At 43.4% G+C, this 60,948-nt stretch overlaps 1 protein-coding gene and 1 pseudogene across 1 annotated transcript; both read right to left on the bottom strand.

Moving 5' to 3' along the window:
• Positions 1-1,667: 1,667 nt before the first annotated feature.
• LOC122432273 lies at positions 1,668-25,109 on the bottom strand (annotated as a pseudogene).
• Positions 25,110-37,369: 12,260 nt separating this feature from the next.
• LOC122432272 (CUB and sushi domain-containing protein 1-like) lies at positions 37,370-48,569 on the bottom strand. The gene is made up of 6 exons (XM_043454076.1): positions 48,340-48,569; positions 47,431-47,613; positions 41,314-41,490; positions 40,509-40,688; positions 38,082-38,255; positions 37,370-37,623 (listed from the first exon to the last, which is right to left on the bottom strand). The coding sequence occupies exons 2-6, from the start codon at positions 47,510-47,512 to the stop codon at positions 37,370-37,372; spliced, it is 867 nt and encodes a 288-aa protein (XP_043310011.1). The 5' UTR covers positions 47,513-47,613; positions 48,340-48,569.
• Between the last annotated feature and the right edge of the window lie 12,379 nt (positions 48,570-60,948).

Raw genomic sequence — 60,948 nt, 5'->3', positions numbered from 1 at the left:
TGGCTGATTCATGTCAATGTATGACAGAACCCACTTCAATGTTGTAAAGTAATTAGCCTCCAACTAATAAAAATAAATTAAAAAATAAAGGACTATCTGAAAAGAAAAAGAAAGATAACATTGCAGTCAAATTATAAAATCTAATTAAAAAAAAAAGAAATTGTCATGGTAAGAAAAAAATCACAGCCCACTTTCCGCAACCAACACAAAACAGCCAGAAACACTAAGGAAAATGTAAGGACAAAAGTGGGGTTTGTTTTTATTATAAAAGAAAAAATAATAGTAAGTCCTCAGGAATCTTAACAAAGGAAGGGAATAATTTCACACTCAGAGAACAGACACCAAGATACAAAATTACAACTGTTTGGACTCCAGACTTGTCCCATCTCCTCCAGAGCAGAGATGGGGAGGAGACAGCTGAAGCAAACAAGCAATTCTGTAAAACAAAGACTTAGAAACCCTACAAATATGATTAAAATCTAAAATTCTGTTTTGCATTTTAAAAAAAGTCTTTTTTTAATATTATCAAAAGGCCTGCTTTAGTGACATGCTAGCCCCACCGGAAAATAACCCCAATACCCCCTTGTCAGTAACATGCTCAAGTTGACCAGCCAACTCATATTTCCAAACCCCTGTGTGTACAAGTACATGTGTGTCTTTTAAACCTGGGGCTCAGGTGATAGCTACTGCTATCATGGGCTTCCACCGTTAACCAACCAACATCAGCCTCCCCAGAAGTGCGAGCAGGGCAGAGAGAAGCCCTGAAGTGGTAGCAAGGGAATAACAGCCCCAAACAGCCAGCTTTTCCAGCATAGCTTCCCCCATCCCCATGCCCACTCAAAAGGAGATCCTTATATCTAACCAGACTGCTTGTCTCAAATTTGGGTTCCTTGTAACCAGAATGGCTTTTTCTCCCTAAAGAGAAAACACACATTTATCTGCACACCCATATATATAATTTTTTTGTTTCTACACTTACATAGAAAAATACTACTTTGCTTTGTGTTATAAATGGAGGACCACACAATGAGAACTTTTCCTTTTAAGGCAGGGCTATCCATCCATTTATGCGGAGCCTGTCAGGGCGTTGAGCCCTAGGCAAGGGAAGCACCACACCAGATCTAGGTTGTTTTCCTACCTGACTTCCCACCCTTCCTTCCCCCCTAATTCTCACTTTTGATAGAAAGTTGGTTACAACCTTGTAAGTAATAGAACTTCCCACCAAGAAGGGAAATCCTAACCTAACCACAGAATCCAGCACCCCTGTCCCCCACGCAGTAACCACTCAGAAACAGTCCTCCCCATCTCTTCACAACGACTGGGCTCTCTGTCCAGAGAGCTATGCCTATTGGACAAACACACCTGATTAAATGGAAGCAGTGGTTATGTTTCCCCGCCCCTCCTCCCAACTAATGCACTAGGAAGCTTCAGTGATAGGAAAAAGAAAAGGGCAGGGGTAGGTAGGTGGTTGTGCAGTGATTAAGAACTTGACCCCTTCAATCCTGACCAAAGAAAGCAAGCGATATTAACTGGGTGTGAGGAATTAAAAAAAAAAAAAAACCAAGAACCTTGATATTCCACCCTTTGAGTTATAGCTATTATGACATTGAGAGGGGGAATAAGATGTAGAATTAAGAGGGGTTTTAAGGGCTGCAAGTCTAGTCCACTTAGTTCTTGTACTGGAAGGGCTCGTCGCTGGTTTCGTTCAGAAGACGTGTGGATGAGGGCTTCTGTCACAGCGAAGGGGTCACAGTTGGCAGATGGGTGACGATCTTTGAAGTAGCCCTTCTTCTGGCCAGCAGTCCGGGGGATGCGGATGCTAGCACCACAGTTGGCCACGCCAGCAGAGAAGTCGTTGATGATGGAGGTTTCATGGAATCCAGTTAGGCGCCGGGCATTGTCCAGGCCTCCCTTGGGATTGTAGGCTCGGATGTGGTACTGGTGCCGCTTGCTTAGTTTCTCAACGGCCTCCTCAATGTACTTCAGACCATTCTCCTCTCACATGGCCTTGGTGCTAAAGTTGGTGTGGCAGCCGGCACCATTCCAGTTTCCAGGAATGCGCTTAGGATCAAAGGTGGCGATCACTCCAAAGTCTTCACACACACGATGCAAGATGAAACGGGCCACTCGGAGATGATCGCCCATGTCAATTCCTTCACAGGGTCCTATCTGGAATTCCCACTGTGCAGGCATGACCTCGGCGTTCATGCCCCCGATCTTGATGCCAGCGTATAAGCAGGCCCAGTAGTGAGCCTCCACAGTGTCCCTGCCGTAGGCTTTATTTGCTCCCACACCACAGTAGTAGGGACCTTGGGGCCCAGGAAAGCCATTGGAAGGCCAACCAAAGGGGTGCCCATCAGTGCCCATGAGGGTATATTCCTGCTCCATTCCAAACCAGGGGTGCTGGTTGCTCACCATGTCCATTATCCGTTTACAGGTGTGCCTTAAATTGGTCTCTGCAGGCTTTCAGTTGTACTTGAAGACTTCACAGAACACCAGCTTGTTGGAGTCCTTGCAGAAAAGGTCCCGAAACATGGCAGCAGGGACAAGATACATGTCACTGTTGGGCCCTTCAGACTGAAAAGTTCTGGAGCCATCAAAATTCCACTCGGGCAACTCTTCTACACACTTGGGTTCAGAATCCAAGGTTCGGGTCTTGCAGCGCAGTCCTTCTCCAGTACTGTTGATCCACATGTACATAGCTTGGACTTTCTTGCCCTGAGGTAGGGCCATGTACACCTGCTTGATGCCTTTGTTCAAGTGGGAGCTCGCCAAGATGGCCGTGGTGGAAGGTGTTCTGGGCGCTGAGCAAAGCGGCAGGGCAGGCAGGCGGCGAGAACGAGGTGAGGAGAAGAGAGGCGAGGAGGACGGGGAGGCGCTGCTTAGACAGCCGACTCTTCTCCCATTCTCTGCTCTCTCCAGTTGTAATTTCAGTAGCTGTGCATGTTTGGCGGTTTATAGCAACTCTGGTCATCTCAGCGTCCTGTGTAACTGTGTTGCTACACCCCTCCCCTGCGATTGCTTCACTACAGGAGACAAGGTGAAGTGAAAAGACCAGCCATGGGCTCACCACTGACCCTACTCAAGCCTGGTGTCATTCTGCGTTTTCAACCTTAATACATATTGTCACTACAAAAATTAAAGTGGCAGGCTTAATACTTGCTAGGAGTGCGTGTGCGTGTGTTAAGTCGCTCAGTCATGTCTGATTCTTTGCAATTCCATGGACTGTAGCCCACCAGGCTCCCCATCTCTAGAATTCTCCAAAGAATACTGGAGTGAGTTGCCATGCCCTCCTCTAAGGGATCTTCCCGACCCAGGGGTCGAAACTTGAGTCTTTCACATTGCAGGTAGATTCTTTATCATTTGAGCCACAATTTATACTTTATTGAAGAGCTTGAAAAACAGTGATGGAGTCCAGGAGGGTGAACCTATGATGGTGGAAAGACAAGAAGGAAACACATCTGGAGATGGGTGCTTGTGCTGTGACCTGAGCTATCTCCACGCTGATCACCCCCTTCTGCACGGTCAGGAAATAAACACAGGCACTGTATCTGTGCCACGGCCTTTCAAATGTAATTTTATCCTAAAGGTAAGATTCATGGATGTAACAAAATAGCAATAAGCCGAAACTGCATTTAAACAAGGTAATTATGAAAGTTCAGAACTAAAAAGCTTACCTTGTTTTGTATAGCAACTGAGGACCTTCAGATGCACTGGGTTTTACTTTTAAGGATGGCAACAGGGGTTTCACTCCTGACTGGTTTGGGACAACACTTGTCAGGGCTACAGGGGAGTCTGAAACACTTTAAACAGCAGGTCCTTTTCTCAAACAGGTTTCTGCCTGTAAGCGGTTCCTGTCTTTCTGTTCCCCCCAACAGGATGGGGAGTCGGACAGCTACTGGGGGCCACCGAGTCCCACAGAGACCCCCGTGGATGATGGAAGCCAGGCTGTGACCCAACAGCCAGGAGGGCACAATCACTCCTGTAAATGTGCCCACAGTCTTTTATTACGAGCGTCAAATCAAACATAAATTGTCCTCTTTGGGTCCTAAGCTGACCATCTGGTCCACTGCCCACAGCTCCCCACCTGCCATCTCCTCCTCAATTGTTCCTCAGAGAAGCTAGGAAAAACAGCCCTTCCATGGACCACAGAGCTATGGAATCACAGAGAAATACCCCACGGTGAAAATCATACCTTCTGTGTGCTACTTCGTAAGTTGGAATCAATTTTGGTTTCCAACTGAATGTGAAAATTGCAAAATAGAAAATCTTTAAAAATTCAGTTGAATTCTGCCTAATTTACTAGTTATGTGGTGGCAGAATCTCTTAAGACAAAGAGATAACTTTCCGTAACTATATGTAGTGAAACACTTAAATCAAGCAAAGAAGTGGATATAAAAACCCACCTCAACCCAACCCAACAAAAAAGCCATTCGTGCCATCTCTAAACTTAGAAATTGATCTCTAAATATTTGAAATCATCATGTGAAAAATGTAAGTTATGGAGCCAAATGTTGAAATAGTGTCTTGATCTCCCTGGTGTTTTCAGAACGCTAAAACCAAAACTGTGGTGCTGGAGAAGACTTTTGAGAGTCCCTTGCACAACAAGGAGATCAAACCAGTCAATCCTAAAGGAAATCACCCCTGAATATTCACTGGAAGGACTGATGCTGAAACTGAGGCTTTGGCCACCTGATGCAAAAAGCCGACTCATTGGAAAAGACTCTGATGCTGGGAAAGATTGAAGGAGGAGAAGGAGACGATAGAGGATGAGATGGCTGGATGACATCACAGACTCAGTGGACATGAGTGTGAGCGAACTGCAGGAGAAGGTGACGAACAGGCAAGCCCTGCATGCTGCAGTCCTTGGAGTTGCAAAGAGTTGGATATGACTAAATAACATCCATCCAACCATCTATCTATCTGTCTATCTATCTATCTATCTAGATTATTCCATCCAAAAGCAGAATACCCACTCTTTTCAAGTGTACATGGAACATTCTCTAGGATACATGACATGCAAGGCCCCAATACATGCCTTGATAAGTAAGAAAAGGGGAATAATATCAATGATCTCTTCTGACCACAACACTGTTGAGACTAGAAGTCACCAGGAAAACTGCAAGAAGCACAAAACCTTGGAGGATAAACAATATGCTACTAAGCAGCCAATGGGTCACAGAAGAAATTAAAGAAGTAACAAAATTAATAAAAATACCTGGAGACAAGTGAAAATGAAATGATCCAAAAATCTATGGGAGGAAGCAAAGTTCTAAGAGGGACGTTGTAGTGATAACAAGTCTGCCTCGAGAAACAAGAAAAACCTGTAACAATCTAACCTAAGGATAACCTTAGGAAATAGGAAAGGAATAGGAAAAGAATAAAGGAAACCCAAATTGAGAAGAAGAAAAATCTTCAATATCAGAGGACATAAGTGAAGAAAAAATTGAAAAACAGATAAGATCAAGGAAACAAAACAGCTGGTTTTGGGAAGAAGGAAACAAAACTGGTAAACCTTTAAAAAGACTCAATCATGAAAGAAAGGGAGAGGGCCCTAATCAATTAAAAAAAAAAAAGAAATAGAAGCTATAACTGGCACCACATGAATCCAAAGGATCATGAGAGACTTATAGTTACTGAATTACAGTAGTTACATGTACTAAGTAAGTAACTAAGTTACATGAAAACTTATAGTTACTGTAAGTAACTATACATCAATAAAATAGACAAGCTATTAGAAATGGACAAATTATCTGAAATGTACAATCTCCCAAGACTAAACCAGGAAGAAATAGAAAACACCAACAGACCAATTACCAGTACTGAAATTTAACCAGTAATTTAAAACTCTCAACAAACAGAAATCCAGGTCCAGATGGTTTCACAGGTAAATTCTACTGGACATTTGGAAAAGAGTTAATAACAACCCTTCCAAAAACATTCCACAAAAACTACAGAGGAAGGAATGCTTCTGAATTTATTCTGAGGCCAGCATCACCCTGTGGCCTGCTGCTGCTGCTAAGTCGCTTCAGTCATGTCCGACTCTGTGCGACCCCATAGACGGCGGCCCACCAGGCTCCTCCGTCCATGGGATTTTCCAGGCAAGAGTACTGGAGTGCAGTGCCATTGCCTTCTCCGACCCTATGGCCAAAACCAGACAAATAAACCACAGAAACAAGAAAGTAGCAGGCCAGTAACAAGAATAAACACAGATGTAGAACCCTCAATGAATTAGCAAGGAAATCCAGGAATTCATTAAAAGGACCACACATCATGATCAAGGGAGATGTATCTCAATATCCATCTATCATTGTGATACACCACAGTTTAACAAAGTCAAATTATTGTCTCAGTAGGTGCAGAGAAAGCTTTTTTTTTCCATTTATTTTTATTAGTTGGAGGCTAATTACAATATTGAAGTGGTTTTTGCATACATTGACATGAATCAGCCATGGGTGTACATGTGTTCCCCATCCTGAATCCCCCTCCCACCTCCCTCCCCATCCCATCCCTCTGGGTCATCACAGTGTACCAGCCCTGAGCACTTGTCTCATGCTTCCAAACTGGACTGGTGATCTGTTTCACACTTGATAATATACACGTTTCAATGCTATTCTCTCAGATCATCCCACCCTCGCCTTCTCCCATAGAGTCCAAAAGTCTGTTCTGTACATTTGTGTCTCTTTTTCTGTTTTGCATATAGGGTTATCCTTACCATCTTTCTAAATTCCATATATATGCATTAGTATACTGTATTGGTGTTTTTCTTTCTGGCTTACTTCACTCTGTATAATGGGCTCCAGTTTCATCCATCTCATTAGAACTGATTCAAATGTATTCTTTTTAATGACTGAATAATATTCCATGGTGTATATGTACTATAGCTTCCTTATCCATTCATCTGCTGATGGGCATCTAGGTTGCTTCCATGTCCTGGCTATTATAAACAGTGCTGCAATGAACATTGGGGTGCACGTGTCTCTTTCAGATCTGGTTTCCTTGGTGTGTATGCCCAGGAGTGGGATTGCTGGGTCATATGGCAGTTCTATTTCCAGTTTTTTAAGAAATCTCCACACTGGTCTCCATAGTGGCTGTACTAGTTTGCATTCCCACCAACAGCGTAAGAGGGTTCCCTTTTCTCCACACCCTCTCCAGCATTTATTGCTTGTAGACTTTTGGATAGCAGCCATTCTGACTGGCGTGTAATGGTACCTCATTGAGGTTTTGATTTGCATTTCTCTGATAATGAGTGATGAAAAAACTCTCTTCTAAATAAAAAGTTTAAAGAAACAAGCATTTTGCCCAATAGTCCCTAAGAGAGCTTCAAATGCAATAATACCAAAACATTTTTATTTTTATAATTCACCTATAATAAATTCCCCAAGTTATGTATACAGGCTTATTGTTTCATAGTTATTGATGATTTCTGTGTTTATTCCATTAAGACAGTTAGAAAGAAAATGGAAATATAATTGGTATGAACTGTAAGTTCTAAAAATCTTAAGGGAGAACAACTTTTCCCCATTATAATAATTCTCTGTCAAAGGTATATCATTGTTTATAGGGTGGGGGAGGGAAGGATTGGGAGTTTGGGATTAGCAGATGCAAGTTATTATATACAGGGTGGATAAATAGTAAGGTCCTACTGTATAGCACAGGGAACAATATTCAGTGTCCTGTAATAAATCATAATGGAAAAGAATATGAAAAAGAATATATATTTATGTAACTGAGTCACTTTGCTGTTCAGAAGAAATCAGTGCAATTCAATACAAATCAACACATTGTAAGTCAACTATACTTCAATAAGTTTTTTAAAAAGCAGATCATTGTTGTCACTCTTTTAATGTTAGAAATATTAGGTACTCTCTACTACTGAATGTTTTCGAAGGCTCTGACCTTTTATTTTAAATTGGAGCAAAATGAAAGAATTCAACCTACAGATTAACTGAGGTTACTTGTTTTAAACAGAGCAGGAGGTTCAGGTCACAGAGGGCCCTTAAGTGATGAAAGAAGTAATGTAGAAGTGTCACAAATATAATATTTATTTATTAGATATTATTAAAGCCCTACTCTGTGCCGGTGCCTGTGAACTGCTGGTAGTCAGGCAATCTGCTCAGTCACCTTTTAACTTAGTGATAGAGGGAGATGAGGGCATAGGGAATTCAAAATATAGAAATAATCGGGTTCTGTGTATAAGAACATTGTGATCTGATTGATAAGAAACCACTAGACCATTCAGGTATGACCTAAATCAAATCCCTTATGATCATACAGTGGAAGTGAAAAATAGGGATTAGATCTGATAGACAGGGTACCTCAAGAACAATGGATGGAGGTTCATGACACTGTACAGGAGGCAGTGCTCAAGACCATCCCCAAGAAAAAGAAATGCAAAAAGGTAAAATGGCTGTCTGAGGAGGCCTTACAAATAGCTGTGAAAAGAAGAGTAGTGAAAGGCAAGAAGAAAAGGAAAGATATACCCACTTGAATGCAGAGTTCCAAATATTTGCAAGAGAGATAAGAAAGCCTTCCTCAGTGATCAATGCAAAGAAATAAAGGAAAACAGTAGAATGGGAAAGAATAGAGATCTCTTCAAGAAAATTAGAGATACCAAGGGAACATGTCATGCAAAGATGGGCACAATAAAGGACAGAAATGGTACAGACCTAACAGAAGCAGAAGATATTAAGAAGGGGTGGCAAGAATACACAGAAGAACTATACAAAAAAGATCTTCATGACCCAGATAACCATGATGCTGTGATCACTCACCTAGAACCAGACATCCTGGAATGTGAAGTCAAGTGGACTTTAGGAAGCATGACTAAGAACAAAGCTAGTGGAGGTGATGGAATTCCAGTTGAGCTATTTCAAATCCTAAAAGATGATGCTGTGAAAGTGCTGCACTCAATATGCCAGCAAATTTGGAAAACTCAGCAATGGCCACAGGACTGGAAAAGGTCAGTTTCATTCCAGTTCCAAAGAAAAGCAATGCCAAAGAATGCTCAAACTACCCTCACATGCTAGCAAAGTGCTCAAAATTCTCCAAGTCAGGATTCAACAGTACGTGAACTGTGAACTTCCAGATGTTCAAGCTGGTTTTAGAAAAGGCAGAGGAACCAGAGATCAAATTGTGAACATCCATTGAATCATCGAAAAAACAAGAGAATTCCAGAAAAACTTCAAGAGATGAGAATACCAGACCACCTGACCTGCCTCCTGAGAAATCTGTATGCAGGTCAGGAAGCAACAGTTAGAACTGGACATGGAACAACAGACTGGTTCCAAATCAAGGCTGTATATTGTCACCCTGCTTATTTAACTGACATGCAGAGTACGTCATGAGAAACGCTGGTTTAGAGGAAGCACAAGCTGGAATCAAGATTGCCAGAAGAAATACCAATAACCTCAGATGTGCAGATGACACCACCCTTATGGCAGAAAGTGAAGAAGAACTAAAGAGCCTCTTGATGAACGTGAAAGAGGAGAGTGAAAAAGTTGGCTTAAATCTCAACATTCAGAAAGCTAAGATCATGGCATCTGGTCCCATCACTTTGTGGCAAATAGATGGGGAAGCAATGGAAACAGAGACTTTATTTTGGGGGGCTCCAAAATCACTGCAGATGGTGACTGCAGCCATGAAATTAAAAGATGCTTGCTCCTTGGAAGAAAAGTTATGACCAACCTAGATAGCATATTAAAAAGCAGAGACATTACTTTGCCAACAAAGGTCCATCTAGTCAAGGCTATGGTTTTTCCAATAGTCATGTATGGATATAAGAGTTGGACTATAAAGAAAGCTGAGTGCCGAAGAATTGATGCTTTTAAACTGTTGTTGGAGAAGACTCTTGAGAGTCCTTGGACTGCAGGGAGATCAAACCAGTCCATCCTAAAGGAAATTAACCCTGAATATTCATTGGAAGGACTGATGCTTAAATTGAAGATCCAATACTTTGGCCACCTGATGCGAAGAACTGACTTATTTGGACTTATTTTCCTGATGCTGGGAAAGATTGAGGGCAGGAGGAGAAGGGGACGACAGAGGATGAGATGGTTGGATGGCATCACTGACTCAATGGACATGCATATTTGAGTAAGCTCCAGGTGTTGGTCATGGACAGGGAGGCCTGGTGTGCTGCAGTCCATGGGGTCGCAAAGATTCGAACACAACCAGGCGACTGAACTGAACTGAAGTGAATCTAATTCAGGATAAAAAATCACATATAAAGAATCACATATAAAGCCATGTTAAGCCTCAGAATATGCTTTCTTTTGAGAAAAATGTTCTCTTAATTAAATCCTGAATAGTGGTTAGGGCTTCAGCTTTGTCAAGAGGTGGAAAAAATATTTCCAATCAGAATCAAAATACATGTGCAGGTCAGAAGGCGAGAAAAGTCATCAGTGGAACACAGTGACTCAGAGATAGTTTAACCTTTGTAGCAGATAATTATACATGTAAGTAAAGCACACAGTAGGTTGGTAACAAGAATAATCACTAGGTAAAGGAATGGGTTACCACAGGTAGGAAAATAATATTGTTGTGGAACATGGAGAAAAATTAGGAAAATTCAGTGTGCAAGATGTGATTGCATGCCGCTAACCATGAATATGACTACCTGTCTACTCGACAATTAGAAGGGAAAGGAAATCATAATATTTCTGCATTTTTATTAATGGATTATTAAAATTTAAAATGAGACAGTTACTTTGCAAAAGTATTGGCTTACTAATTTTCTAAAAAATTAATGCTAACGTAACAGTAATGGGTTTTCCAACATTATTTTAAAAGTTAGCAGATTTCAGAATAATTCCATAATGAATTTAGAGTCTTGGAATGATTCATTGTACACTCTTTTGATGAGTCATTATAATTGAGTTAAATTTCTTCATTAAGAATATAAATAATTGAATTTTAAGAGGTCTTTTTTTAAAAAATAAAATGTGTCTAGGAGTTTTATTTCATTTTTCAGTGTGATTCCATTAACCTTGAGGTTGATCCTTTGGAAGATGAGCAAAATTATAATTGACATCCTCTATCTGTATTCAAACAGTCTGCAACCCCGATCCTCAGATCTTGCTCAGTTAGCAAAGGGGAATTTGAAACTGAGTGAGAACGAGATTAAATATTGTTGCATTTCATCCTTCGAATGACATTTTTAGCTCCCTGTGGGACAATGTATGAAGGTTATTGATTAATTGAAAACAAACCTAATTGACCATTAAGACTTGGTAGAATTTGTCTTGTTGAGCATTATTTGGACTAATTTTTACTGTTACTTCAGAATATGACTATAAAGTGCTTAGAAAGATGAGTGTCACAAAAAAAAATCAATGATTGCTAATCATTTCTGACAATTCTGTTATTTCAGTTACTCAAAAAAGCTTTCACTTTGGATCAAAAATAATTTATTCCTTTTCAAAAGCTCTTTTAACCTGTGTTTAGGTAATTGACTCCTAGAAACATGTTCTTTTTCACTCAGCTGAGACAGCTGGCTAAATAATAGATAATAGACAAATAATATCATGTGCAAGGAGATACGCTAATTAAGGTTATTCAAAGATAGAAGCATACCATTCCCTTTTCTCAAAGCCAGATCAAGGGATAAATCTGAGGCAGATGTATTTAATGCTATGTGAAATTTTCTGTACCAGAGTAATACATTAATTCAAGAAAATAAATATTTTATTTGGCCCAAATAGCACAATAAGATGTAAAACATGTGACTAGAGAGATAATATGGATGGTTGATGATAGAGCAGTTGGTAAAGAACCCACCTGCCATGCAGGAGACCCAAGTTCAGTTCCTGGGTTGGGAAGATCTGCTGAGAAGGGATAGGCTACCCACTCCAGTATTCTTGGGCTTCCCTTGTGGCTCATCTGGGAAAGAATCCTCCTGCAATGCAGGAGACCTGGGTTTGATTCGTGGGTTGGGAAGATCCCCTGGAGAAGGGAAAGGCTACTCATTCCAGTATTCTGGTCTAGAGAATTCCATGGACTGTTAAGTCCACGGAGTTGCAAAGAGTCAGACACGACTGAGCCACTTTCACTTTGACTTTCATGGATGGTTAAGAGAATACACACGAAACTGGTGGTCAAGGTTGAAATCTTAGTTCAGCTTCTCTAGTTATGACAGCAGGCAAGACTCTTAATATTTCTGCCTGTACGTTTACTCATCTGAAGATTGGAGAAAACTGTCTACCTCATCAGATTTGTCTGGAGAATTGAGTTTTCACATAACAGAATGCCGCAAAACATGGCTTGGCCTGTAGACTACACAGTATATATGCTTTTATGTTATGTGTGCCGTGCTGCTTTGCCTTGGTAGTCAAGACCTCTCAAGCACTTGTAAGACATTTAAAAATTAGTAAACAACATGTATATATGTTTGGAGAAGGAAATGGCAACCCACTCCGGTATTCTTGCCTAGAGAATCCTGTGGACAGAGGAGCAACCCTATGGGCTGCTGTCCATAGGGTCGCACAGAGTCGGACACAACTGAAGCGACTTAGCAGGCATGCATGAATTGGAGAAGGAAATGGCAACCCACTCCTGTGTTCTTGCCTGGACAATCCCAGGGACAGCGGAGCCTCATGGGCTGCCATCTATGGGGTCACACACGGTCGGATACGACTTAAGTGACTTAGCAGCAGCAGCATGTATATATATATATGAATGTATAACTGAATCACTTTGCTATATATACGTTTTTAGATTCTTTTTCATTATCCCTCATTTCAGTATCCCTCTATACTCAAGATATTGAGTATAGTTCCCTATGCTATACAGTAGGTTCTTGTTGATTATCTGTCTATAGATAGTTGTATATATATTTAATCTCAAATTCCTAATTTATCCCCTTTCTCCCCACTTTCCTAACCATAAGTTTGTTTTCTATGTCTGTGCTGCTATTTCTGTTTTGTAAAAATTCCATTTGTATCATTTTCTTGATTCCACATATAAGTAATATTATAAGATATTTGTCTTTCTCTGTCTCACTTCACTTAGTATGATAATCTCTGGGTTTATCCATGTTGTTGCAAATGGCTTTATTTCATTATTTTTCTGGAGAAAGCAATGGCACTCCACTCCAGTACTCTTGCCTGGAAAATCCCATGGACGGAGGAGCCTGGTAGGCTGCAGTCCATGGGGTTGTTAAGAGTCGGACATGACTGAGCGCACACACACACCTTCAGTAGATGCAGGATTATGCTACTCCCTACCACCTCTAGTTCTTATGTAAACATATTTTATCCTGGATGTTGTCACCTTGTAAATCAACCATACCTTTTTGCGATCCTCCTATATCAGCATGTATGATTCAGATTTAATTTTTCATTTTCTGGTGCATTCACCAGCTGCTATGCACAGGGGATGCCAGATATTTGTTCTCCTAAATCTCAGCACCCAGGTAATGGACTTGTGAGCAAAGCCAACAGGGTGCTCCCTCCCTGGGCACGGGGTTAGCATGAGTGATGCAGAGACTTGGGGCTGTGGTGCGGCTAGAGCCCTGGGGACAGCATCAAGAGCTTCCTGGGGGTGGTGGTGGTTCCAGCCGCAGCAGTGCAGGCCTCTCCATTTTGGATGCCGGGTGCAGAAGTGACCCCAGCCCCCAGGGGTGGTGCTGTCCAGCCAGGAGAACCCAGTACTGCTCAAAGAGCCTCAGCCTCAGAGATTTGTTGTGAGAAAGAAATGTCAGGACATGTCAGCTACTTAGAACCTTAGCCTCACAGTTTCCCCAAGACCCACATTTACTAGAAAATTGGTTGCATGACGCCCAGGTAGTTGTCTGGCCGTCTTTCCTCTTAAATCCCCAGTTCCTACAGTAGAACCTCGAACATAACAGTTGCTCAGTACATATTTGAGAAATGAAAAAATGGTGCTGTCTTTGTAATGGTTCGACATCCGTTGGCTTCCATTAAGTTACCGTGTCTCATACTCCAGGTGTTTATAATTCTGTCCATCTCTTTGCTTATTCTGATAAATTTCTAGTCTGCTTAAATTAACCAAAGCTACTTTCTGTTATCTGCAAGCAAGACTATGTATTTTTGGCCATATTTAAAATCCTGGAAAATGGACCTGCCACAGGAGACCTCACATCATGATACAGGGCAACATGAAAGGTCTTTGTTAATTAAACTCCTGACTTAACTGAAATTATTATGCTGTTTGGAGCTCCTAATTAATTTCAGCTATTTGCCCATGTTTTAATAATTTGAGGGGTAATACATGCACATGATACTAACTTAAAAGGCGTAAGCAGATACAGAAATAAATATGAAGATGGTGTACATAAAGAGTCACGCCTTGCCCTTTGCACTAGTGTTCCTCTTTATGATTAACAAGGTCTCAGTTTTGCTTTTGTTTGTGCATCCTTCACATAATGTACTATTATAGTGTGTGTGTGTGTGTGTGTATTTATTTGGCTGCACTGGGTCTTAGTTGTGGCATGCGGGATCTAGTTCCCTGATGAGGAATGGAACCAGGGCCCCCAGCATTGGGTGTGCGGTGTCTTAGCTGCTGGGCCACCGGGAAAGTCCGCAGTGTACTATTAATATACGTGACTGTTTCTCTGTTCTTACTTTCCTAAAATACAGGGATACTATTTACATTATTTATATTTGCCTTTTTAAACTTAACCATGTATTTGTGAGTTTCTTCCATCTGCACTTGTGAATGTAATTGTTATCAAGTGTGCAGTGTTCTATTAATTGGCTAAACCAGAATTTATTTAGCCAATCTGCCGTTGAAGAACATTTGGGCCGTTTCTAGTAGTTCTCTGTGATGCCACCATGAAATCCTCTTTCTACAGAGATGCATCAGCAAGAGGCTGAATATCCAGGACAGATTCTAAGAAGTGGAAGCACTGCCTGACAGAACGTGTACCTCGTAGCGTTGCTCAGTCTTACCTAGTCTCTCTACAAAGTGGCTTCCCGATTTCCTCCCAACCCATCTCAGAAGGGACCTGCACACTGTGTCCCATCTCCCCCCGCCCGCGCCCCACCTCCGTCCTTGCCTCTCGCTGCCCCGCTTCTGCACGTTATCACCACTGCTGCTGCCCTAGGACATCAGACGCAGCGTGCAGCTATTTTCTCAGTTGTGCTTCTTAAGAACGAAGGTGGGTGTCTTTTCACGTTATAGGCTGGAGCACTACTGGAAGAAATGCACATACTATAGAATTCACCCTTTTAATGCATACATATACTTCAGGGGTTTTTCTTTTTTCTATTAAAAATGGGGGTTTGATGCTGCAGTGATCACCACAACCTATGTGAGAACACTGCTGTTGCCCCTAAAATTGAACAGGGCCCCTCAGCAGTCACTCCTCCTCCTCCTTACGCCAGGCTCCAGCTTTAGACAACCACTGCTCTACTCTCTGTCTGTATAGATTTGGCTGCTCTGGATATTGCCTGTAAATACAGTCATTCAATATGTGTTTCTTTGGTGAATGGCTTCTTGTATTTAGCATAATGTTTGCAAGATAATATTCCATTGTATGGATGCATGACACTTTGTTGATCTTTTCACTAGTTGATGGCTGCTGCTGCTGCTAAGTCACTTCAGCCGTGTCCTGCTCTGTGCGACCCCATAGATGGCAGCCCACCAGGCTCCTCCATCCATGGGATTTTCCAAGCAAGAGTACTGGAGCGGGTTGCCATTGCCTTCTCCTACTAGTTGATGGACATTTGGATAATTGGGAGTAACGCTGCGCTGATGTAAACATTCACATACAGATTTACGTGTGAACATAGTTTTTTAGTCCTTTTGCCTATATGTGTTGGAGTGGAACTGCTGAACCTGTGGTAGCCCCATGTTTCAACTTCCCGATGAATGACTGCCAGGCTGCTTTATGCAGCAGCCTTACCATTGGTACTTCCCATCAACACAGTGCAAGCATCCCAGTTCCTGCACATCTCTGCCTCCACTTGTTTCCTGTCGTAATGGTCTGAGCCACCCTAGTGGGTGTGAAGTGGTTTTGATTTGTTTCCCTCATGATTAATGATGTTGAGCATCTTTTCATTTGCTTGTTGGTCATTTTTATGTCTTTGGAGAAAATGTATATTCAAATTAATTGCCAGTATTTTAGTTAGGTTATTTCCCTGCTAAACCTGTACTGTTTAGCCATGAGGGTTCACATATTCTGGATACAAGTCCCTGAGTAGACGCATGGCTTGCACTTTCTCCCATTCTGATTGTGGGTGGGGCAGGGAGCTGGGGTTGCAGCTTCAATTTTCTTAGTATTTATTTATTTTTATATATTTGTTTGGCTGTGCTGGGTCTTACTGTGTCATGTGGGATCTAGTTCCCTGACCAGGGATGAAACCTGGGCCCTCATTGGAACACGGAGTCTTAGCCATTGGACCACCAGGGAAGTCTCAGGAGCTTTGATTTTAATGGAAAAACCAATTTATTTTTGTTTCTTACGCAAGTGTTGCATTGAGTTGCCTTTCAAACTAACTTGGTTTGTATTCATTTAAAGATAATTGAAAAGCAAAGGAGAAAAGGAAAGATACACCCATTTGAATGCAGAGTTCCAAATATTTGCAAGGAGAGATAAGAAAGCCTTCCTCAGGGATCAATGCAAAGAAATAGAGGAAAACAATAGAATGGGAAACAATAGAGATCTCTTCAAGAAAATTAGAGATACCAAAGGAACATTTCATGCAAAGATGGGCTCAGTAAAGGACAGAACTGGTATGGACCTAACAGAAGCAGAAGATATTAAGAAGAGGTGGCAAGAATACACAGAAGAACTATACAAAAAAAGATCTTCATGACCCAGGTAACCATGATGCAGTGATCACTCACCTAGAGCCAGACATCCTGGAATGTGAAGTCAAGTGGGCCTTAGGAAGCATCACTATGAACAAAGCTAGTGGAGGTGATGGAATTCCAGTTGAGCTATTTCAAATCCTAAAAGATGATGCTATTAAAGTGCTGCACTCAAAAAAAAATAAAGTGCTTCACTCAATATACCAGCAAAATTGGAAAACTCAGTAGTGGCCACAGGACTGGAAAAGGTCAGTTTTCTTTCCAGTTCCAAAGAAAGACAATGCCAAAGAATGCTCAAATTACCGCACCGTCGCACTCATCTCACGTGCTAGTAAAGTAATGCTCAAAATTCTCCAAGCCAGGCTTCAGCAGTACGTGAACTGTGAACTTCCAGATGTTCAAGCTGGTTTTAGAAAAGGCAGAGGAACCAGAGATCAAATTGCCAACATCTGCTGGATCATTGAAAAGCAAGAGACTTCCAGAAAAACATCTATTTCTGCTTTATTGACAATGCCAATGCCTTTGGCTGTGTGGATCACAATAAACTGTGGAAAATTCTGAAAGAGTTGGGAATACCAGACCACCTGACCTGCCTCTTGAGAAACCTGTATGCAGGTCAGGAAGCAACAGTTAGAACTGGACATGGAACAACAGACTGGTTCCAAATAGGAAAAGGAGTGCATCACGGCTGTATATTGTCACCCTGCTTATTTAAGTTATATGCAGAGTACATCATGAGAAACGCTGGGCTGGAAGAAGCACAAGCTGGAATCAAGATCGCTGGGAGAAATATCAATAACCTCAAATATGCAGATGACACCACCCTTATGGCAGAAAGTGAAGAAGAACTAAAGAGCCTCTTGATGAAAGTGAAAGGAGGAGAGTGAAAAAGTTGGCTTAAAGCTCAACATTCAGAAAACTAAGATCATGGCATCTGGTCCCATCACTTCATGGGAAATAATGGGGAAACAGTGGAAACAGTGGTCTGACTTTATTTTTTTGGGCTCCAAAATCACTGCAGATGGTGACTGCAGCCATGAAATTAAAAGATGCTTACTCCTTGGAAGGAAAGTTATGACCAACCTAGACAGCATATTGAAAAGCAGAGATATTACTTTGTCAACAAAGGTCTGTCTAGTCAAGGCTATGGTTTTTCCAGTGGTCATGTATGGATGTGAGAGCTGGACTATAAAGAAAGCTGAGTGCCAAAGAATTGATGCTTTTGAACTGTGGTGTTGGAGAAGACTCTTGAGAGTCCCTTGGAGTGCAAGGAGATCCAACCAGTCCGTCCTAAAGGAGATCAGTCCTGGGTGTTCATTGAAAGGACTGATGTTGAAGCTGAAACTCGAATAATTTGGCCACCTGATGTGAAGAGCTGACTCATTTGAAAAGACCCTGATGCTGGGAAAGATTGAAGGTGGGAGGGGAAGGGGACAACAGAGGATGAGATGGTTGGATGGCATCACTGACTCAATGGTCATGAGTCTGAGTAAGCTCCGGGAGTTGGTGATGGACAGGGAGGCCTGGCGTGCTGCGATTCATGGGGTTGCAAAGAGTCAGACGCGACTGAGCGACTGAACTGAACTGAAAAGATAATCACCTTTTTTTTTTCCAGTTTATCTACTGACTGGAGACAGTTAAAAGGTTGTTTTTTTAATCCATAAAAACAGAGTGTAGCCATAACTTTGAAATGAATGGCTGTTGTTGAAACATTACTTACACATAGGCTTTTCTCATTAGTTGAATGGGAGACTTTCTTGTGATTCAAATTATTTTGTGAGGCAAATTGTTTTTCCTGACAATAAGCTCATCATCACATGAGAAGAAAAATCAGTTGTTAAAGCAAGCTGTTCTTTTGTTAGACTAAAAAGAAATGGGTCAGTGCAAAGAAAATTCTCAACAGCAAAGTGATGGTTCCAGTCAGGCTCACTGGATCAGTAAACTCCGACATCCACAGAGTATAGTGCAGGGCTCGCTGGGGTGTCCTTAGACAGAATTACTAGAGCCTGTGCCTCTGAGAAAGGAGAGCAGATAACCACAAAGTTTGGCTCAGAGCAAGAGAAAACTTGACTATCGTTAGTGCCAGCCTATTTTCATTATCTCAAAATAATGTGACCCCATTGCAAGCTCCATCTCAGCCATGGCTGACATTGTAATTTAAAGCTCTTCTGTGTAAAAGTTCTTAATTTGGAAAGGTGGGTTTAGAGTATTTTATGATTAATTATCCCTTTTGGTCAAGTTTTTTGTTTTTCAAGTGTGATTATTACAGGTTGGCTTATATTTCCTTAGGAATCCCTCAGGATATTGATAAAGGATTTATGAAATGAGTACATCAGTGACAACCATCACCAAATACTACACTCCTGTTCCTCTGAAAGGCTGCTTGGTGTCAAATTGTACACAGCGGTACTCCTCTGTGTACAATTAATATGTTAGGAGTGTTCTGTAAGTAAAGTAGAAAGTAGCTGATACTGTTCAGGAGAAACCTGGTTTTGGTATCAGGGTGATGGTGGCCTCATAGAATGAGCTTGGAAGTGTTCCTTCCTATTCAATATTTTGAAAGAGTTTTAGAAGGATAGGCATTAGCTCTTCTCTAAATGTTTGATAGAATTCTCCTGTGAAGCCATCAGGTCCTGGGCTTTTGTTTTTGAGAGATTTTTGATCACAGCTTCAATTTCAGTGCATGTAATTTGGTTGTTCATAATTTCTATTTCTTCCTGGCTCAGTCTTGGAAGATTGAACTGTTCTAAGAATCTGTCGATTTCTTCCAGGTTATCTATCTTATTGCGATATAGTTGTTCTTAATAGTCTCTTGTAATCCTTTGTATTTCTGCATTGTCTGTTGTAACCTCTACTTTTTCATTTCTAATTTTGTTGATTTGAGTCTTCTCTCTTTTTTTCTTGATGAGTCTGGCTAAAGGTTTGTCAGTTTTGTTTATATTCTCAAAGAATGAGGTTTTAGTTTTATTAATCTTTACTGTTGTTCCTTTCGTTTCTTTTTCATTTATTTCTGCTCTGACCTTTATGATCTCTTTTCTTCTGCTAATTTTGGGGGTTTTCTGTTCTTCTTTTTCCAGTTGTTGTAGGTGTGAAATTAGGTTGTCTATTTGATATTTTTCTTGTTTCTTGGGGAAGGATTGTATTGCTATAAACTTCCCTCTTAGAAATGCTTTTGCTGCATCCCATAGGTTTTGAATTGTCGTGTTTTCATTGTCATTTGTTCCTAGAAATTTTTTGATTTACCTTTTGATTTCATCAGTAACCTGTTGGTTATTTAGAAACGTATTGTTTAATCTCCATGTGTTTGTGTTTTTTTACAGGTTTTTTTTTTTTTTTTTGTAATTGATATCTAATCTCATAGCATTGTGGTCAGAAAAGAAGCTTGATATGGTTTCAATTTTCTTGAATTTATTGAGGTTTGATTTGTAACCCACAATGTGGTCTGTCTTGGAGAATGTTCCATGTGCACTTGAGAAGAAGGTGTGTTCTTCTGCATTTGGATGGAATGTCCTGAAGATATCAATGAGATCCATCTCATCTAATGTATCATGTAAGACTTGTGTTTCCTTATTAATTTTCTGTTTTGATGATCTGTCCATTGGTGTGAATAGGGTGTTAAAGTCTCCTACTATTATTGTGTTACTGTCAATTTTTCCTTTTATGTCTGTTAGTGTTGTCTTATGTACTGAGGTGCTGCTATGTTGGGTGCATAGATATTTACAATTGTTTTGTCTTCCTCTTGGATTGATCCCTTGATCATTATGTAGTGTCCTTCCTTATCTCTTGTAATCTTTATTTTAAGGTCTGTTTTGTCTGATATGAGGGTTGCTACTCCAGCTTTCTTTTGCTTCCCATTTGCATGGAATATATTTGTCCATCCTCTCACTTTCATATGTGTCTTTCTATATGTGTCTTTAGGTCTGAAGTGGATTTCTTTTAGACAGCATATAAATGGGTCTTGTTTTTGTAACTGTTCAGCCACTCTGTGTCTTTTGGGTGGAGCATTTAATCCATTTACATTTAAGGTAACTATTGATACATATGTTCCTGTTGCCATTTTCTTAATTGTTTGGGGTTTGATTTTGTAGATCTTTTCCTTCTCTTGTATTTCTTGACTATTGTAAGTCTCTTTAACATTTGTTGTAAAGCTGGTTTGGTGGTACTGAATTCTCTTAACTTTTGCTTGTCTGAAAAGCATTTGATTTCTCCATCAGTTTTGAATGAGATTCTTGCCCGGTACAGAAATCTTGGTTGTAGATTTTTCCCTTTCAGTACTTTAAATATATCCTGCCATTCCCTTCTGACCTGCGGAGTTTCTGCTGAAAGGTTAGCTGTTAAACGTATGGGGTTTCCCTTGTATGTTACTTGTTGCTTTTCCCTTGTTGTTTTTTAATATTCTTTCTTTGTGTTTAATTTTGTTAGTTTGATTAGTATGTGTCTTGATGTGTTTCTCCTGGGGTTTATCCTGTGTGGGACTCTTTGCACCTCATTGGGCTTGATTGACTATTTCCTTTTCCATGTTGGGGAAATTTTCAACCGTAATCTCTTCCTCATACCCCTTCTTTTTCTCTTCTTCTTCTGGGATCCCTGTAATTCAAATGTTGGTGCATTTGATATTGTCCCAGAGGTCTCTGAGACGATCCTCAGTTCTTTTCATTCTTTTTACTTGTTCTGCTCTTCAGAAGTTATTTCCACCATTTTATCTTCCAGCTCACTGATTTGTTCTGCTTCAGATAATCTGCTATTAATTCCTTAAGAGTATTTTTAATTTCAGTAATTGTGCTGTTTGTCTCTGTATGTTTATTCTTTAATTCTTCTAGGTCTTTGTTAATTGATTTTTGCTTTTTCTCCATTCCGTTTTCAAGGTTTTTGATCACCATTACTGTCATTATTCTGAATTCTTTTTCAGGTCGTTTGCCTGTTTCCTCTTCATTTGTTTGGACTTCTGTGTTTCTAGTTTGTTCCTTCCTTTGTATAGTATTTCTCTTCCTTTTAATTATTTTTTCCCTAAGCTTATTGTGTTTGAGGTCTCCTTTTCCCAGCCTTCACAATTGAATTCTTTCTTCCTTTTGGTTTCTGCCCTCCTAAGGTTGGTCCAGTGGTTTGTGTAAGCTTCATATAGGGTGAGATTTGTCCTGAGTTTTTTTTATTTGTTTGTTTTCCCTCTGATGGGCAAGGCTGAGTGAGGTGGTAATCCTGTCTGCTGATGATTGGGATTGTGTTTTTGTTTTGCTTGTTGTTTAGATGAGGAATCCTGCACAGGGTGCTGCTGGTGGTTGGGTGATGCCGGGCCTTGTATTCGAATGGTTTCCTCTGTGTGAGTTCTCATATTTGATGCTCCCTGAGGGTGAGTTCTCTGGTCGTCTAGGGTCTCGGAGTCAGTGCTTCAGGGCTTCAGCTCTGCGGTGTTCACAGATCGTTCTTCCTGTGATCACACTACGCATGTGGCTAACCTGACGGTTCTTTCCATAGATCAAATGTATTTGCTCTATGGATCAAATACACTTTTCCCTTCAGTCATCTCGTGGACAAACTGAACAAGATTACAGTTCTGGAGTCTAGAAGTCCAAGGTCAGGGTGCCAGTGTGGCCGAGTTCTCGCTGAGGAATGTCTTCCCCTCAGGTCCTCACAAGGCCTCTCTGATGAATGCTGGAAGAAAAGGCGCTTTAAAAAAAAAAAATGCTTTTTTAAACTGAGACACATGAATAAAAGCTCTCCAGGAGCAAACACGTTTTAAAGAATGACAGCAAAAGAATATCCAAACTGAATTTTGGAGATGTGAACATCTGGACATAAGTCTTACATATCTGATGTAACACAATCTGTGTGTCAGTTCAGTTCAGTTGCTCAGTCATGTCTGACTCTTTGCAACCCCATGACCGCAGCACGCCAGACCTCCCTGTCCATCACCAACTCCCGGAGTCCACCCAAACCCATGTCCATCGAGTCGGTGATGCCATCCAACCATCTCATCCTCTGTCGTCCCCTTCCCCTCCTGCCCTCAATCTTTCTCAGCATCAGGGTCTTTCCAGTGAGTCAGGTCTTCGCATCAGGTGGCCAAAGTATTGGAGTTTCAGCTTCAACATCAGTCCTTTCAATGAACACCCAGGACTGATCTCCTTTAGGATGGACTAGTTGGATCTCCTTGCACTACAAGGGACCCTCAGGAGTCTTCTCCAACACCACAGTTCAAAAGCATCAATTCTTTGGCACTCAGCTTTCTTTATAGTCCAACTCTCACATCCATGCATGACTAATGGAAAAATCATAGCCTTGACTAGATGGACCTTTGTTGACAAAGTAATGTCTCTGCTTTTTAATATGCTGTCTAGGTTGGTCATAACTTTCCTTCCAAGGAGTAAGCGTCTTTTAATTTCATGGCTGCAATCACCATCTGTAGTGAAATCTGTATGTAATCTGCAGCAGATTAATTTGTTTTTCTCTACTGGTTTTGTAACCTTTAATGTGAGGAGGTAGAACCATCCTGCCTCGGACACTGAGATGACCTAGTGAGAGGCAGCAGGTGCAAAGCCCTGGGGACATCAGCCAGCTCTTGGCCCATGTTGTTGCCCCCTCAGCCAGAAGACTAGCAGGGGGTCTGGTGAAGGGACACCCTTGGGTACCTACTGTCAACTTTAGCTCCCCCTGGGAGGCTTCAGTGAGGGTCACAGTCTCTTTGCTGCTAGTTGCGTTGAACCAGTCAACAGGGTAGCAGGTTGTCTTTTCCCTAAATATTCGTAATATCCCTTCCTCACCAAATGGATGAAAAACACATCTGAAGGAACTGTGGGGCATAAACAGATGAGTGTTAGCACACACAGAACAGTTACACTTAGACATTTTAATACACAGAAGGCATAGCATTGCTCATTAAGACGGCACGACAGTGACAATGGTGATGACAACCTGTCTCCGTGTCTGCTTACAGCAGGTTCATAAGAATCAGGCGAGCCGGGCCAGGAGCAGGCAGCTTACTGTGATGTGCAGACAGTCATCTGTCACTGGGCTGGACGCCAGCGCACCTGTGTTACCAGATCCACCAGGGCCAGCGTGTGCAGTGAACTGGGACTGCAGACACTAGGTAAGGTCTCATCAGTCAGGCTAACCCGGAAATCACTACTGCTGTGTCACTGACCATCCGAGTCCACTTGCTATGGGAGGCTCAGAGGAACTGACATCTGCCAGGGCTCTTCTGCCCTTAGAAAGCCTGCATTTCACAGCACCGCTCTGACTGCACAGACCCGGCTTATGGAAACAAAGATGCTCTATTTCCCAAGATCTTTATTTTGTAAGTAAAGACAACCTCTCATCTAGCTCTTCTGCTCTACTCCAATCCCCCAATAAGAAATAGTCCAGAATTGGTAAGAAAGCTAGACTAAATGATGTCCAAAGACAAAAGGTAAATTGTCTTCTTAAAATATTACAATTCATCTGGGCCAGGAATTCTTACAAAGATTATTGAGCTATTCTCTTCACTGGATACCAAAAAAAACAAACTTTTTCACATTTCTGCTAATATGTTTAAAATTCTATTTTTACAATATTGCTATAACATTTTACAGGGGAATTGATGTAAATCTACATCAGTGAATCCACTAAATTTCTCTCTGCTCTGTCTCATGATATGTGTAAAATGTTTAGTTGGACGAGATCCACCGTGAGTGGGGCTGGTCAGGAGGCACTTTTGGACTTCCCAGGTACAAAGAAAGGTGCTTGTCTCCCTGAGTGTGTTTCTGCAAACGCACTTATGGCCACAGTGTGAGGAGGACGGGGCACAGGGTCCCTGGTGCTCTTTTCTTTTCAGCTCCACTGGACGTTTGCCTGACTCCCCAGACAGGCTGACCCAGTAAGACATCTCCCGACAACAGAACAATGTCAGCACTTGCGAGGGCTTTGATGGACCCAACTTCCTAATAGTAATAATTTTAAAACTCAAGTTTGAAGCGGAGACTTGACGCAGGCTCTGACACAGCTGCTGATCGCTCAGGCCGCTGAGCAGGCCCGTCGTCCGCAGCGTCACCGAGGCCCACTTCTCATCAGCAAGCCCGAGACGCCTCGTCTTCCTTTTCTAAAATAAACAGCCTTTTAAACAGTATCCAGAGGCCCACTTCTCATCAGCAAGCCCGAGACGCCTCGTCTTCCTTTTCTAAAATAAACAGCCTTTTAAACAGTATCCAGATCTCTTTCCCTAGTCAGAAGGGACACACCCAGCGGAAGCTGTGAATGCCGAGGTCCTCTCGTTGGCAGGTCAGGTGGGCCAGCCGGGCCGGGCAGCAGGAGAAGCAGCAGGTCGGCGGGGCAGCTCGACCGTGCTCAGCTGCGACCACTGGGGACATGGGGGATCCTTTTGGGCCCTTGTCCTCTGACCTGTTGCTGGTGGTTTGCAGTGTAATGTAACCACCACAGGGAGGTGCTAGACTGTGTGCCTATACAAAGAGGCCCGTTTCTTCAGCGCTTCCCTTCAGAGAGGATAGGGTACACTGAGGTAGAGTCTGCAGCGCTATAGCTGACTCATACTGATGTTTGGTAGAAACCAATGCAATATTTTAAAGCAATTATCCTTCAATTAAAAAAAATTTAAAAAGCTTTCAGACTTGTCACTGACCTTGAAAGAATCAGCAAACATAACACACCACTGTGTTTCCTTCAGTCGAAGAAAATATTGCCTGGATAGAGCACTGATTTCTGTGTTTGATTTGTAAATAATATTTACATAGAATAGTCCAGAAAAAAAAATTTTAAGGTAGGTCTCATACTTCATGGTGTACAATGCATGAATTCCTTTAATCATGTTGGAACTTTTTGCCTCATCTAAGAATTAAATGCAAACCCCAGCAACTGTGACTGAACTTATAGCATTTCACATACTCTCTCCACATTTGATCCTGGAACAGAGTTTATATCTAAGAAACCAGTGTAAAAACCTGAATAAAGAAAACACCAGAAAATGCAACTTATCTAAGTGTTTTCTGTTCTGTTTTTAAGTTTGACTTACATTATAATTTGGGGACACACTATATTGTTTAAATATTGTCTAAATTTATAACATACAACAGGCCAGGTGATTTGGAGTACCAAACATCTTCATTAGGAAATAAACCTGCGCCTTTCCTGTTTGCTGCCGCATGGATTAAGCAAGGTATCACACACAACAGAAAGCGAGAATTAATGTATCTGAGACAGGGGATGTCTGATGATGGAGATACTTAGGGAAGGATGTACGCCACATCTGAACTGCTGGGATGCGCAGCTGATGCTGTCATGATGCGTTGTTTACTGTAGCATCCTCGTATGGAGGAGGCACACAACCCTCTTTATAAGGCTCTCTGTTATACCACATTCTGGCTTAACATCTGATGTCCACTTCTGCCTACAAAGTGCCCAAGGTACCTTTTCGTAAAACAGTGTGGGACAACGGCAGAGGTTTTCCTTTTAAGTCAAGTATTGATATGCTGTTAACAAACCACAGTTATGAGGGGAACAGGAACCTGTGTGGGGTTGGAGTTTTAACTAACTGAAACATTAATTTGCTCATGGACTAAATGAATCAGAAATTTGTTTGGCTGCACAGAGTATAGTAGAGAATTGATCATCTTATTTGATTTAAATCTGTAACTGTTCTGGTATACAAGCCTGGAGTTTAGTAACTGTTTCATTAACTTCTCTCACTCCTTTATCTACAAGTAAAAAGACAAATTATCACTTTAAAAAACATTTATTTTCAAATAAGTTTGAAAAAATGTCAAACCGAAGTAATGTTCATTTCTCCAGATTTTTTAAAATTAATTTATTTTAATTGAAGGCTAATTACTTTACAATATTATGGTTGTTTTTGCCATACATTGACATGAATCAGCCACAGGTGTACATGTATTCCCCCTGTTGTGACCTCCCATCCCACCTCCTTCCCCATCCCATCCCTCTGGGTTGTCCCAGTGCACTGGCTTTGAGTGCTCTGCTTCATGCATGAAACTTATACTTGTCATTATTTCACATATGGTAATATATATGTTTCAATGCTCTTCTCTCAAATCATACCACCTTCACCCTCTCTCACAGAATCCAAAAGTCTGTTCTTTATGTCTGTGTCTCTTTTGCTGTCTCACATATAGGGTTGTTGTTACCATCTTTCTAAACTCCATATATATATGTTAATATACTGTATTGGTGTTTTTCTTTCTGACTTCACTCTGTATAATAGGCTCCAGTTTCATTCACCTCATTAGAACTGACTCAAATGCTTTCTTTTTTATAGCTGAGTAATATTCCATTCTGTATATGTACCACAGCTTTCTTATCCACTCATCTGCCAATGAACATCTAGGTTGCTTACACGTCCTAGCTATTGTAAACAGTGCTGCAATGAACATTGGGGTACAAAGTTCAGTTCAGTTCAGTTGCTCAGTCGTGTCTGACTCTTTGCAACCCCATGGACTGAAAAAAGCCAGGCCTCCCTGTCCATCACCACCTCCTGCAGTTTACTCAAACTCATGTCCATTGAGTCAGTGATGCCATCCAACCATCTCATCCTCTGTCATCCCCTTCTCCTGCCTTCAATCTTTCCTAGCACCAGCGTCTTTTCAAATTAATCAGTTCTTCACATCAGGTGGGCAAAGTATTGGAGTTTCAGCTTCAGCATCAGTCCTTCCAATGAATATTCAGGACTTATTTCCATTAGGATTTACTGGTTTGATCTCATTGCTGTCCAAAAACCTCTCAAGAGTCTTCTCCCCAACACCACTATTCTAAAGCATAAATTCTTTGGCACTCAGCTTTCTTTATAGTCCATCTCTCACATCCATACATGACTAATAGAAAAGCCATAGCCGACTAGATGGACCTTTGTTGGCAAAGTAATGTCTCCGCTTTTTAATGTACTGTCTAGGTTGGTCATAACTTTCCTTCCAAGGAGTAAGCGTCTTTTAATTTCATGGCTGCAGTCACCATCTGCAGTGATTTTGGAGCCCCCCAAAATAAAGTCTGTCACTGTTTCCCCATCTATTTGCCATGAAGTGATGGGACCAGATGCCATGGTCTTCGTTTTCTGAATGTTGAGCTTTAAACCAACTTATTCACTGTCCTCTTTCACTTTCCTCAAGAGGCTCTTTAGTTCTTCTTCACTTTCTGCCATAAGGGTGGTGTCATCTCCATATCTGAGGTTATTAATATTTTTCTTGGCAATCTTGATTCCAGTTTGTGCTTTATCCAGCCCAGCGTTTCTCATGGAAGAAATGGAGTAACCATCATAGTCAACAGAAGAGTCCAAAATGCAGTACTTGGATACACTCAAAAATGACAGAATGATCTCTGTTTGTTTCCAAGGCAAACCATTCAGTATCATGGTAATCCAAGTCTATGCCCTGACCAGCAATGCTGAAGAAGCTGAAGTTGAACGCTTCTATGAAGACCTACAAGACCTTCTAGAACTAACACCCCAACAAGATGCCCTTTTCTTTATATGGGACTATAATGCAAAAGTAGGAAGTCGAGAAACACCTGGAGTAACAGGCAAATTTGGCCTTGGAGTACAGAATGAAGCAGGGCAAAGGCTAATAGAGTTTTGCCAAGAGACTACACTGGTCATAACAAACACCCTCTTTCAACAACACAAGAGAAGACTCTACATGTGGACATCACCAGATGGTCAATACTGATATCAGATTATTTTCTTTGCAGCCAAAGATGGAGAAGCTCTGTACAGTCAGTAAAAACAAGACCAGGAGCTGACTGTGGCTCATATAATGAACTTATTGCCAAATTCAGACTTAAATTGAAGAAAGTAGGGAAAACCACTAGACCATTCAGGTATGATTTAAATCAAATCCCTTACGATTATACAGTGGAAGTGACAAATAGATTCAAGGGATTAAATCTGATAGAGTGCCTGAAGAACTATGGACAGAGGTTCGTGACATTGTACAGAAGACAGGGATCAAGACCATCCCCAAGAAAAAGAAATGCAAAAAAGCAAAATGGCTGTTCAAGGAGGCCTTACAAATAGCTGTGAGAAGAAGAGAAGCAAAAAGCAAAGGAGAAAAGGAAGATATTCCCATTTGGATGCAGAGTTCCAAAGACTAGCAAGGAGAGATAAGAAAGCCTTCCTCAGTGATCAATGCCAAGAAATAGAGGAAAACAATAGAATGGGAAAGACTAGAGATTTCTTCAAGAAAATCAGAGATACCAAGGGAACATTTCATGCAAAGATGGGCTCAATAAATAAAGGGGTACACATGTCTCTTTCAGTTGTGGTTTCCTCATTGTGTATGCCCAGCACTGGGATTGCTGGGTGGTATGGCAGTTCTATTTCTGTTTCCTGTTTTTTAAGCAGTCTCCACGCTTTTCTCCATAGTGGCTGTACTAGTTTGCTTTCCCACCAACAGTGTAAGAGGGTTCCCTTTTCTCCACACCCTCTCTAGCGTTTATTGTTTGTAGATTTTTTGATGGCAGCCATTCTGACCATCTTGAGATGGTACCTCATTGTGGTTTAATTTGCATTTCTCCGATAATGAGTGATGTTGAGCATCTTTTCATGTGTTTATTAGTCATCTGTCTGTCTTTGGAGAAATGTCTGTTTATTTCTTTGACCCATTTTTTAATTGGGTAATTTTTCTGGTATTGAGCTGCATGAGCTGCTTGGATATTTTGGAGATTAATTCTTTGTCAGTTGTTTCGTTTACTGTTATTTTCTCCCATTCCAAGGGCTGCTTTTTCACCTTGTTTATATTTTCCTTCATTGTGCAAAAGTTTTTAAATTTAATCAGGTCCCATTTGTTTATTTTTTCTTTTACAGAGAGTCTTCTGCCTATTTTTCCTCTAGGAGTATTACAGTTTGTGGTCTTACATTTAGATCTTTAATCCATTTTGAGTTTACTTTTGTGTATGGTTTTAGAAAATGTTCTAGTTTCATTGTTTTATAGATAGTTGACCAGTTTTTCCAGCACCACTTGTTAAAGAGATTGTCTTACCTCCATTGTATATTTTTGCCTCCTTTGTGAAAGATAAGTTGTCCATAGGTGCGTAGATTTATCTCTGGGCTTTCTATTTTGTTCCATTGATCTAGGTTTCTGTCTTTGTGCCAGTACCATGCTGTGTTGATGACCATAGCTTTGTAGTACAGTCTGAAGTCAGACAGGTTGATTCCTTCAGTTCCATTCTTCTTTCTCAAAATTGCTTTGGCTCTTTGAGGTTTTTTGTATTTCCATACAAATTGTGAAATTATTTGTTCTAGTTCTGTGAAAAATACTGTTGGTAGCTTGATAGGGATTGCATTGAATCTATAGATTGCTTTGGGTAGTAAGCATTTGATTTGGTAGATCAAATGATTTGGGTAGAATCATTTTCTACGCAAATGATTTCTACCCAAATCATTCTACCCAAAATGATTTGGGTAAAATCATTTTCACTAAATTGATTCATCCGATCCATGAACATGGTATATTTCTCCATCTATTTGTGTCATCTTTGATTTCTTTCATCAGTGTTTCACAGTTTTCTATATATAGGTTTTTTTGTTTCTTTAGGTAAATTTATTCCTAACTATTTAATTCTTTTCATTTCAATGGTGAATGGGATTGTTTCCTTGATTTTTCTTTGTGTTTTCTCATTGTTAGTGTATAGGAATGCAAGGGACTTCTGTAGATTAATTTTATTTCCTGCAACTTTACTATATTCACTGATTAGCTCTAGTAATTTCTGGTCATGTCTTTAGGTTTTCTGTGTAGAGGATCATGTCATCAGCAAACAGTGGGCATTTCAATTCTTCTTTTCCAGTCTGGATTCATTTTATTTCTTTTTCTTCTCAGGTTGCTGGGGCTAGAATTTCCAAAACTATGTTCAATAGTAGTGGTGAGAGTGGGCATCCTTGTCTTGTTTCTGATTTTAGAGGAAATGCTTTCAATGTTTTTCCATGAGGATAATCTTTGCTGTGAATTTATCATAGATGGCTTTTATTGTGTTGAGGTGTGTTCCTTTTATGCCTGCTTTCTGGAGAGTTTTTATCATTAATGGGTGTTGAATTTTGTCAAAAGCTTTCTTTGCATCTGTTGATATGGATTTTATCTTTAAATTTGTTAATATGGTGATTCACATTGATTGATTTGCAAATATTGAAGAATCCTTGCATCCCTGGGATAAAACCCACTTTGGTCATGATGTATGATCTTTTTAATATGTTGTTGTATTCTGTTTCCTAGAATTTTGGCTCAGATCCACCCACAAGGAAGAATCCCAGATGGCAGGTATACACCAAGGTGTAGCCAAAGGTGGGGAGGTCTATGACTCTCACATCTGCATGGGCTGGTGTTTCAGGCTCGAGGCAGGCATGAGCTGAAATGGGATTTAGTCCATTAGTACGTCCATTGGAGCCTAAGCCTGTGTGTCAAAGGAAATACAGAGAAAGAGATGGAAATGGCTATAAAGTTAGTTTACCATTTAAAATTGAGAATACGGGAGCTTAACAGATCACTGACATTCTGGTCTCTGCAGCTTACAGCACAGCAGAGCCTTGATGTTGCCAGGTCTGTTTCTTCCTCTCCCCCTACCCTTCCCTCACTCTTCCTCCTCCTCTGTCTCTATCTATCTGTCTGTCTTCTATTTATCATCTGTCTACCTGTCATCTGTCTATCTAGTCTACTTCTTTGCATACATGTGTGTATGTAATTATGTTATATAAATTTAGAAATCATAGATTTAAAATAAACACTTCTGACATACTGTTAAGATAAATGGGGCCTCCCTAGTGGCTCAGATGGTAAACAGTGTGCTTGCATTGCAGGAGACCCAGGTTCGATCTCTGGGTCAGGACGATTCCCTGGAGAAGGGAATGGCTACTCACTCCAGTATTCTTGTCTAGAGAATTCCTTGGACAGAGGAGCCTGGCGGGCTGCAGTCCATGGGGTTGCAAAGAATTGGACACGACTGAGCAGCTAACACTAAGATAAATAATATGTTAAATTTCCTTAAAAGAGCAGTCCTTTAAACTAAACACAGATTAATGTGTACTTTAAAATATGCTTTGATTTTTGTCCAGTGGCAACTAGAAAATTTACTGCTCAGTTAAATGAATAATTAATTTTGGTCAAAATCCACTGTGTGTTTACAAAGTTAATTGAAATGTAGATTCTTATTTCCTTTAAAAATATCATTTAGGAGTAAATAAGGTTGTAATTGTTTTTTGTTGTTTAGTTGCTAAGTTGTGTTTGACTCTTGTGACCCCATGGACTGTAGCCTGCCAGGCTCCTCTGTCCATGGATTTTCCAGGCAAGCATACTGGAGTGGGCTGCCATTCCCTTCCACAGGGGCTCTTCCCCACCCCCCAGGCTCAAACCTGCGTCTCCCGTGTTGACTCTTTCCTGCTGAGCCCCAGGGGAGCCCCGGGGTTATAAGGTGCTGTGTGTGTGTGCTGTGTTAAACTGCTTGGGTTGTGTCTGACTCTTTGGGACCCTATGGGCTGTAGCCACCAGACTCTTCTGTTCATGAGATTCCCCAGGCAAGAATACTGCAGCGGGTTGCCATGCCCCCCTTCCAGGGATCTTCCTGACCCAGGGATCAAGCCAAGTCACTTACTTATGTCTCCTGCATTGGCAGGTGGGTTCTTTACCACTAGCGCACCCTGGGAGGCCCCATGCTTGATCTCAAATAACTTATCATTCTTTATAGAGTGCACATTTATGTCTCAAATAAAGGACGTGGGCAAGTATTATAAAAACAAGTTTATATGATTAATGTCACTAATGCAGTCTTTTTAAGTATTGTAATATTTTTCACTTTGACAGACTTTCAAGGTGGTGGTGGTTTAGTTGCTAGATCAACTCTTGCAACCCCATAGACTGTTGCCTGCCAGCCTCCTCTGTCCATGGGATTTCCCAGGCAAGAATACTGGAGGCGTTTCCATTTCCTTCCCCAGATTTTCAAGGTAATGAAGACCTAATGTTAGCAAGCTCCACACACCGACACACACACCTATGTGTATATACATACATATACATGCATGTATGTGTGATATCTCTTTATAATATTCACATAGAGAATTCATGTAGAGATTTAGAATAGAGATGATAGCTTTGAAATAAATACTGATACATAAATACACAAAATTCACAACTTACATACTCAGAAGATATTTGCATATAGCTAATCTGGTAAGAGTTAGATACTGTGTTGCCCTAGATTGGTAGAGGACGAAAGGTTTGTTACTAATCATTACATTTTTCCTAATTCTAATGATTAAATCACAAAACAAAACTTGGCCCTAAGTATTTGAATTATAAATTCATATGGACTCCAAAAAGAACAGTTTAAACACTTGTATTAATACTCTGACAAGTCACATGATCTTTAGTGATCCGAGGTGAACATCCTAGGGGAGCAGGAGCACATGCAGGTTTTCTCTTGGTGAGTGTTAACCAGCATGTTATTCACTGGTCTTTGGTTTGGGATAATTTCTCAGGCTTTGGGGCCTGGGTATCACCAGAGGTGCCTGGGAACTACAGACTGGGGTCCCCCTCCTCCTCTGCACCCCACCCACCCCCTGGCCCCCAGAGCCTCAGATACTGCAGGTGTGTGCAGGATGGGACTCAACATTCGAACTTCAGCCAAATTCCGGGTGCTGCTGCTGCTGCTGGTTCTAAGGAATCAGACTCTGAGAAATGAGTTTAGGGAATGGAAAGAGACAAAAATCAGCCCCTCAATGTTTCTCAGGAAGGTGAATTCTTCCAGCTGCAGGAGAGCGGACAGGCCCTGCCCTTGCACAGGGTCACACTTACGGATGCACTCTGTCTGGATGCCACTCCATGTCAGGTTCGCCAGGCAAGTTCGAGTTGTAGAGCCTTGAACGTGGTAACCTTTTCGGCACCGGAAAAACACCATGCTTCCAACCTGGAGGGGAAAGCCAGCACCAAGCTCAGAGGTGCCATGGACACACTCGCACTGGAAAGCATGCTCCAGGGTCAGGTGTGAACCAGCGTGTACATGTAAAATGTGGGTTAAAGTGTCAGACACAGTTGTTCTTGTTTAGTTGCTCAGTTGTATCCAACTGTTCTGTGACCCCATGGACTGTAGCCTGCCAGGCTCCTCTGTCCAAGGTATTTCTCAGACAAGAATACTGGATTAAGCTGCCATTTCCTTCTCCAGGGGATTTTTCTAACTCAGGGATCAAACCCACGTCTCCCGCTTTTGGCAGTGTTAGACACAGTACAGGTTGTTCAATGGATCATGTGATGTCTTAGATACGGTGACTTGTGATTATTTAGAAGCAGTTTATTTAGTAACAAAAGTATGCTTTTTCTCTTTAGTTTTAGCCTTATCTCTTTAGTTTGTGATAATTTTCTTTCCTTTTCTGTTTTTTCCCCTCTGCTAGTCCTATTCTGGGCTTCCCAGGTGGCTCGGCAGTAAAGAGTCCACCTGCCAATGCAGGAGACCTGGGTTCGATCCCTGGGCTGGGAAGATCCCCTCTAGGAGGAAATGGCAACCCACTCCAGTATTCTTGCCTGGAGAATCCCGCTGGACAGAGAAGCCTGGCGGGCTACAATCCGTAGGGTCACAAAAGAGTCAGACTTGACTTTGAGACTAAACAACAAGTCCTATTCTAAGCAATTAGTGCTTGTTAGCAAGTTACTTTCCCACTCCAGTACTCTTGCCTGGAAAATCTCATGGATGGAGGAGCCTGGTAGGCTGCGGTCCATGGGGTCGCTGAGTCAGACACAACTGAGTGACTTCACTTTCACTTTTCACTTTCATGCATTGGAGAAGGAAATGGCAACCCACTCCAGTGTTCTTGTCTGAAGAATCCCAGGGACGGTGGAGCCTGGTGGCCTGACGTCCATGGGGTCGCACAGAGTCGGACACGGCTGAAGCAACTTAGCAGCAGCAGCAGCATGTTACTTTAGCACTTGCAGGAACTGGCTTGGAGACTGATAAGGACTCCACCATAGAATCCTCCAGAACTATTCTTCTGATGGTCTCAGTCACCTCTTTAAAAGATGGCATCTGGGTTTTTAAATGATTAGTAAATCTTGCCTTGGGTCCAGCCTGTTATCTGGGGTAGTGTAACTACTCTGTCATAGGGGAAGGGTGGGCCACCCCTCCTGGTTAGCTTCTCACAGCAGATCACAGGACTGCATCACTGAAAGCAATCGTCATGAAGGTTCACTTCCTACAGGCCACATGCAGGCAAGTTAGGGATCACTGAAACCAGGGGTGACCGCAACTTGGGTTTCTCATGATGAGTTAGTGAGAACGCCCACATCTTGTATTTTCTGGTGTTACAGTGTGTTCAGCATATGCCAGAAAACGTGACCTGAAGCTGTAAGGCCACACACGAGACCCTACATAAAGTGCGCTAGATTTAACCCGGGGACCTGTGAGGCTGTCCTTGCAGAGTGAAGCAAGGCTGTCAGAAAGGAGCCAGTGTAGCATCAGGGCAATCAAACGAGGACAGTTTGCACTTCAGGAAAAAGGAGGAGAAGTGGCTGAAGAAAAGGGACTTTTATTCTCAATGAATGGGAACGGTAACTTGAAAGTAGTGTGTATGTTTAGCTCTGGCTTTCAAAGCTATCTGATCAGAGAACCTGAAGTCACTCAGTTACTTAAGATGGTTGAAACATTTTATTTCAAGCTTCTTTACTTTCCATTTTTAGGTGTTTCTCTGATATTTGTGTTAACATAAGTGTTAATGTACTTTGAAGGCATTTTCTTCTTCTGTTTTTGTCTCTGGGATTTAATGTTATTCACCTATTCTATCTGGTCACCAAGTGGAGTCCTCTTATGTGAATCAGTGGCAAATCACCCTCATTTGAGATTTGCTGGGTCAATTCAGCAGACAGAAAGAAATATACATGCTTTCAAATAGAAATTTATATAGCAATTAATTCTGTGTGAATCAGATACAGTTGTCTCAGTTCTAACAGTTAACATAATAAGCAGAAATCCTCTCTGAATGGACTATATTTGGGCAAATGTAAGTTGAGTCAGATATGTACATAGACTCATGTATATTTAAGTATCAATTACATTTTGACATAGAGAAAAACATAGTAAAATAAAAATGGAATACCTCATATCCTCCTGAACTCTTCTGTATTCCAAACTATGGAGTACCAGGGTCTGGGAAGGTGTTATGAGCAGGATCTGAAACTCACAATTTAAAAAAAAAATCAGAACCAGATATGGTTATTACAGGAATTCTAATATTTTTATTAAAAAGCCTTTCAAAAAAAGATTAAAAAAAAAAAAGGCCTTTCAGAATTCAGAAAATTGTGTTTTGACAAGTGGGCAAGATGTTTTGCAAGAAAGTTAAAAATTAAATTGCTATTTTCATCTTTTTTCTGACTTTTTTAGATGTTAATCTTTAGTGCTTTATCAGACTCTAAATTTCTCTGAATATTATTTTCTATGTCAAAAGAAGCACATTCTTTTCCATTCTGTGGTTTAATTTTTCTCTACTGACATACTCGGTTGGTTAATGATATATAATCTTCAATAATTACCTATTATGACCTTTTATTTTTTATTGATTTAATTAATCGCCATCTCATTTGGTCATCTATTATTCTAAATGTCTTAAACTAATTTTCCTCAAGATTTCAAAATCGGGAATATACTTAATGCTTCAAAATATAAGCATATGGTAGACCAACAGTGATATTTTTCTAAAAAATTGTACTACTTCAGCAATCACTGAGTGGCTTCAGTATGTCAGCTCTCCAGCTGCTGATGGGAAAACAAAGTGGATAACTTCAAAAAAGTGTGCTTTCAAGAGGAACTAACCTCTTGGGAAGAGAAGAAAACATTTTTTTTTTTTTTTAGTTTTTCAGAAATAGCTAAAGTAAAGCAATAATTTTAGTCCAATGGCAGTAAACTTTAATTATAAAAAGCAGTGTTCCAAAGAAATCATTGTTGACACCGTATTTTTAAGTAGATATTTACTTTCTTAGAAAACAACCAGGGATAGAAGTCATTCCCTGCTTGCTGCGTGTGAGCAGAAGGCCCTCTCACGCTCGGGGAAGCAGGGCGCGCAGCGGCCGGCCATCACTTGCTCAGTCTGCAGGGCGAGGTGGAGCGAGGCTGGGAGTGAAGCAGGGAGGGTTCTGGTTCCTCTGTCACTGACGCAGTGACTGTCTACCAGTATAATTTCTACCTGAACCCTTCCTATGAGACAGAGATTTAGTCTAAAAACGAGGGGTTTAGGTCACATAGAGAATCTCTTTTAACTTGTAAGTTTCACTTCATGTTGGAAGGTCAACAGAGCACGCATGACCCTGTAGCCCTTTCAGCCCTGGCTGACAGAGCAGGTGGTTTACTGGAGGTGGGGGTGGGCTGGGGGAGAGGATGTCAGGCACTGAAGTGGGGGCCCTTCTGGTGCCACGGCAACAATGAGATCTTCAGCAAACTGGTCTTTCCCCTGAAGATCGTGGTTGTCAGCTGACATGGGCAGAGGGGGGCTGCCAGAGTCAGTTGCCAGCTGACATGGGCAGAGGGCTGCCTAGGAGCTGTTTTTAAATGACTGTCACGTCAATTCCAAGCTCCGCGACAGGATTTAAAAGAGGCTGCCATCAGCATGGCTGGTCAGCACCTGCACAGAGCATCTCCCAGGAGAGCATCACCTGTGTGCCCACAAACGCTCCAGCTTTAGAATGAAATGCCCTCTCCCCACCCCCAGGGCTGTCTTGCCATCATTACCGATGCAGGTGGGCTGGACGCCACTCCAGGTGCCGTCTGCCTGGCAGACTCTCCGGGACGACCCCACCAGGAGGAAGGGGGACTTGCACTGGAAGAAGACTTCAGATCTGTAGGTGAAGTTCTTGCCACTGAGGCGCCCCTCAGCAGGGATGCCGGGGTCCCCACAGAACACAGCTAGAGAAGACAACCAGGAGGTCAGTGCACAGTCTGTGCCCCTGGGTGAGGTTAGTCTGTTCAACTTGTCTAACTACTTTCCATTAAGTCCTCCCATTAAGCCCTGGGAGGCCCAGTGGGTAAAGAATCAGCCTGATATGCAGGAGACGCACGTTCGATCCCTGGGTAGGGAAGATCCCCTGGAGAAGGAAATGGCAACCCACTCCGGTCTTCTTGCCTGGAGGAGCCCATGGACAGAGGATCCTAGAGGGCTATAGTCCAATGGGTCACAAAGCACATACACACATTAAATCCTTGGGAATCAACGATTAAGAAAAGGACAGAATCTGCCCTTGGGCAGCGTGTGTCACACGTGGAATCTTTAACCTGTTGCCCCCTGGGTACAAGTTCCGCAGGCTCTCCTGCTCAGACTGCAGCCCGAGGTTTGTGTGCCGTGGTTTGTGCTCCTGAGGACTTACGCAGGCACTGGGGGACCTCGCCTCTCCAGACCCCCCGGCCTTCGCAGGAGAGGATGGCGGGCTGGGAGAGCTGGAAGCCATGGGTGCAACTGTAGCTGATGCTGGTGCCCCAGCGGAAGTCCGTTCCTTCCACCTTCCCGTCCTGGACCGGAGGAGGCTGGCCGCACGTGACAGCTGTCAGAGAGCAAACAGGATTCAACATTCTGGAGTTTCCGCCACAACACAGCTCTCCAAGGCCTCACATTTTAATTTTATCTGCATTGCAAATGACACCTACAAGGGGCCGAATTTTTAATAGTCAAATTACTGAGGAAGACAGCAAATCAAAATAATAAAACTTTTCTCCAATATTTCCTCATTAATTTAGATCAAGTCTACAAAAGCAAAGTCAAAACATGTCACACCATGAAAGTGGAGTAAACAACAGTCTCAGTATGTATAAGACCAAGTAAGAAAGAATGCTATTTCACTGATATCTTTTTATGTGTGTCTGACTCATTGTGACCCCATGGACTGTAGCCCCCCAGGCTCCTCTGTCCATGGGGATTCTCCAGGCAAGAATATTGGAGTGGGTTGCCATGCCCTTACCAGAGGCAAATCCAGTCATAATGTGGTCCTATGACATGACTACAAACGCTTGAGTTTATATACACAGATGGTAAGAATTTCTGTATCTGTACTTTTTTCTCTATATAAAGATAGCATATAGTTTCCAAAAGACAGGCTGCTGACGCACTTGCTGCAGAATTGAGCACTAACACTTGCGTGGTTAGAGAAGACCCTGTAAGAAACCGCTTTGCCAGGGCTGTGTCTCATCCAGGGGCTTTGAGGGAGAACACTCTTCCCAGGAGTGAGCGCCCGCTGGTGCTGGCATCTGCCTGGCCCACTCCAGCCATTGTTCTGCGACGCCTGGTTTAAGAGCTCCCTGAAGACCCAAGAGCTCCGAGACTTCACACTGGAGGAGGTTTGCCGCTGACAGTGGGCATGGAAGGCAGCGGGAGAGGAGACTCAGCCATATTTCCTCCCCTGCACTTTCTCACGGGTGCTCACACCTTCTCACGTGAGAAAGACACAGACCCAACCACGCGTGCACGCCCGGAAGCTGGACATGGGCCCTCCTCTTGCCATCCACCTTCCCTCCATTTGTGCACTCATTCAACAGAGATTTCTGCAGAACCCCTAATGAAGACTGGGGGAACAGTCTAGACAGGTCGACGTCGGGTTCCAAGGCCCCCAGGTGGGAACGGTGATGAGTGACGTGACTCCAGGCAGTAGTGGGCAGGGTGGCCAGCAGGAGAAGAGACAGGTCTCATCCGTGAGGGCCGGGTTGGCTGTGGAAGGGTTGTTAATCCAACAGACACTAAACAGAGGGACAAGATCTACCCAAATGTATCTGAAGTCCAGAGAGCAGACATTGTAGGGATAAGCACGTGGACACGCTCACTGGACTAGAATGCTCCCAACAGGACTGTGTGAGCTGCATTTAACACCCTCTTAGCACCTGCACATGGCTGCACGGTGTTAATAACTGCAGCTGGGAAGAAGGACATGAGACAGGGCTCCTCACCCTCTGACGGGAGGAGACCAGGATGCACCAAAACCGCCCGGGCCGGAGGGCGTAAACAGGGCCCTCGGGGTGGGGTCTCCTCTGACCTCACAAGACTGTCCACACAGGACGCACCCTCCTCCTGAGGGTTCCTGCTACTCCAGCTCCCAGCTCCTCCCCCTTCCTCGTCTGACGACGATAAGGCGCCCCTTTCTCCTGTGTGGTCACTGCCGGCCTCCACGCCCTCTCCTGACCCGGCCCCTCCTGCCCAGCTGAGAAGGCCTGCAGCTCGATCCGGAGCTGGTGGAGACGCTCACCCTGCAGATCAGCCCTGGATCAGCGATCCAGCAGCTCCCCGAGACGCCTTCTGCCTGCTCACTCTCTCCCTGGAAAGTCCACCGGCCAAGTGGGGAACCTCCCTGTACCCCCTCCTCATGGTGGGGCTTCCTTAGTCTCAGCGCCCGAGGCCCACTGGCATCAGGACACTGGCGGTCTCTGCCACTGTTCTGCCCTATCTGATGATCGGCTCTGACCCGCCTCTCCAGCCCCGTGATGACGGCCACAGACTCAACACAGCCACGCACACCGAGAGAGAACTGGGTTCACAGCACCGACTCCAGAGTCGTCCCTGAAGCCCGATGTCGCCAAGACCTAACCTGCGACCCGAGAATTTACTGCAACTCTCTGTGAGTCAGTCTCCGGGCTGTAACACCAAGATTAAGGTAGTAAGAAAAGGAAGTGATTTAATATTTGTGAATGAGTTTACAGGAATGCTGAGCACATAGAAGGTCTACACGGATGCTTGCAAACTAATGTAAAATGTTAGCTCAATAAAGAGTCTCCATGTGTGAGTGACGCACAAGAGAAGCCCCAACACTCGCCTTTGCAGGTAGGTTTGCTGTGATTCCAGGTACTGTCCTTGGTGCAGCGGATGGTGGGGGACGTGGCGGGCTCCATGGTGTAGCCGGGGTTACACTGGTAGCTGACCGTCTTGTTGAAGGTGAAATTGGTCCCGAACTGGATGCGGTTCGCCAGGGTCCCTGGGTCTCCACAGCTGATGACTAACCAGCAGAGAACAGACACAGAGAGACACAGCATCATCACGGGATGACTGACTCCTGGTTTCTGTTTAAGGGACTCTCCTTAAGCTGCTCTTCAGAGTGACGACGCCGTGGCTGAGCACAGTGATGCCAGCCTCTCTCTGGGGGGCAGTTTCGCTGGCTGGCCGTCAGGAGGCTGCATGTTTGGAACCGCTTATTTCTACTCCACTGGTGGTCGGCTTTGTGGATGACAGCTGTCATCCGCGTTCTGTCCTTAACTAGATGTCATGAAGGGTCACCCCACAAAGTCAAGGACAGAGACACAGGCTGAGATCAGAGAACCAGGCTCCTGCACCATTTCCCTTCAGACTAACTGGTCTACAAAGAGAATGAACCTTGCCTTTTCTGAACTCAGTTTTATAATATCCAACCCAACCAGTCAGGCAAAGCATTTTTAACCATATAATTGAGAAAGTGAAGAAAAATCTAGAAGTGCTTAGAAAGTGGTCCTATTAGCAAACATACATGTGATATAATCCTTTTTCCCTAGGGGTTAAACAATACAGCCCTCTAAAATCAGCTCCTTTCTCCCAGTCCAGTGCGAGTCGCTGTGGGGACTGGGTCTGGCCAGGCCGGGGCCACTCACGCGTGCAGTCGGGGGCCGTGCCGGTCCAGGTCCCGTTGGCGGTGCAGTGGCGCGTGGTCAGCCCTGAGGTCCTGTAGCCGTCCCAGCACGCATAGACCACCGAACTGGAGAACAGCACGCCATCGCTGCTGACGATCCTGCCGTGGGCGGGCGTCCCCGGGTTCCCACAGGACACAGCTGCGGGGAGACAGAACAGCAGCGGGAGACCCGTCACCGCATGATAAACTCGAGAGGTCAACAGCCGTCTGTGTACTGGACCGCGCATTTATTTAAGAAATCATCAGAAGGACACTGTGGTCCTGCCCCACCCCCACATCCTCTGCCTGCCTTTTGTCTGTAGAAAAACTGTAGCCAAACAATGAATCAGAGAAGTGAGAAAATGAAAGCAGTCCAACAAGACAAAATAAAGAGTTTAGTCATAAGTCAGGGCCTTTAACAGTTCCTCCTCCAGGACTGTAGATAAAACTGTGAGCCGTGTCCTGTGAGCTCTTGTGCAGAAACGGAGACCCCTGCCAGGTGGAGACGTTAACTCCACCATGAGCGGACTGCAGCCGTGACACAGGCTGCCACAAGTCTCAGGACCAGCCTCGAGGAAATGGGGACAAACTGGTCCTGGAACTGAAGTCTGACTGCACTCAAAGAGCCAGATGACGCTGGTCAGACCACCGACTACCAACCTGAAGATGACCGTCAGAGCTGTCTGTGATGTTTCTGCATGAGGCTCCCTCCTCCTGTCTATAAAAGCTCTGTATTTGGGCTCAGTTGTGTCTGACTCTTTGCGAGCCCATGGACTGTAGCCTGCCAGGCTGTCTCTGTCCAAGGGACTTTCCAGGCAAAAATACTGTAGTGGATTGCTATTTCCTGCTCCAGGGGATCTTCTCCACCCAAGGATCAAAGCTGAGTCTCTCTTGTGTCCTGCATTGGCAGGCAGTTCTTTAACGCTAGTGCCACTTGGGAAGCCCACAAAAACTCTAGCCCCTGACCGGTTTTGGAATGGGCCGCACCTTAAATCTCTGCAAATGACCACAGTGTTGTCATCATGTACAGGCCTGAAGACTTCAGCGAGGATGGGCAGGGTTGCAGGTCTGCCCTCTGAGTATCTGTCAGGTACGTTCTTTCCTCAGCAAACAGGGAAACTCAGCAGCTTCTGGGTGTGTATCAATGTGATGATCTCAATCCTTTACGGGTTTTTTGCCTTTTTTCATTGAACCCATTTACCATAAAGATGGTTGCTTTTCCTGCTTAATCCTCCCACAATAATAATGAACAATAGACATACAAAGAATGTGAATTCTAATGCCAACAATGTATCATGAGTCCCTTTTCTGAGAATGATCAAAATATTTGAAATATTCTGGCCTATTTAGTTGTTCCACTTTCAAACTTAGCCTGTAAACAAATACACACTCTTCTTAAAAACATGGAAGAAAACAGATTGCAAAATAAAAGCCACTATAATAGAAATTTATGAATTCCCTATCATATTATGTTAAAAAATGCACATACTCTCAGATTAGACTAGATTTTTAAAAATTTTTTAATTCCAATTATTTATTTATTTTACTTTACAACATTGTATTGGTCTTGCCATACATTGACTTGAATCCGCCATGGGTGTACAAGTGTTCCCCATCCTGAACCCCCTCCCTACTCCCTCCCCATCCCATCCCTCTGGGTCATCCCAGTGCACCAGCCCCTAGCATCCTGTATCATGCATCGAACCTGGACTAGATCTTGTTTGACAAAAAGTATACTTGTTGGTGCTTTTACGCCTGTGCCTATGCTTCAGACATAGCATAGCTAGCTATAGTATAGCTATAGTAAAGAACACGCTTGTAATGCAGGAGACCTAGTTTAGATCCCTGGGTTGGGAGAATTCTCTGGAGAAGGAAATGGCAGTCCACTCCAGTATTCTTGCCTGGAGAATCCCATGGACAGAGGAACCTAGCAGGCCACACAGTTCCTGGGGTCGCAAAGAGTCAGACACAACTGAGCAATTAACACTTTCACTTTTCTACCTCAGCTATAACTAATCAGTTACAACCTTCTTCCCTGATGAGTCTGGGTTTGGATTTACAATCCCTTCTAACACAGATCGTTCAGTGGTTTCTTGGTTGACATCTGAGATGAGATCTATTTACCAGTCCTGAGGCAGACGATACCTAACATCCTCTAAAGCTCAGAGTCCTTTGACGGCTGTGACATAAATTAAAGTTTCACTCAGCAAAAACCCAAGCCCCTTCAAGAACATTCCTCCACCCCACAAACACTGACCCACTGCTTCCTCTGCACGGTTACTGCTCACAGGCGTGGGTGCAGACCTGACACGGCATTTGTCCGCATACACGGATCCCACCTGCGACAAGAGGCTCCTGTCACTGCCTATCATTCCCGCCACATCTGCTACTAAAACCTACGAGCAGTTTCCAAAAGTGACCTGTGAGAGACTCATGCCGAAATAAAGCAGGTGACTGTGGAACATACTCAATTTAATTTACAGACAGATGTATTGTCAGTAAAGGAATGTCCATCATAATGATGACACCCTGATGTTTATAAAGTCCCCTCTAATATTGTATTTGATATAGTCAAATTCATGGTTAACTTTTTTTTTTCCTGACAGGGATTCTTTCACTGATGATCATGCCTATAAAAGTGTAAATTAGAATCAGGGTCAGCATATCTGTTTTTATACCAAGGTCCTGAGGTTTCAAGGCATACAAAGACTGACACTTAAGCAAAACGACAGATTACATTTTAAGGATGATAGAAAACAAGATATTTTGAAAATTACAAGTTAAAATTTCTTTTTAAATACATCTTTTTAAAAGTACATTTAGTTCCTCCTTTTCATAAAAGATCATTGTCTTTTACTCAATTTTTAATATGGCAGAAAGTGAAGAAGAACTAAAGAGGCTCTTGATAAAAGTGAAAGAGGAGAGTGAAAAGTTGGCTTAAATCTCAACATTCAGAAAATTAAGGTCATGGCATCCGGTCCCATCACTTCATGGCAAATAAATGAGGAAACAGTGGAAACAGTGGCTGACTTTATTTTTCTGGGCTCCAAAATCACTGCAAATGGTGATTGCAGCCATGAAATTAAAAGATGCTTACTCCTTGGAAGGGAAGTTATGACCAACCTAGACAGCATATTGAAAAGCAGAGACATTACTTTGTCAACAAAGGTCCATCTAGTCAAGGCTATGGTTTTTCCAGTGGTCATGTATGGATGTGAGAGTTGTACTATAAAAAGAGCTGAGCGCAGAATTGATGCTTTTGAACTGTGGTGTTGGAGAAGACTCTTGAGAGTCTCTTGGACTGCAAGGAGATCCAACCAGTCCATCCTAAAGGAAATCAGTCCTGAATATTCATTGGAAGGACTGATGTTGAAGCTGAAACTCCAATACTTTGGCCACCTGATGCGAAGAGCTGACTCATTTGAAAAGACCCTGATGCTGGGAAAGATTGAGGGCAGGAGGAGAAGGGGATGACAGAGGATGAGATCGTTGGATGGCATCACCGACTCAATGGACATGGATTTGGGTGGACTCCGGGAGTTGGTGATGGACAGGGAGGCCTGGCATGCTGCAGTTCATGGGGTTGCAAAGAGTCAGACACGACTGAGCAACTGAACTGAATAAGATAGCATCATCAGTTCAGAAAGGTAGCATCATACTTATTCCAAATACACACTATTGTTTACTAGTATCAATATTGTTCACTTATCATACTATATTAGGATGATTGCTGTTAAACTGAGTTAGTAGTAGGTTTGAATCTCTGCTCATACAAGTTAAATCAATGTGAGTGATCAATTCGAGTTCTCAACATGTAGTGTCTTCACTATAAAATGGATAAAAAAGATAATTGCTCCCTGTTGTAAGATTACACATGTGCATGCATACTTTGTCTCGTCTGACTCTTTGTTACCTCATGGACTATAGCCCGCCAGGCTCCTCTGTCCATGGGGATTCTTCAGGCAAGAATACTGGAGTGGATTGCTGTTTCCTCCTCCAGGAGATCTTCCCAACCTAAGGATTCAAACCACGTCTCCTGCATTGGGTTCTTTACCACTGAGCCACCTGGAAAGCCATACTAAGTGCAAAAAATGCCACCATCTTGTATAGACATAGTCCTATTAGTATTTTTCTTTTCATTATCATCACTTTAATCACATGTCCATTACATGAATAAAGGTCAACTTTATCATAATCTCCTGGGAAGGAGGATTAGGAGTTACCCCAAAGATGTAGTTACGTTTACACAACTTGGTAAGATATATCCATTTGAAAAGCTAAATCAGTGAGCCTGTGATTCGAAGACTAGATCTTAACAAAAGAAAACATGATTTAAAGTGATGAAAATAGTTATCAGAAGTTTAAGGTTTTTGATGCTTACGAATTTTTCAAATATTTTTCTTTTGTAATTCATGATCCCATTTTTAAAATTTATTGAAGTATCCCATCAGGATCTAATATTTTTTTTAATAGATTCAGAGAAGGTAAATTCATTAGAAGGGGCATGACCTTGGTCAGGGGATTGAGTACATAGGTCATGGCTAACCTTTGTGGCAATGAAAAGTTGCTGATAACCCCACTTTCTACAGAATAATGTGTGCCCCAAAGATACGGACCTACGATAGCAAGTAAGAAAAAACAGAAAGTGATAGATTTTCTACAACTTTAAGAGTTGTAAGTGTGTGTGCAGGAGTGGGAAGGGGCTAGTCATATACTCCTAGACATCATTTGTGGTTTCCCTGAGTGTAGCTGAACTATCACTCACACAGCTTTCCATGATTTCTGTGCAGTGAGGTTGTGCTTAGTCGCTCAGTAGTGTCCGACTCTTTGTGACCCCATGGACTGCAGCCCGCCAGGCTCCTCTGTCCGTGGGGTTTCTCCAGGCAAGGATGCTAGAGTGGGTTGCCATACCCTCTTCCAGGTACACTGCGATTGGAAATAACCAATTTTGTGGAACATTGAATATTTGAGAAATATTTTCAGCATTGAAACATTTTAGTAACTTCTTTTTGTACACAGATTTTGAGGGAAAAGTTTAAGAGGATTTTATAGGAACCCTCTGAATTTCTGAATTTGTCGCTAAGTCATGTCCGACTCCTTGCGACTCCACGGACTGTAGCATGCCAGACTTCCTTGTCCTTCACCATGTCCTGAAGTTTGCGCAAACTCATGTGCGTTGAGTCAGTGATAACACCATTTTGATAAACTAAATGCTATTTAAAAAGCACTTTGCATAGTCTGGGATAAGTACATCATGAAGTGAAATCCAATTAAGCTCTCCTAATCAAATAAATGAATTCATTTATGTTTTGTTGGGAAAGAACTCATAGTGTGGTACCCCAGCAACAAAGTGAGATTTTTGCAGAAAACTTGACTTACTCTCAACTGCTTTAGTTTTTTCACTGTTTAAATTTGCAAGAGGGACTTCCCTTGTGGTCCAATGGCTAAGACTCTGTGATCCCAAAGCAAGGGACCTTTGATCCCTGGACAGGGAAGTAGATCCCACATGATGGAACTAAGACCCCATACAGTCAAATAAGTTAGTTAATTTTTTTAAAAGGGCAAGAAATTAAGACCAGGGCACTGACAGACTGGACGTAACATGTGAATGAAACGTCTTCCAGCAGCAGGGAGCCCCCATCAGGACCTGCCCTGCTCATAGCCCCTTCACCTGCATTCTCAGCCCCACCAGCCATAACATACTGAAAGCCACACAGAGACGGTCACCAGGCGAGGACAGACAGACACCGCCCTAGACCAGGACACACTGCAGAGCCCCTCGGAGATGTCACCAGGAGCAGACAGACAGACCTCGGAGACGTCACCAGGAGCAGACAGACAGACAGACAGACACTGCCCTCAGACCGGGGACTGTCAGAGGGCAAGGCCGGTGTTCTGCCTTCTTTTGATCAGTCTGAGTGCCTCCATTTGCCCAATCTGCTTCCTGAGGATTCTCTAATGCGCTTGGGGGCGGGGATAGCTTAGTTAACTGTAGAAACAGTGTACAGCTGAAGGACTTTGCGGAACGTCGCTGGTCATTTCAGAGAGAGATACCCGGTTTCCACCTGCAGCGCCGACTCTCAGGCTGGGACCCACTCACCCTCGCACACGGGCTGCAGTCCTGACCAGGACCCGTTGAGCAGACACGTCCGCTCGGCCGAGCCCCGCAGCTGGTAGCCCATTTCACAGGAGAAGCGGAGGAGGCTCTTGGCCTTAAACTCCTCTCCAAGCTGGGACCCATGGGCTGGGGTCCCAGGATCACTGCAAAATCCAGGGTTATTTCCTGTGGAACACAAACACATGGCAATAGATGATGCTGTTTAAAACAGAGCTGTTACGTTTAAAGAAAATAAAACTTTATGTAAATGTGTATCAAACATGACAGTCATAGAACATTCTGGAAATCCTATGAGAAAGATTTTCTTTATTACAGCACAAAAGTAGAAGACTCTAAGAAGTTGTTTCCGTGTAACTAAAATCAAAATAGTTTATTAAAATATGGTAGTGACAATAATTGATATTCTTTGGAAGAAACAAAACACTGGGGCCATGAGTGCAGCAATTGCTCACTGGAAATGCTGGTGAAGATGCCCACAAGGAGATGGGGGAAGGTGTGTTGGGAATAAAAAAATCAAGTAAGAGGTGTGATCCACTGAGTTTTATTATGAAACATTCCTGGAAGAATTAAGATGATTTCTTTTCCAAACAGGACCGATGTGATTGTTGATGGTGGGGGTAGGAAAGATGTGGAAGAACTGAGAGGAAGCAGAAGAAAAGTAAGGCAAGAGCAAGCTGAGTCAAGGCGAGCAGGCTTCCTGGTCAGGGGTGGGGAGGCTCCCAGGGCTCCAGCAGGAGAAACTGCTGGGACAGGCATTTAAAGATAAGAAGCCCAAGATGCCGGTGGTGTATCCAGGGGCGTGGGTGGCTGGAGTGGGTTAGTAACCAGTTTAGAGACAGGAGCCCCCAGTCCGTGTTTCGCATGACGGACGACCTGCCCGCGCCAGCTCACCTGTGCAGTGGGGCAGGGCTCCGCTCCAGTGACTGTCCTCCTGGCAGGTTCTGCTGCTGTTGCCCACGAGACTGCGGCTCCCTAGGCACGAGTAGTGGACCACGGCCCCATACGTGAACAGGTCTCCTGTGAGTATGGCGTTGGCAGGGACGCCGGGGTGTCCACACGATATCACTTGAAAAAAAAGAAAATAATCAGTAAGTACATTGTTCCTGTGAAGCTGCTCTGTGTTGGTCACTGTATTTCAGAGACTCATACAATCACCACCTATTAACAGAAACACATCCCTGGTACCCTGCGGATGAGAAGCGTCAACTTCCAGATGAGCTGCCCTCACACATTACTGAAGACCAGGAAGGGTCCGTCAGTGAAACTTTGTTTTTATTTGTTTGTTTTTTTATTAAGGTAGCTGTGCTGAAGGTAGAAATTGACATTGAGATTTTCAAAAAGAAAGTCATCTACCTAAATTTTTCCATCTTCCTTAACTGTATCCTAAGTAAGTAAGGTACATACAAAATGATACAGACTAACACAGATCCCCAAAGCTACCACCATTATTTCTTCAGTTAGTATGCTTTGCATGGGGACAAAACCCAAGTCAAATGTGCTCCCTCTTCCAGATCACCTGTCTAGAGAGACCATTCTAACAACTTTTCCTTGAATAGGTGGCAATCTAAAATGTCTTTTTTTTAGTATTTTAAAATTGGATCTAGGTGCTTTATAATATTATGTTAAGTTTCTGCTGTTGCAAAAAAGTGAATCATCTATACATATACATATATCCGCTATTAAAATGTTTAAGTTAAAAAGTAATGATAAATTACTGATTTATTTTTTTCCTCAAGTGTTCCACTTCTTTATACCAAATGAGGCCCATCATCTGATCATTATTCCTCAAAAAAGAAAATTCTAGGATCCAGATTACCACAGGATGGTAAAGACTTCTATCTCTCTTTTTGTAAAGTCCAAAATTTTTATGGTTAACCATTAAAAAAAAATTATACCACGTTCAAACAACTAACTGGACTGAGGGTGCCAGAAATGATCCAAAGGGAGCTGATTTAACATCCAAGAGAGGTTGCATTTGGTCACCGGCAACCGCAGAGCGACACCAACCAGAGAGGCAGGCTTCAGAAAGGCCCCAGCGCCCCCGAGTCACACTCGCCCTCCCGACACTCTCTCCTCCTGACCTCCACTCACTGGAGACAAGAGTTTACCAGAGTCCTAAAAAGAAGCTAACTAGCGCTGAATCAGTGACGTGGTTGGTGAACGATCAGTTCCAGGTAAATAAAAAAAGCAGTGAACAGGACAAATGGAGATGGAAGCTAGCTTAGCCACTGCAGCGCCTGTGAAAACAAAACGCTCCTCTGAGAGCGCTGTTCCCAAGTTGCTCCTCTGAGAGCGCTGTTCCCCAGTTGCGGTAGCTCCGGCGGTTCAGGACAGCAGAGGTGGGAACTTGCCAGCTGGGAAAACAAGATCAGTGAAAAGCAGGTTCCTGGAGGCCTGGGGCACAGGGGCATCATCACAACCAGTAATGGAAGCCTCGGGGACGCCAGGGAAGAGGCTTAGCAAATCTTTGGGGAGAAAATAAAACTAATTTCTCTGAAAAATTCCCATGTGTGAAGGCACAGAAAATCAGAACACATAACATATGCTGAGAACTGTAACATTTATAGATTTATTTTTTATTGGTCATATAAGCCTGTACATTTGTTTTTGAAAGGCATCACTCTCTTTCTCCACAGGCATTAACTGTATTGTTACATTTAGAATTTGACACAGGTTTCCAGGCATATTCAAAGGGCTTTGAGGGGCCTTGACTTGCAGGAAAAGTCTCCGGCACCAGTCCACTCTGCAAATGTACGAGAAACGCTATAATCACGAGGGATAAAATGGGCTATCACATTTTTTCAGTATTTCAATTCATAATGTAATTGTCATTTCCCATTTTCTCTATGCACACAAAATGAATACTAAAAAGATAAGATATTAAGAATGGTTTTGTTTCTGATTGATTTTTAAAGGACCAAGGAAAGTGACTCCCTTTCCTTCATTTTCAGACTGTTTTAAAAAGACACAAGACGATTCTCTTTGAACTCAAGGACAATATGCTATTTCAAGGGAAAGAAAGTAATAATGTAGCTAGTGGGTGAAAAAGAAAACGCCCCTGCTCATCTGCATACTGTTAATAATGTTTTCTGGGAAGCCAGAGCCTTGACCTGTAATTCTGCCTGGAGCAGCACCCCGCTCTTCCTCTTGCTTAAACCTAAGGGTCAGGAGGAGGTGCCAGCCAGGATGTGTCGTCTTTATCAGGCTCACACTGGACTGTCCCGGAAGAGCTGATGAGACAAATGAGGCCCCCAGAGTGCTCCACGCTTCCGGCCACAGATACTGGGTTGGTAGATGGAGATTCCACATTATAGCCGTTTGCAGTATCTCTGAACCTGGGACCCCAGGGAGGCAGCGTGTTGCGAGAGGCACAGTCTGGAGGCTGCTGGCACCTGGGTGAACCGATGGATCTGCCCACCTGCCGGGCTGAAGCAGGAAACGAGCGCTGACGAGTGGACACAGGGATAGCAGGATCCAGGCGGAGCTGACCGGGTTCCTTGCCCTCTTAAAGATATCATAAAAACTAATACGATTTGTGATGGGGTCAGGTGAAAAATCAGTACCTTTTTGAATACTTAACAAAACACATGTTGTGTTGGCGGTGTTCAGGGCTCTGCGGCATGAGAGCCCAGACGACCCCACTCACCCAGACGCTTGGGCAGAGAGCCATCCCACAGGCCGTTCGCCGTGCAGGTGAGGGCAGAAGATCCCAGCAGGTAGGAGCCCCTCTTGCACTGATATACAACAGTCACTCCATACTCAAAACCCTGGGGGAGGCTCTGGTGCTCGTGACTGACAGATGTTTTCCACCAAGCCTGGGTCGGAGCAGTTCACCACTGCGGAGGGGAACATATCACATGTAGTTTATACGCAGCTCTACAGTTACAACCCTGGAGGGCAGGATGGCAACCCACTCCAGGGTGCTCAGCCGGGGAATCCCAGGGGGACAGAGGAGCCCGGTGGGCTGCAGTCCAGGGGGCCACAAAGAGTCTGACACGACTGAGCGACTAAACAACAACATTTATAAATGAAACAGACTGCAGAGAAGGTGAACTCCTCCTCCTGGTTTTGGGAAGTTTGTAAGATGTTTGTAAGTTTGTAGGGTAAGGGAGTTAGAGAAGGCGAGGTTCAGAAGAAGGAGACCTGCACTTTACAGGAACAGATCACCTTTAATGAGGCGAGAAGGGGCAGCAGTCAGATTGTGAGCTGCTGCCCTAACCCAAGAACAGAGTAAGTATATGTAGGCATATATGTGGAGATCTACTGTCTTAAGGGGGCCTGTTCTTCTCCAAGGTTCTTCAGAGTAGTTATCTCTTAAAGGGCTGGGGCAAGGAGTTCTGGAGATCAGCCAGAGGCTGGACCGGCAGGGAACTGGGCGTAATCAACTTTAATGTCCATTTCTCCCCCCCTTCGGGTGAGAGAGTTTTTTGTTTTGCATAGAATGGTGGGGAGGACCGGAGGGCAGTTTTAACTCCAGGCTATTTTGAGCCCTGTAACTTTCCTTCATTGACAACCTCACAGTCAAGGCTTTAGTGTGAAATCCTGCAGCCTTGACCAGCTCCACTTTCTGCTCTAGGCCACTAGACTTCAAACAAAATCAAGCAACATATTGGCTTCTACAGCAATTTTAACAACATAAGGCTGATAGCTTTTAACGGCTTCCTAATAATAAGCTTCTTCAATGTAAAGTCTAAAATTAGTTTTCCTGGTTACATTTTTATGTTATGAAAATGTTAAAATACAAATGACTGAAGTTAAAATCTTTGATACTTTTGAACTGTGGTGTTGGAGAAGACTCCTGAGAGTCCCTTGGACAACAAGATCAAACCAGTCCATCCTAAAGGAAATCAACCCTGAATATTCGTTGGAAGGGCTGATGCTGAAGCTGAAGCTCCAATCCATTGGCCATTTGACGTGAAGAACTGACTCATTGGAAAAGACCCAGATGCTGGAAAAGACTGAAGGCAGGAGGAAGAGGAGGCGACAGAGGGTGAGCTGGTTGGATAGTATCACCGACTCAATGGGCGGGAGTTTGAGCAAGCTCCGGGAGATAGTGAAGGACAGGGAAGCCTGGCTTGCTGCAGTCCACGGGGTCGCAGAGTTGGGCACAACTGAGCAACAAGAACAAAAAAAGTCTTTGTATGTGTGTGATGCTTTAGGACAGCCTGAGACACAGTAATTAATTCTTTCCCCTACCCCCACCAACATGCACTCATGCCTCAATATGTTTCTGCAGTGATTTCTGTTCTATGTCTAGAGTAAACAAAAATGACTTTCACAGGCAGAAACAGCTGTTCTATCTTTTCCTCTTTATTCTGTTGGCTCCACTAGGGGGTTCAGCTATCTACCTCCCACGGGGAAAAAAATAAGGCAGAGAGATTTTAACTTATTTGTTCAGGACAGAGTACTCTGTAATATCCCATGTCATTGCTGCAAATAGCCGTGTTTTACCACACGGAGAGCAGGCTGCCAGCCAAGACAGCTCACAGCCACGCAAACCACTCTCCTGCCCCTATTCTTTCTCCTTTGTGTGCAATTCCTGTCTGGGATCCAGTGGCCCCAGATGCCATGTGACAGAGGTGAGCTGTTAACACAGTGGACAAAGGAGTCAAATTACCTGAGATGACCAACCAAGTTAGTGGCGCAAAGACAAGTCAGGCAGGTCAGACCCGCAGGAACTGCTACAAGTTTTTGGTTGGAGACACAGTGTCTAGCAGAGGGTAACACATCAGAGTGAAACCGGTGACAGACTCACTGTGGGGGTCTTCCCACATCCCAGCATCACACCCCTCAACACGCTAAGCACAGAGACCTGGCCTTGATGTTCAGGTGTTAAAACCCGACACAGAACAAAAGTCCTCAGCTGGAGAGAATGGGAAACATTGTATCATATACACAGCCCAGTGGAGTCCCAGAGGCTGTGGATGTTGGGAGTTAAGACATTCATGTAATGACCAGCAACACGTCTGAGGTCACAGAGGTGATTTCACCAGAGCTAGGTGAGGGTCAGAGCTCCAGACTACGAGGCCTCCTGAACCTCCTGCAGTGGACGCGGGGCTTTGTGAGAAACGGAGGAGGGAGGAGGGGGGAAGAGGGAGGGGAGGAAAGAACCATTTCCTTATCTTCCTAAATTTCTTGTTTTACAACTTCTGTTTACATTTCTTTTTCTGTGTTGACTCCTGTTTCTTATTTCTTAATTTCTTTTATGGCTCATTAAGAATCAGATCACAAACAGGACAAATATTAGAAAATGATGCTCCATAATGGAAACTATAGCCAAATTCTTTGGCAGCGGGAAAAATGGGTAAGGGTTAGTTCACAATTTTTTTTTTTAAATTTTCCAATAGAATGGATTATGCAAAGTTGAGAGGACAATCGAAGGGGAGGTGACTCTGCAGTGTTCAGTGTACTGCACAGACTCAATGTTTTCAGATTGTTTACCAACTGCATGAATCAAAATTTAAGATTACTGGTCACAGGGGGGAAAATAATTTATTATGACTATTTTTCAAATACATGAAAGTGACCATTCATCTTTTATCAAAAACTGTTAAGAATAAAGAAATTGACTTTAAGTGTAATGAGACATTCAGATTTGATGAAGAAACACTCTAATTAATTATAATTTATTCTAATTAAATTTCAGAGGCAGGTGGGGTGGAGAGACTGAGAACCTACTATGTGTCAGGCACTTTGCTAAGCATGTCACAATGCACTGGTTTAAGAACTGATGCTTTTGAATCGTAGTGCTGGAGAAGACTCTTTTTTATTTTATTTTTGGAGAAGACTCTTGAGAGTCCCTTGGACAGCAAAGAGATTGAATCAGTCAATCCTAAAGGAAATCAACTCTGAATATTCACTGGAAGGACTGATGCTGAAGTTGAAGCTCCAGTACTTAGGTCACCTGATGTGAAGAACTGACTCATTGGAAAAGACCCTGGTGCTGGGAAAAATTGAAGGCGGGTGGAGGAGATGACGGGATGAGTGGCTGGTTGGTATCACAGACTCAATGGACATGCGTATGAGCACGCTCCAGGAGATGGTGAAGGACAGAAGAGCCTGGCATGCTGCAGACCATGGGGTCAAAAATAGTCGGACATGACTTAGTAATCGAACAACTACATACTTGATGCCATTTTATTCCTTGTTTTCCATTTTTTTGTAGTTCTCTGTTCACTTCTTGTTTCTCCTGTCGAGGTTAGGTTTTTCTTCGGTACTATGCGTGGTTTCCTTTCGTTTTGGTTTTTGTGTATCTTGTATCTATTGTAGGTTTTGGTTTATGATTACCATGGGGATCATACGTTGACTTATAATTCTATATACTTGCTTTAAACTGACAGTCATTTAAGGTCAAACACTTTCTAAAAGATCTGCTTTTTTTAAACTCCCCTTGTACACTGTCTATATATTTGATGCTATATTTTACATCTTGATGTTCATCTCCTTACTGTTAGTGGCTGTAACTGCTTTTACAATTATGTTGCTGTTCAGTTGCTAATTCATGTCCAACTCTTTGCAACCCTATAAACTGCAGCATGCCAGGAGGCCATGTCCTTCACTATCTCCCTGAGTCAGCTCAGACTCATGTCCATTGAGTCAGTGATGCCATCCAACCGTCTCATCCTCTGTTGCTCCCTTCTCCTCCTGCCTTCAATCTTTCTCAGCATCAGGGTCTTTTCCAATGAATTGGCTCTTTGCATCAGGTGGCCAAAGTACTGGAGCTTCAGCTTCAGCATCAGTCCTTCCAGTGAACATTTAGGGTTGAGTTCCTTTAGGATGGACTGATTTGATCTCCCTGCAGTCCAAGGGGCTCTCAAGAGTCTTCCCTAGCACCACAGTTTGAAAGGAGCAATTCTTCGGCACTCAGCTTTCTTTATAGTCTAGTTCTCACATCCATATGTAACTGCTGGAAAAACTGTATTGCTTTGACTATACAGACCTTTGTCGGCAAAGTGATGTCTCTGTTTTTTAATATGTCTAGGTTTGTCACAGCTTTTCTTCCAAGGAACAACTGTCTTTAATTTTGTGGCTACAGTCACCATCTGCAGTGATTTTGGAGCCCAAGAAAATGAAATCTGTCTCTGCTTCTACTTTTTCCCCATCTATTTGCAATTAAGTGATGGGAGCAGATGCCATGATCTCAGTTTTGCTAAATGTTGAATTTTAAGCTAGCTTTTTCACTCTCTTCTTTCACCTTCAAGAGGCTCTTTAGTTCCTTTTCACTTTCGGCCATTAGTGTGGTATCATCTGCATATCTGAGGTTGTTTCTCCCAGCAATCTTGACTCCAGTTTGTGGTTCATCCAACCCCACTATTTCACATGATATCGTTTGCATATAAGTTAAATAAGCAGGGTGACAATATACAGCCTTGATTTTGAATCAGTTCATTGATATACATACTGGTTTAAGTGACCTTAAATCCTTTGCATATTTGCCTTTCCTGTTGGGCTTTCCCTTTCCTATATTCTTACTACTTCTTCATTTGGAAAAAAATCCTTCAGCCCTTATCTGGACTAGAATCATATTGCTGAATTCCTTTGTTTTTTGATGCCTGAGACATTCTTTCCCCCTTCTGTCCTATGTGATGCTCCTCCTGGGGCAGTGCCCTCGCTTACAGGTGTTCCCTTTAGAATTTTGCATGCTTCATGCCACTCCTTTCAGGCTGCGGATTTTCTGCAAAGGAATCAGCTGAAGCCTTATGGGGATTCCCTTGTATTTGACTGCTCTCCTGTTGCTGCTTTGAATCCTCTGTAACTTTTGCCATTTTAATTGTTCTGTGTCTCAGTGTGGGTCTGTCTTTATGCATCTTGTTCAGGAACTTCTGTGCTTCCTGTACTTGGCTTAAGGTTTAGGAAGTTTTCAACCATAATTTCTTACACATTATTGACCAGAGATGCATTAATATGTGTTTTGTTACCCAAACGTTATTCACTAGACCTTTCAGTATTCACTTACATAAAAATCACTGGCCACAGGTGTTAGTTTCTGCAAAAATCCCTAGTCAATAGCGTGTTAAAGTACGCTTGATCCCCCTTTCTTTTCCTTGTGGGTAATCTCTACAATGTAAATGCTGACACAGTTTAATCCCATGTGAAAGTGAAAGTCGCTCAGTCATGTCCGACTCTTTGTGACCCCATGGACTGTCCATGGAATTCTCCAGGTCAGAACACTGGAGTGGGTAGCCTTTCCCTTCTCCAGGGGATCTTCCCAACCGAGGGATCAAACCCAGGTCTCCCGCAACGCAGGCGGATTCTTTACCAGCTGAGCCACAAGGAAAGCCCGTTTAATCCCACAGATCCTGTGTATTGCTCTGATTTTTTTTTTTCATTTGTCTTTCTGTCTGCTGTTCTGGGTGATTTCTATTCTTTCAGTTCACTTATGTGTTCTTCTATGTCATTTAGTCTGCGATTCATTGCTTCTAGAGTGCTTTTTAATCTCAGATTTAATTACTTGTTTTTGATTAGATTGTCTTTACAGCTTCTAGCTCCTTCTTAAAATAATCTGTGCTTAGATTAGTTCTTAATTCAGCTGGCGTTTTTATTACCAACATTTTAAATTCATTGTCTGGTAGACTTCCTTGGGTTCGTTATTTCTTCAGGTTTTTCTCTTTCAATTGAGAGTCATTCCTCTGCCTTTTCATTGTACTTAAATGTCTGTATCTATGGATTTAGGTGGAAGTTACCTGTTGCGACTTTCAAGGGGTGTCCTCACATGGGAGCGTCCCTGGGCAGGCTGTATCGAGGGTGTGCTGGCCACCGACATCGAGGTGCTGGAGCGAGCCTCTACAGGGCGTGGCAGGACTTCTCTGCTCCGAGGCCCCCACCCCATCAGGGCCTGGGGCAGTGTCTGCTCCCAGGAGTGGGCACCCTGAGGGCAGCCCGGAGCTGGCTCTGTTCCTTCAGGGCGTGTCTCCTTCCTGCCCTGGGGCTGCTGCGGGAGCTCATGGGGCTCAGGTGTGTACACAGCTCTGTGCTGGCTTCTGTGCCCCTGCTCAGAGGCGACAGCGTCATGTCTCTGTCATGTCTCTCCGTGGTGGCCGTCCGGATCCAGTGCAAGGCGGGGGCGTGTCACGGGTGGGGGAGAGGGTCCGCTCAGCTGGGAGCGGGGGGCCGTGGGGCTTATGGGGCTCCCCTGCTGTCAGGGGGCTGGGCGGCCCCTGCAGCTCTGAGTGCCAACAACGGCCGCCACCCATCCGCCCTCACGCCAGGCCCCTGGGCCACCTGTGTCCCCAGATCGAGCCTTTCCCCGGGACCTGGCTTCCAAACTGTGGCGGGGAGTGTGGTGCTGGGGCGTTGCTCAGCTCAGGCTGGGGAGCCTGGCAAGGTGGCCGCCAGGTGAGCTGCCTCTCCACCTTGTCCAGTGGGGCCAGCACCTGTGTGCTCCTTCTGGAAGCAGCTAGACGCCTTCAGCCTTCCAGGGACGCCTGCCTCCTCCAGGTAGGGTCCCAGGCCTCGGATGCCCGGTCTGTGGTGTGACTGGCTCACTCATCCACCACGCAATCTCCCTTCTTAGCCCTTCCTGGGGGTCCTGCACCAGGGCTTTTCCTCCCATCCCACCTGATTACGTGTCTACCCGACAGCCTCGGTTGTACCGCAGTTCTGGCAGTTTTCAATTAGTTTTACATGAGAACAGCCGGGAGAAATATCAATAATCTCAGATATGCAGATGACACCACCCACCACCCCTATGGCAGAAAGTGAAGACGAACTAAAGGGCCTCTTGATGAAAGTGAAAGAGGAGAGTGAAAAAGTTGGCTTAAAGCTCAACGTTCAGAAAACTAAGATCATGGCATCTGGTCCCATCACTTCATGGCAAATAGATGGGGAGACAGTGGAAACAGTGTCAGACTTTATTTTTCTGGGCTCCAAAATCATTGCAGATGGTGATTGCAGCCATGAAATTAAAAGACGCTTACTCCTTGGAAAGAAAGTTATGATCAATCTAGATAGCATATTAGAAAGCAGAGACAGTACTTTGCCAAAAAAGGCCCATCTAGTCAAGGCTGTGGTTTTTCCAGTGGTCATGTATGGATGTGAGAGTTGGACTGTGAAGAAAGCTGAGCGCCAAAGAATTGGTGCTTTTGAACTGTGGTGTTGGAGAAGACTCTTGAGAGTCCCTTGGACTGCAAGGAGATCCAACCAGTCCAGCCTAAAGGAGATCAGTCTTGGGTGTTCATTGGAAGGACTGATGCTGAAGCTGAAACTCCAATACTTTGGCGACCTCATGCGAAGAGCTGACTCACTGGAAAAGACCCTGATGCTAGGAGGGATTAGTGGCAGGAAGAGAAGGGGAAGACAGAGGATGAGATGATAGGATGGCATCACCGATTCGATGGACATGTGTTTGAGTAAACTCAGCCTGGCGTGCTGCAATTCATGGGGTCACAAAGAGTTGGACACGAGTGAGCAACTGAACTGAACTGAACTGAAAGAGGAAATGATAAATTTTTATAGGAAATCAATCAAAAGATACAGTACCAGAATTTTTCAAAGCTGCCTCTTCCTCTGCTCCTGCCTCAAGTCCTCACTGTCCTGAACTGTCTGATTCCTCGTCTCTCCATCACCTTGCCTCCTGTTTCTACCCCCCCAGTAAAAGAGGACGTACAGTCAGAAGTAATTACATCCCCTTTAAGGTGGAACCTACCACAGGAAAAGGTGAGCTGCCGTCTGTGCTTACAGATACACCCTGGACTCGAGCAAAACTTAGGGCTTTGGCGAGGGGGCTTCCCAGTCCTAGTCAGGACCTACTGGGATTTGCAAAGGAATTTCAGGTAAACATCCAAACCTGTGAGCCTGGGTTTGCAGATCTGTACCCGTTAATGCAGCTATTCCTGAAAGCAAAGCGAGGGAAAGATGCGACAAAGCAGAGTGGAAACACCTCTCAACCAATTTCGATTCCCACGGTTCACAGGTTCACAGCGAATGCAATTACCTCATAAATTACTTATCTCCAAGTCTTTCCCCCAAGCTGTAGTCTGGACAAAGATTCAGCAGTGCAAACAAAGACAAGATGAATCTTGGATTATGAGGTTTGAGAGCTTTCAAACACTATTCTGGCACAATACCTGAATGTTCTCTAACAGTCAAAATGAGCCTTTGCTTAACTCCACTGTTTTAGAAGGTATTAATGAGGAGCTGGCTGCTCTAAATAAAAAATACAACTTAGGTTGGTCAGCATTACATAAAATGCCCTTATCATGCTGGCTGACCAACTTTTCAAAACTACTGAGAGAGAGAAACACATCTATAAAAATCGTGAACCTTCGATTGTACCAGTTAATTAATCAAAGTCAGGCTGCAGTTAATAAACCCCCATTCAGTCCTCGACTGACAAAGGAACCTCGCACTTGCTTTTACTGTGGGTTTAAGAAGAAAAAGTCATTGGAGAAGGAACTGTAGGAAGATGAAGAAAGATTTTAAAACAGACTAGATCTCAGAGCAGAATCCAAAGTTAGACAAGAATGAGGCTGCTCCAAGGGAACACTGGGAGTCTTTCCTCTTTAACACACGGGGAGAAATAGAAAAGAAAACACGGGAAAACAGTTAAAACCCTAACAGGAGGGGGCAGCTTTTCAGGTTTAAACCTGACCAAAATCTGAGGCTTCTGCCCGTGGAGCGGTGCTTAATGCAAGTGGTGGGGTTTTAATGTACCTGTTAAGGCTCTTTAGAATTTTCCTTCAGTTCAGTTCAGTCGCTCAGTCGTGTCCGACTCTTTGAGATCCCAAGAATCGCAGCACGCCAGGCCTCCCTGTCCATCACCAACTCCCAGAGTTTACTCAAACTCATGTCCACATTGAGTCGGTGATGCCATCCAGCCATCTCATCCTCTGTTGCCCCTTTCTCCTCCTGCCCCCAATCCCTCCCAGCATCAGGGTCTTTTCCAATGAGCCATTTTTCCTTAGGAGAACTTAAAGGAAAAAGCTCACCTTTTCTAGTACAAAGCGCCCCGTTCACCCGATAGAAAAAGATTAGAAATTTACGAAGGCCAGGCTCCTCTTCCTCCTAAGGGGAAATGTTCTTAGACCTGAAAGATGAGACTCTATGTGACCCACGATCAGGTGACACAGGGGAAGATCGCCGGGCTGAGCACCTTGAGAGTTACAGGCACGTGATCCTCCTGACAAGGAAAATGCATTCCCACTGCAAAGAGCAGAGTCGAGAACAAGGCCCTGCCCGATCCTCATCAGTACCCGTGGAGGGAGGAAGCCACAGAGGAGCAAAACCTTTTGCTCCAATTGCACCACCCCTGTAACTCTCTCCTCCAGTTAACCCCCCGGATGGGTGCACGGTCGGGCTCTAGCGACGCTGCCGTCACCCCTCGCTGCCCTTGTCGCCAGGACGGTGGCCCCTCTGCTGCGGCCTCTGCAGCGCCTTTCGGCATCTCCACTTGGGACGGACGGCGGCACAGCGCTGCAGAGCCGTGCTGAGAGCCCCCTTCCTCAGACGCCCAGCGGACCCAGGTGACCCAGCGTCTCCTCCCAGGTCAGCTCGGACACAACG

Source organism: Cervus canadensis, chromosome 31 (genome assembly GCF_019320065.1).
Source record: "Cervus canadensis isolate Bull #8, Minnesota chromosome 31, ASM1932006v1, whole genome shotgun sequence".
NCBI classification, from domain to species: domain Eukaryota; kingdom Metazoa; phylum Chordata; class Mammalia; order Artiodactyla; family Cervidae; genus Cervus; species Cervus canadensis.
This window is presented reverse-complemented; position numbering and strand designations above follow the sequence as displayed.

What these genes read in the sequence shown, in the direction of transcription:
- LOC122432272 (XM_043454076.1), bottom strand. Translation starts at nt 47,512, where the DNA reads ATGGGCTACCAGCTGCGGGGCTCGGCCGAGCGGACGTGTCTGCTCAAC. An exon ending in ACTGCAGCCCGTGTGCGAGG is followed by an intron (nt 41,491 to 47,430) that starts GTGAGTGGGTCC and finishes GTCTCCCCGCAG; the next exon opens with CTGTGTCCTGTGGGAACCCG. An exon ending in CGAGGTCCCCCAGTGCCTGC is followed by an intron (nt 37,624 to 38,081) that starts GTAAGTCCTCAG and finishes TGTCTTCTCTAG; the next exon opens with CTGTGTTCTGTGGGGACCCC.